We start from the raw sequence: 59,009 nt of genomic DNA, 5'->3' as shown, positions 1-59,009 counted from the left end.
TTTTCTCTACCCTTATAATGCAAATGTTAGTACTCTTGATGTTATCCTGAGGTCTTTTAAACTATCCTCATTTTTAAAAAATTCTTTTTTCCTTTCTTCTGTTCAGCTTGGTGATCTCCACTACTCTGTCTTCCAGAATGATGATTCATTGTTCTGTATCATCTAATAGACTATTGATTTCTTCTACTGTATCTTTGCAGTTAGTGTATTTTTTTGGTTTTGTCAGATTCTCTTCTCATTTCTGAAAAATCTGACTGTATTTTCCATTCTTTTTTTCAAGTTTGGTGGGCATATTTATGATTTTTACCTTGAACTCTATTTTGGGTGGATTGCTTATCATCACCTCATTTAGTTCTTCCTCTGAAGTTTATCTTTTTCCTTCTTTTAGAAGATATTCCTCTGTCTCCTCATTTTGCCCAGTACTGTTTATTTCTAGACAGAGGTCAATGGTTGTATTTATTGATGTTAGAGAATTATCTTATATGGGTGATGCCATATGAGGCTCAGCAGAATGCTCCCCTCTGGTCATCAGAGGTATTTGCTCTGGAGGTGCCCCTTACACGGGCTGTGTATATTCCTTAGGTTGTGGCAGGGCTGACAACACAGGGTGCCCTGATAGGCAGGTCTGGACCCTGAATTGGTTAAGCATATTCAAAAGCAGAGACATTACTTTGCCAACCAAGGTTCATCTAGTCAAGGCTATGGTTTTTCCTGTGGTCATGTATGGATGTGAGAGTTGGACTGTGAAGAAGGCTGAGTGCCGAAGAATTGATGCTTTTGGACTGTGGTGTTGGAGAAGACTCTTGAGAGTCCCTTGGACTGCAAGGAGATCCAACCAGTCCATTCTGAAGGAGATCAGCCCTGGGACTTCTTTGGAGGGAATGATGCTAAAGCTGAAACTCCAGTACTTTGGCCACCTCATGCGAAGAGTTGACTCATTGGAAAAGACTCTGATGCTGGGAGGGACTGGGGGCAGAGGAGAAGGGGACAACAGAGGATGAGATGGCTGGATGGCATCACTGACTCGATGGACGTGAGTCTGGGTGAACTCCGGGAGTTGGTGATGGACAGGGAGGCCTGGCATGCTGCGATTCATGGGGTCGCAAAGAGTCGGACACGACTGAGCGACTGATCTGATCTGATCTGATCTGATGTCTTCTTCAGAGGCTTTCACCTACAGAAGTCAGAACCTGGTCTTCACGCAGCTGCCTATATGGCCTGAGGGGACTGGAGGCTGGCACTAGCCTACTGGCGGGTACTGCTGGGTCCCTGTATGGCTGACTGCTTGACCCGGGAGGACCTGATGCTGGAGCCATCCTGCTGGTGGGCATATCAGCACCCAATGCTAGTAGGCTAGAGGGATTATTCCAAAGTGGCAGTTGCCATCACCATTTTTATTGCAGTAAAATGACTTCCCCAAATGGCTGCTGCCATGTCTCCATCCCTAAAGGAAGTCCCAGCTGACTCCTGCATCTCCAGGATGTTCTCCAAGATCAATAAACAGGTTGGACACTGGCTCCTTTCAAACTACTACCTCTGTGGTGGAACTCAGACCATGTGAAATTTTGTGTGTACCATTAAGACTAGAGATCTCTTCAAGAAAATTAGAGATACCAAGGGAACACTTCATACAAAGATGGGCACAATAAAGGACATAAACAGTATGGACCTAACAGAAGCAGAAGATATTAAGAAGAGATGGCAAGAACCACAGAAGAACTATACAAAAAAGATCTTAATGACTCAGATAACCACGATGGTGTGATCACTCATCTAGAGCCAGATATCCTGGAATGCAAAGTCAAGTGGGCCTTAGGAAGCATCACTATGAACAAAGCTAGTGGAGGTGATGGAATTCCAGTTGAGCTATTTCAAATCCTAAAAGATGATGCTCTGAAAGTGTTGCACTCAATATGCCAGGAAATTTGGAAAACTCAGCAGTGGCCACAGGACTGGAAAAGGTCAGTTTTCATTCCAATCTCAAAGAAAGGCAATGCCAAAGAATGCTCAAACTACTGCATAATCGCACTCATCTCACATGCTAGCAAATTAATGCTCAAAATTGTCCAAGTGAGGCTTCAATAGTACATGAACGGAGAACTTTCAGATATTCAAGCTGGATTTAGAAAAGACAGAGAAACCAGAGGTCAAATTGCCAACATCTGTTGGATCATCGAAAATGCAAAGAGAGTTCCAGAAAAACATCTACTTCTGCTTTATTGACTATGCCAAAGCTTTGACTGTGTAGATCACAACAAACTGTGGAAATCTTCAAGAGATGGGAATACCAGACCGCCTGACCTGCCTCCTGAGAAATCTGTATGCAGGTCAAGAAGCAACAGTTAGAACCGGACATGGAACAACAGACTGGTTCCACTTTGGGAAAGGAGTATGGCAAGACTGTATATTGTCACCCTGCTTATTTAACTTATATGCAGAGAATATCATGAGAAACGCTGGGCTGGATGAAGCACAAGCTGGAATCAAGATTCCCAGGAGAAATATCAATAACCTCAGATATGAAGATGACACCACCCTTATGGTAGAAAGTGAAGAGGAACTAAAGAGCCCTTGATAAAAGTGAAAGAGGAGAGTGAAAAAGCTGGTGTAAAACATTCAAAAAACGAAGATCATAGCATCCAGTCCCATCATTTCATGGCAAATAGATGGGAAACAATGTGAACAGTGACAGACTTTATTTTCTTGGGCTACAAAATCACTGCAGATGGTGACCGCAGCCATGAAATTAAAAGACGCTTGCTCCTAGGAAGAAAAACTATGACCAACCTAGACAGCATACTAAAAAGCAGACATTACTTTGCCAACAAAGGTCCATCTAGTCAAAGCTATGGTTTTTCCAGTAGTCATGTATGGATGTGAAAGTTGGACCATAAAGAAAGCTGAGCACCGAAGAATTGATGCTTTTGAAGTGTGGTGTTTGAGAAGACTCTTGAGAGTCCCTTGTACTGCAAGGAGATCCAACCAGTCAATCCTAAAGGAAATCAGTCCTGAATATTCAAAGGAAGGACTGATGCTGAAGCTGAAACTCTAATACTCTGGCCACCTGATGTGAAGAACTGACTCTTTGGAAAAGACCCTGATGCTAGGAAAGATTGAAAGCAGGAAGAGAAGGGGACAACAGAGGATGAGATGGTTAGATGGCATCACCCGACTTGCTGGACATGAGTTTTGAGCAAGCTCCAAGAGTTGGTGATGGACAGGGAAGCCTGGCGTGCTGCAGTCCATGGGGTCACAAAGAGTTGGGACACAACTAAGCAATGAACTGAACTTAAGAATACAGTCCCTTCCTGAGAAAGAAAAATGGAGCTGGAGGAATCAGGCTCCCTGATTTCAGACTGCTGCTCTTAGCACTTCAGTCGTGTCCGACTCTGTGCGACCCCCACAGACATCAGCCCACCAGGCTCCCCTGTCCCTGGGATTCTCCAGGCAAGAACACTGGAGTGGTTGCCATTTCCTTCTCCAATGCATGAAAGTGAAAAAGTGAAAAGTGAAGTCGCTCAGTCGTGTACGACTCTTAGCGACCCCATGGACTGCAGCCTACCAGGCTCCTCCATCCATGGGATTTTCCAGGCAAGAGTACTGGAGTGGGGTGCCATTGCCTTCTCCGTGATTTCAGACTATACTACAATAAATAGCAGCAGTATCTTTTTGGATCCACTTCCTAGAGGTGGTGCCCACCAGTACTGCCATTAGCCTCAGATTGCATAAGTGGTTCCTGCCTGTGACTCAGTCCTCAAGGAGTAACCCAACTGATTTTTGCCTCTCTAAAAAGATGCTTCAAGATTAGTACATGGGTCCCTTTTCCTATGGTTCATGAACTCTTCCAACTGGTATTTTGTGATGGTTTTCAGGTCAAGTGAGTCTATGCACAAGCTCTTTAAGAACAGGTTTCCCATTTCTTGGTTCTATAGTTCTCCTGTGCATATTCCCAATTGGGTTTTCAAAGCCAAGTATTTGGGTGCTTATCTCTCTTTTACAGTATCTAGAAGCTTGTGTACCTGATGTGGAGTTTGAATCCCTCATTCATCTAGAAGAAAGATCTGTGCCTTTGAGATCCCTCTCAATTGTGAATTACTACATCTGGAGTGTGGGTTTTTCCTTGGTGAGCCTGTATCTCTACCTTTCCTACTGGTCTTGCTGGTGTTCTTTTAACCTTTTTTGTGGAAGCTTTATTCATCCAGTTTTCAGGTTCCTTTCTCAGGGAGTTATTTCATATGCAGTTGTAGATCTGCTGAGTGTGTCTGTGTGAGGAGCTGAGTTCAGGATCTTCCTGCACTGTCATCTTGAACCCTCCCCCACTTCATCTTTTGACCTAAATCTCTAATTTAAAATACAGAAATAACTGCTCATGGAGGAATACACCAAGACTCTATATACAGTTACAGATTAAAAAATCTCCAATATCATAAACTCACAGAATTACATATTAGTGCTAAAAAAGGACGCTTTGTTTCTTATACATAAGTAAACTGAGACCAAAAAAGGCAAAAATAAATGGCTCTATATCAGAAAGACAGTAACAGATCCAAGATTAGAACAAATTTCTACTGAATCTTTGTATATACACCAACTGAGATACTTTTTGAAGTAAAAAGTTTACTATAATTTTTAAAAGGGTATGTCAATTAAGAAACAAATTATTCACAGATTCAGTTCAGTTCAGTTCAGTTCAGTCACTCAGTTGTGTCTGACTCTTTGCAACCCCATGAACTGCAGCATGCCAGGCCTCCCTGTCCACCAACTCCTGGAGTTTACCCAAACTCATGTCCATTGAGTCAGTGATGCCATCACTAAATACTATAATTTTCAATTATGTAATAAATGATAAACATACCCATTTAAGAAATGTAACATGAATTAGGTTATACCTTTAAAACTAAATTTTTTATGAAAAAAATAATATTCACAATCTGAATCTGACTCAACTGGCCACATTCCTGATGGATTACTGCACTATTATATTTATTTCAAAATAGTTACTCACTGCAAACAATAATATAAAGAAAGTATAACCTCAATTTTCCCATGTATTGAAGGGTGTAAAGTTGACATAGTTTACAGAGTAATTTGTGTGTTTTTAAAATGTAAGACTTCTAAAAGTAAGTTGTTTTTTTCTTATGAGGACTTATAAAATCAAGAAGCATATCAGATGTAAACATGTAGCTCAGTTAGAATTTATTTATTTATGTGTACAAATCCAATGCAGATTTAAGGGCACTTTTAAGATTACCTAAAATATAGTGTATGTCACTGACATTATATCTAAGTAAGGAATTTATTTTATGTTCTATTAATTCAATAAACATTGGTTGAGCATCTCCTCTAGGCATTATACTTCCAAAGATGATATAAAAAAAGAAATAATTCAAGTGGATGTAAAACAGATACCACTAGAAACAAATAAGCTGTCATTAGTTAGAAGGCACTCTTGGCAGTGTTACAGAGCTAGCAGGTGCGATACTTTAAAAAAAATGATATGCTAGATACGTATAATTTGAAGATTCCATTGTAATTAGGGATTTCAAAAAGTAAAACATAAAAACTCTCCAAAGTCTAAAGTAATAGTTCTCAATTAGGGATGATTTGGCAATGTCTGGAGATATTCTGGGTCACGATCACCGAGGAGGTGCTACCAGCGCACAGTGTGGGAGCCAGGTGTATTTTTAAACATTCAACAGTGCACAGGAGAGTCCTTCACAACAGAGAGCTAGCTGGCCAAAAATGTCAACAGTGCCAAGACTGAGAAATCCAAGCCTAAAGTGATTTAAGTGATTGGATGTGATTTAATAAGTATTAATTTATTCTCTGAAAGACACAATGACACATAGATCTATTCTCATAAATATGAAAAAATGATGTAGTTACAACAAAGATTATTAAATATACTTTATACAAACAAGCCACTTTGCTGTGCATTTCTAATTACAAAAATACCAATGAAAACATTGTTTGAATAGCATTATACTGACTTTCTTCAATGAGCAGTGACTTTTTACTTTCCCGAGATTTTACAGTGCAGATATTTCTTTCATTTCAGCAAATCCTTAAAGAACATCTATTTTACAGATGTTCTGTGTAAGATACTGAAATTCAAATGACAGCTTTAACCAGGAAATTAAATTACAATCAATGTAACTAGTGCTATTATAGAGTAATGAACAAGCTATAGTGTTAGGACAGAAGAGTGAGTGATAACTCATGCAGCGGTTTAGAAATCTGCAGTGAAATAAGAATATCAAAGATAGCATCCCAGAGGAACAAATGTCTGATCTGAAGCACTGTTTACATCAGAAGACAGGAGGGCCTTACATGTCATGCTAAATAAAACACTTCTATTTTAGAGATACTAATTAAAACTCACATCCAAGGTGGTAAGAATCTGAAATAAGGCAGCCATCCACTGGGGGATGAGAGAAGGAGAAAACGCACTGAAGGCATGTTAAGGAATCAGTAGAGCTAATGAGAAGATTCTTCCTGAGCACTAATATAAGGAAACCGACTCTAGTGGCGTAAGTTGAGACTAACTCATGCTGTGAGATGCTTTCAGGGTAGGCCAAAAATGAACATGCAAGTATTTATAATATAAAAATTTCCATCGGAGAAAACTCCCCTCTCCTGCTTCTCCTAGGGGGAAGGACAGAGTGACAATTTTGCAATATATCCATTCTTCCTAACAATGCCTGCCCTCAACAGAAACTATTCTGCGACAGCCTAACAGACTGTGGTTTTCACCAAAGCCTAACTGACATGGGAGGGGGGAAATACCCAACCAGGCTCACTAAAGGAAAGAGATCTAATCATGGGACTATACAACACCTCCTCCTCCCACATTCTATCACCACATCAACAGCACTCCTGTATAATGTGGGGGATTACAGATAAAAGAACTGCAGGCCTCAGACCCTATTAAGAGATCTCTAAGAAAACCCAAAAGCACAGGAAGAAAATAACAAAGACATAGAGGAAATTTCAGTCACTGGCACCACAGATACAGCAAACATTAAATACAGCCTAACTCCTAGTCAGATAAATACAAAATCTCACACACTAAAGGTCCATAAACCTCAGTTCCTTTTACCTGATGCCTCCTCATATCTTACTTTCAAAAAATACTACAAAGCATGTTAAAAGGCATAAAAACATATCTGAAGAGACAAAAAGCAAGCATCAAATCATAATCAGTATGACAGAGACTTCAGAATGATCAGACCAAAAACTTAAAATCACTATGATTCATGTGTTAAGAGATTTAACAGAAAGAAGTGTACAACATGCAAGAACATCTGAGTAACATAAGCAGAGAGACAGAAATCCAAACAAAGAATCAAAAGAAAATGCTAGTAACTAACTGAAAGCACTGAAACAAAAATGAAGAATGTCTTGGATGAGTTTATCAATAGACTAAATACAGCAGAGGAAAGAATCAGTGGGCTTAAAGAGAAGTTAACAGAAAATTCCAAAACTGAAATGCAAAGAGGAAAAAAACAATGAAAAAGAAAAGAATATCCAAGAACTATGGGACTATTACAAAAGATGTGACATGTACATAATGAAATAGCAGGGAGAAAAGGAACAGAACACTTGAAGTAATAATGATGGAATTTTCAAAAATTAATGAAAGACACAAAACTACTGATCCAAAAAGCTCGGCGATTACAGCAGGACATTTATACAAAAATCTACACCTATCATGTTTGAACTGCAGAAAGTCAAAGATGAAGACAAAATCTTGAAGGAATCTGAGAGTCAAGAAAAGAATTGCATTTGCCTTCTCTTTAGAAACCATGCAAAAAGAGAGTGAAGTGTTTGAAAGGTTGAAAGAGAAAAAGAAATACTTAGAATTTTGTATCCAGTGAAACTACCCTTCAAAATTAAAGGAGAAATAAAGATATTTTAAGGCAAACAATAGACCTTCCTTAAAAGAAATATTAAAAGAAGTTCTTCAGAGAGAAGGGAAATGGTATAGGTCAGAAACTCAGATCTACACAAAGAATGAAAGCGTATTAGGGGAATAAATGAAGGAAAAATAATACCTTTTATTTCCTTATTATGAGTTGACCTAGGAGAAAACAGTTGTTAAAAGTAATAACATCATCAATGCATTCAGCAATTATAGCTTATAGATAAGTGAAATTAACTGACAGCAATACGATAAGAGATAGGAGGGAGGGAATTGGAAAATTCTGTTAAAAGGTATTATACTTGCATTACCCATGAAGCAGTCATGAAGCAGCAGAATATTATTTGAATGTAGACTTTTATTAGCTGTAAATGTATATTGCAAATTCTAGGGCAACTAACTAGACAACTTTAAAAAGATGTATAACTGATAAGGAGAAAATGGAATCACAGAAAATGCTTGCTGCTGCTGCTAAGTCACTTCAGTCGTGTCCGACTCTGTGCAACCCTATAGATGGCAGCCCACCAGGCTCCCCTGTCCCTGGGATTCTCCAGGCAAGAACACTGGAGTGGGTTGCCATTTCCTTCTCCAATGCATGAAAGTGAAAAGGGAAAGTGAAGTCGCTCAGTCGTGTCTGACTCTTAGCGACCCCATGGACTGCAGCCTACCAGGCTCCTCCATCCATAGGATTTTCTAGGCAGGAGTACTGGAGTGGCTTACTTAAAATCAAAAGGCAGAAAACGAATGGAATAAAAAAAAGGCAATGAATGGAAAACAAATACAAACTTCTTGACTAATATAGGGTATTGGGGAGTATGGGAACAGAGGAAACTATAGGGTTCTGATGCTTAAAAAAAAAAAGGTGTCCAAACCCACTGCTTTAGAAAACAAGTGGGATCTCTGAAGTCTTTCTCCTGATGCTCGCCCCTCTATACAATGCTTAACTCTTTAAAGAATTAGGAATGGTAGTTTCCACTTTGAATATACTTTCTGGGACGATAGTAAAGTGGAAGTCTAATGCTTCCAATCTGCTAACCCAGGTCACAGTCCTTGGAGTTTCTGAGTCCCAAGGCAAACAGATGATGAAGGTTCATCCTCCCAGATAATTTCTTACAGATTCTCCTTTCCCTCTAGGAAAGAAGATACGTAGATGTATGTCTGGGTTTCCTCTGCTACAAGTGTGTGTGTCAGTCGCTCAGTTGTGTCCGAATCTTTGCAACCTCATGGTCTGTAGCCCACCAGGCTCCTCTGTCCATGGAATTCTCCAGGCAAGAACACTGGAGTGGGTTGCCATGCCCTTCTCCAGAGGATCTTCCCGACCCAGGGATCAAACTCAGGTCTCCCGCGTTGCAGACAGATTTGTTACTGTCTCTAGTTAATAAGGGAGCTTTTGCCTTTTAAAACTCTTCTCTTGCTACCCTAACAGTTTATCACACGGACAACTAGGATGTCCATTAAAGACGGGGATTCCTGGGTTCTGTCCAAGAACTACAGAATCAAACTCTCAGAGAGTGAGCCCAGGAATCTGCATTGCTAGCAAATGTTACAGTGAGTCTCATGCACACTGAAGTCTGAGAGCCACACAGATTTAAAATACAGCTTCTTTAGAGTTGGGAATAGGGATAGGGACAAGATGAGGAAGGCTCTTCCCTCTATATTTTGGGTCAATTTATTGCTAGGAATATCCCTAGCCACTTGCTGAATGTATCTGCCAACCAAATACAGCTGACCCTTGAACAACACAGAGGTTAGGGGCACCATAAAGTTGAAATTCTCTGTATAACTTATAGCAGATCCCTGTATCCATGGCTCCTCCATATACGCAGTTCTGCATCTGTGGATTCAACCAGCCACAGATCCAGGAGTACTGTAACGTTTACTATTGAAAAATATCTGCATATAAGTAGAACTGTATAGTTCAAAATCATGTTGTGCAAGGGTCAACTGTATACTGAATGCTCAAGGAACATTTTTGTTAAAAGACTATTTAAGGAGCAAAACATGGTTTCTTCAGGTCTGTGATAAAATATTTTGATTCTTCCGAGATAGAATTTGTTTTATTCTAAATGAGTTAAAGTTTTTTTTTAATAGTCTTATATGTTAGGTGTTCCCTCCTAGCTCAGTAGGTAAAGAATCTGCCTGCAATGCAGGAGACCTGGGTTCGATTCCTGGGTCGGGAAGATCCCCTGGAGAAGGAAATGGCAACCCACTCCAGTATTCTTGCCTAGAAAATCCCATGGACAAAGGAGCCTGGCGGGCTACAGTCCATGGGGTCGCAAGTGTCGGACACGACTTAGCGACTAAACCACCACCACCACGTTATGTGTACAGAAGAGCTGTAATTTTTAAACTATGGAAGTAAAGCCAAACTTTATTTAGATGACAGGCTTGCTCTAAAGCAGACCATCAAAAAACCACTTGTGCTTCCATGTTAGTTAAAACTTGGTTTAAAGAATTCCTGCAAAGAAAAAAGAAAAAATGACTGAAACATAATCAATGAGAGAAAATTTAAATCCAAAATAACAACAAAAACTTAGAGTTGTAAGAAGGATCAAACAGTTAACAAATAAGTCAGCACACCCTAATGTTGGAGGCACTGTGATGTTGATCTAAGGGGTAAGGGAACTGACAGGAGCACAGTGGTTAAGGATAAATCTGAAAAGAAGAGAGATGAGCAGGCTAAGAGCATAAAGGCCTGATCATCATATCCTCCCAAGAACCAGAAAACTAAGGATTTTGAGAAACAAAAATCTAAGCTACAAAATAGAAGAGAAATGGGACTTTTACTGGGTCCTTTGAGTTTTAGTTCAATGGGATGCACATATATTACATTACACTAGTAATACTACTTTCTTAGGGCATTGTTAAAAAGTCTAACATTAGTATCTGATCAAAACTGTATAATCACATCAGTATCTGTATGAGAAAAGGACCCCAGCTTGATTTTCAGTTATTAATTATCAGTTCCTTCTTGTATTCCCATCTTGGGAAAATGGAACTTAGAAAAACTCAGCTTGCAAAACCTTAGAAAACTGAGCCCATTCTTCTATAAATGTTCTTTGTGGAAGAGAAAACTAGATAAGAGAAAACTAGATAAGGAGTAGATAGGAGCAATAAATGATCATTCCCCAGGGGCCTTCCTGTGCAGGAGACTGTGCCGTTCAAAAGGGAGGCAAGTCACTCCTGCCTATTAATTTGTTAGTGGAGAGTGTAAGTAGGGGTGTGTGTGTGTGTGTGCGCGTGCATGCGCATTGTGCAGATGTCCATGGGCATTAGTGTGTGACTCAGAGGGACATGGATGGGACTGATCAATTCAGTCTATGAACTTCCGTTGTACCTAGCAGCAGGATATACGCTCCCGTGAGTGCTGTCTGGAAATGGTATGCAGTGTTGGGTATATGTCATAGTCTATCCTCCTCAGCACAAGAGAAGAAAACAGAGACAAAGAGATGGAACACCTACACTCTGAAATTCTCCTAACCTGGGGCTCAGAGCAGTTGGGAGGGAGTCAGTCCTCATCCCTTTCTGCCCTCTCCAGATGGCCAGGTGAGAGGTAGAGTTCTAACAATAAGGAAGAAAGAACTGAAATCAGACTGTCACTTGACACTCACTCTGGATGTTGTGGGAGGACACAGTCTTTTTCAAAGACAGAGTGGAAGCAGTAGACTTGAAATTTGTAAAAGATGGTGTGGCTGCACGGAAACAAGAGAAGCAGTGAAGGAATCATTAGCAAAACCCTCTAGAATTAACCTGTGATTCAAGACAACAAAGCAGCCCTGAAAACAAAGAGCAAAACTTACCTGCAAACAACTTTCTTTCTAGTTCCTCTTGAATTTTAAGAAGAATCCTTTCCTGTTCTAAGGCTTCTATGTACTTTGAGTAGCACCAGGTTGGCTGCAAAAACAATTTTGCAAAATTAATTTTAGAGATATTTGCCCCAGGAAATAAACTGAAGGTAAGACAGCTTATATCAACCCCTTCATTTAAAGGCCTTTTAATGTCAAAAAACAGAATATAGAAAACATGCACATTTCATAAATTTATAATTATAGGAATTGATCTACATTTATATAGATATATTTATGATGAAGTAAAGGTATTTCTCTTTAGCCTTGATCTAAATTTTAATAATTTGATTTTTCTTCTAGTTTTATTCAGATATAATCAACATATAGCACTGTTTAAGCTAAAGGTGTATAATAATAATGATTTGACTTATACACATCATGAAAGGATCACAAGAGGTTTAAAAAACACCTTTCATCACATATAGATGGAACATTAAAGAAATAGAAAAAATTATTCCTTATGATGAGAAGTCTCAGATTTACTCTCTTAACAGTTTTCAGTTGTAACATATTACTTATATTTATATATAATATATATTAAAAATTAACAAAATGAAATATAAAGATATTTAAATATATATTAAAATGTTTATATTTTAATATATATTTAAAATATACATTTATCTGTCCCTTCTCCCCAGCCTTCCCCCCAGCCACCATAAGCTCATTCTTGGAGTCTATAAGTCTGCTTCTGTTTTGCAGATAAGTTCATTCGTATCATATCCTTTTAGATCCCACATGTAAGGGGTGTCATATGGTATTTCCACTCATACTGAGTGAAGTCAGACAGAGGCTCTCCAGTCCATCCATGTTGCTTCAAATGGCATTATTTCAATCTTTTTAATGGTTGAGTGATGCTCCATTGTAAATATATACCACGTCTTCTTTATCCATTCCTCTGCTGGTGGACATTTAGATTGCTTCCATGTCTTACTTATTGTAAACAGGGCTGCAATGCACATTCGGATGCATGAATTATTTCAGACCATGTTTTTCTCCAGATATATGTCCGGCAGTGGGACTGTAGGACCATATGGTAGCTCTATTTTCAGTTTTTTAAGGAACCTTCATACTTTTCTCCACAGTGGCTGTATCAATTTACATTCCCACAAACAGCGCAGGAAGGTTCGCTTCTCTCCACACCCTCTCCAGCATTTATTGTTTGTGGACTTTTTGGTAATAGCTACTCTCGCAGGTATGAGGTGATATCTTATTGTACTTTTGATTTGCATTTCATTATAATTAGCAAAGTTGAACGTCTTTTCATGTGCCTAATGGCCATCTGTATATCTTCTTTGGAGAAATGTCTACTTAGTTCTCCTGCCCATTTTTTTGAGTGGGCTGTTTGTTTTGATGCTGTTAAGCATCACGTGTTGTTGTTCAGTCACTAAGTCATGTCTGACTCCTTCAACTCCATGAACTGCAGCATGCCAGGCTTCCCTGTTCTTTACTATCTCCTGGAGTTTGCTCAAACTTATGTCCATTGAGCCGGTGATGCCATCCAACCATCTCATCCTCCATTGCCCCCTTCTCCTCCCGCCCTCAATCTTGCCCGGCATCAGGGTCTTTTCCATGAATCAGCTCTTCACATCAGGAAGCCAGAATACTGGAGCTTCAGCTTCAGCATCAGTCCTTCCAATGAACATTCAGAGTTGATTTCCTTTAGGATTGACTGGTTTGATCTCCTTGCAGTCCAAAGGACTCTCAAGAGTCTTCTCCAGCATCACAATTCAAAAGCGTCAGTTCTTCATCACTCAGGCTTTTTTGTATAGTTCTGTGTATTCTTGCCACCTCTTCTTAATCGCTTGTGCTTCTGTTTGGTTCTTGCCATTGCTGTCCTTTATCATGCCCATCCTCACATGAAATGTCCCCTTGATATCTCCAATTTTCTTGAAGAGATATCTAGTCTTTCCCATTCTATTATTTTTCCTCTATTTCTTTGCATTGTTCACTTAAGAAGGCTTTCTTATCTCTCCTTGCTATTCTTTTCTGCATTCAGCTGGGTATATCTGTCCCTTTCTCCTTTGCCTTTTGCTTCTCTTCTTTTCTCAGTTATTTGTAAGGCCTCCTCAGACAACCCTTTGTCTTCCTGCATTTCTTTTCTTGGGGATGGTTTTGGTCACCACCTCCTGTACAAGATTACAAACTTCTGCCCATAATTCTTCAGGCGTTCAGTCTACCAGATCTAATCTCCTGAATCTATTTGTCACCTCCACTGTATAATCATAAGGGATTTGATATAGGTCACACCTGAATGATCTAGTGGTTTTCCTACTTTCTTCAACTTAAACTGGAATTTTGCAATAAGAAGCTCATGATCTAAGCCACACTCAGCTCCAGATCTTGTTTTTCCTGACTGTATAGAGCTTCTCCATTTTCATCTGCAAAGAAAATAATTAATCTGATTTCTGTGTTGACCATCTGGTGATGTCCATGTGTAGAGTCTTATCTTATGTTCTTGAAAAAGGGTGTTTACTATGACCAAGGCGTTCTCTTGGCAAAACTCTGTTAGCCTTTCCCCTGCTTCATCTTGTACTCCAAGGCCAAACTTACCTGTTATTCAGGTACCTCTTGACTTCCTATTTTGCATTCCAATTACCTATGATGAAAAGGACATCTTTGGTGTGAGTTCTAGAAGGTCTTGTAGGTCTTCCTAGAACCGTTCAGCTTCTTTGGCATTTAGTGGTTGGGACATAGACTTGGATTACTGTGATACTGAGCGGTTCACAAGCTGTTTGTAAAATTTGGAGACTAATCCCTTATTGGGAGAAGGCGATGGCACCCCACTCCAGTACTCTTGCCTGGAGAATCCCAGGGACGGGGGAGCCTGGTGGGCTGCCGTCTATGGGGTCACACAGAGTCAGACACGACTGAAGCGACTTAGCAGCAGCAGCAGCAATCCCTTATCAGTCACATCATTTGCGCATATTTTCTCCCAATCTGTGGGTTGTCTTTTCATTTTGTTTACTGTTCCCTTTACTCTGCAAAAGCTTTGGAGTTTAAGTAGGTCCCATTTGTTTATTTTTGTTTTTATTTCCCTTATTCTGGGAGATAGACCAAAAAAGATATTGCTATGATATACGCCAAGAGTTTTCTGCTTATGTTTTCCTCTAGGAATCCTATAGTATCTGGTCTCACATTTAGGTCTTTAATCCATTTTGAGCTTATTTTTGTGTGTGGAGTTAAAGAATGATCTAATTTCTTTTTTTTTTTTTTCACATGTAGCTATCCAGTTTGCCCAGCAACATTTGTGGAAGAGACTTCCTCTCCCCTTATTTTTATACTGTGTTTCTGAAACTTAATGCTAGTCATTTCCTAATAAATGTTCTTCTAAATGGCATTAGGTATCACACACTTTTAAATATATATTTTTCAATATATGGCTTTACAAAATTGGACATTTATCTCAATAATAGCTTTATAATCTATCAGTTATCTTAGCTGGGAGGCTGAACACATTTGACATTTCGAGTACCAGAAACATTGTTTCTTAAGCTAGTATTAGCCTATGATATAAACACTTTTAATATCAGTCTTTAAAAATGTACATAAGTTAAACTTATAAAATTTCTGGGACACTAATGTATGTTATAAATATAAACATAAAAATTGTACATATATTAGTTGCTGATCATGTATTATCAAAAAGATATATTAGCTATTGTTCATATATGTACATATATTAGTTTTTGATCAATTTTATGACCACTTCAAATAATTTTAAAAATTGATACTAGCATTTGACATTCTTCTTTCTTCTCTTGACCTAAGAATATATCAACCTACATATATTCTTATATATATGATTATCTCTTTTCCAATAAGATAGTTATCTCAACTTCTGCCACTAAAATCTTCTTCATATGTATCCAGAAATTATTTTCTCTGATTATGTTGTTCAGGATCAGCCGAAATTGTAATGTTCTCTGAAGACTCAAGGAAACTCTATTCCAGTCTCTCCTCAAGGAATTTTAGCCTTATTTTCAAAGAAACATATATCTATTACTTTAAAAATAACTCAGCTACTGCATGACACCATCCAATGCTCTAGAGAAGAAGTGATATCTCTGATATCTTTCCTGCTTACCTGTCGGCCGTACGCTTGCATGCCTAAACCTGGGTCACTAGTTAAAGCAGCTGCTTTGATAACAGATCCTGAAGTACTCGAATATTGTTTGATTCCATCCTGTAATTATATTAAATTAAATTATTCTAAAAAGGGGGTTATTAAGGACACTTACTACTACAATAAGATAATGATATCTTTATGACATGTAGTATGCTTCACATACTATATTTAATTCTACTCTGTTATATAAGTTCTCTTACTATTTCCATCTCATAGGAAAAAAATGAGGTTTTGGGAAGTGAAGTGGTTTCCCTGAGGTATTAGAACTGATCAATGGTAAGGCCAGGATTCAAAACTAGGTAGGCTCACTCTAAAAACTGCACTCCTATCTACTATACTATACTGTCTTGGATCAATAATACCTTACAATTGTATAGTTGAGTACCCTACAAGTTCTTTTATTCATATCATTTCAATTAATCCATCTCACATCATATGAGGTTAATATTATCACTATCAGTTGATAAAATTGAGGTTAAGAGGGTTAAGAGTCATGCCTATGGTTACCTAGATAAACCCAATGCTTTTCATAGTAAGTGATTTTTTTCAGAAGATATATTTTCATGTTACAAAAAAGTCATGAGTTTCCCATATTCACTTTTTCCAACATTTTCTCATATGTATTCATTGACAATAGCATCTTGGAACAAACTTATACTCTATTGGTCTTCTTTACCTTATACTTTCTGTGTTAAAATAAATGCATGTGAGAAATCTGTTGTTACTAGTTCAGTTCAGTCACTGAGTCGTGTCCAACTCTTTGTGACCCCATGAACCACAGCACACAAGGCCTCCCTTTCCATCACCAACTCCCGGAGTCCACCCAAACCCATGTCTATTGTGTCGGTGATGCCATCCAACCATCTCATCCTCTGTCGTCCCTTTCTCCTCCTGCCCTTAATCTTTCCCAACGTCAGGGCCTTTTCAAATGAGTCAGCTCTTCACATCAGGTGGCCAAAGTACTGGAGTTTCAGCTTCAGCATCAGTCCTTCCAATGAACACCCAGGACTGATCTCCTTTAGGATGGACTGGTTGGATCTCCTTGCAGTCCACGGGACTCTCAAGAGTCTTCTCCAGCACCACAGTTCAAAAGCATCAATTCTTCGGCACTCAGCTTTCTTTATAGTCCAACTCTCACATCCATACATGACTACTGGAAAAACTATAGCCTTGACTAGATGGACCTTTGCTGACAAAGTAATGTCTCTGCTTTTTAATATGCTGTCTAGGTTGGTCATAACTTTCCTTCCAAGGAGTCTTCTAATTTCATGGCTGCAATCACTAGTAAGTGATGGCAATACATTTACTGTATATAGTACAAATATTTAAATTAAAATTCCTGTGTTTTCTTTAGGATTATTTACCCTACAAAATGATTGTCAATATTTATACCTAACCATGTTAGCATTTACTAGTTGACAGATATAGACAGATCAGAATATCACTTAGGGACACTTGCATTTCCATAAATGAAATGTAATATGGATGATATAAACACATCCTGGATTTTCTGGAGAGATAGTAATTTAAGATTTTCTCTACTCTCATTCACACTATATGTTCCAACTTTTGTTTCAGACAACATATTTACCAAAGCAAACTTTGGTAAAGAAAATACTTGGGATGACAGAGAGCTGTGACGTTCTTCCTAAGAATGTGAGATACTGTAAGAGATCTTCTTTATATCCTCCTTACTTCTATAACCTTTATTCAATAAGTATACATTGAGATAACTTCCCAAGTGGTACGGTGGTAAAGAGTCTCCCTGCCAGCCAATGTAGCAGACACAGGAGATGTGGGTTCAATCCCTGGGTGGGGACGATTCCCTGGAAGAGGAAATGGCAACCCACTCCAGAATTCTTGCCTGGGAAATTCCATGGACAGAGGAGCCTGGTGGGCTACAGTCCTTAGGGTCGCAACAAGTCAGACACGACTGAGTGGGCATACATGCATACATTTAGAACTATTTGTTGAATAGTTGGTAAAGAATCTGCCTGTAATGCAGGAGACCCTGGTTTGATTCCTGGGTTGGGAAGATCTGCTGGAGAAGGGATAGGCTACCCACTCCAGTATTATTGGCCTTCCCTTGTGGCTCAGCTGGTAAAGAATCTACCTGCAATGCGGGAGACCTGAATAGAGCTTACTATTTAAAACCAACTCAAATTAACCTTTTCTTTGAGATCCTTTACTTTCCCCCCACAAATAATTAATTACTAAATTTCTGGGATTTCAGTTTTTTGTTTATATTCTTTTCAGTTAAGTATATGTGTGTGTCTTTCTATCCTTACACTATATGTAAATTTTATATTTATGTTCCTAGCATATATAAAAGGGATAAATAGATCATCAATAAAATTCTATGTAGTAGATAATCAATAAAAGTCTGGTGAAAGAAGGAAGAAAGGGATTAGGATAGGGAGCTCTTTTTGAGAGACTATTTAGGCCACATTAGTAAAAAATGCAGCAGGCTCACATAGGACTCATCTGATTGGTGAAGTTATTCACATGCCACAGACGTAATCAGAAAAAAGCTCCAATTGTACTTAAGTTAGACAACATTCTATTTTTTCCTCCCTAAATGAACCCTTCAATATATTTTCTTTCTGAGCCTACCAAATTAGTATCACATTCATGTGGTTCAGTCAGACACGTACTTGCCTCAAGGGTCTGAAGAAGGTAAATATGAGGGTTTTTATTTAGTGAACTCTGTTTCTTGTCAGATTATATAGATTGGGCCAGATGCATAGTTGGTTTGAGGGAGAAATCAGCTTTTGTATTATATGATCTATCACTTATTACCCAAACCACTGGAAGGGAAATAACTGCAGAAATTTTTAAAATAAATAATCCAAAACTAATTATATTTAAGTGTAATAACATTTCATTTCCATACATGAGCTCTGTGCTCAGTCATTCAGTTGTGTCTGACTCTTTGTGACCCCATGGACTGTAGCCCACCAGGCTCCTCTGTCCATGGGATTTTCCAGGCAAGAATCCTCGAGTGGGTTGCCATTTCCTCTTCCAGGAGATCTTCCCAACACAGGGATTGGACCCATGTCTCTTGAGTCCCCTGCATCGGCAGGTGGATTCTTTACCACCAGCGCCACCTGGGAAGAAGATACAAGTCGCTCATAAGCTGTATATGAGTGAATATTTGCCCTATGATTAAAGAACTTTTAATACATCAACAAAAATACGTGAAGTCATATTGTGAAGAACTGATTCAGTGGAAGCAAGATTTTACAGACACCTTTTCCTATTTTCTTGCTCTTAGGCCTTTCCCGATTCCCATTCTATCCTGGAAATACCCTCAACCTCCTGATAGAAAACATCAACCAAAGAGAAGCTTTTGAAAATCTGGTAACTTTTTGCAGTATCATTCATATAAAAATGTTGTTATATATTGAATACTTATTAAAATATTCTAACAATAGGATATGAATAATAACAATACCACCAAAGCTTAAGAGACGCCACGTTACCAGCGCCTCTGCTCCCTTTTGTGTCGCCTGCCCAATCACATCATCTGTCTCCACCCAACCTACAAAGGTAATCACTGTACTGAACTTTGTGTTTATCATTCCTTTTTTTTATATTTTATCGCATTTGTATTGATTCGTTTTATGTGAATTTTAACTTTATATAAGCAGAGTTGACTGGTTATATTTTTGCAACTTTTCCAGTCGGCAGTATATTCCTGATGTATGTCTATGTTTATTATTGTAGTATAGTTTATTTGTTTTCCATCACAGCAGTGTTCTACTACATGAATTTATTTTTAACAATCTCCTGTTGATATTTGGATAGCTTCTGATTTTTTGCTTTTGAAAACATGGGTGCTATAAACCATGTGCATATGACCTGATATCTGTGTCCATAAATTACTCTAGGATATATGTATTTACAAGTAGATTGGATAAATTGAAGGCTAAGTGCATCTTTTAATTTACCAGATAAAGTAAAATTGTTTTCTAAAGTTCAATCTATACTCTCATCCATAGTGTATTAGAATTCTAACTACTCCCTATTATTGGTGGTTGAGAAAAATATAAGACATTTCAAAATGAGCAGAAAATAACAGGTGATATCCCATAAAACCACTGCAAGAATAAAACAAAGTGAGAAGTCCAATATTTTAGTTGATAACAGTACTCTCCAAGAAATCCAATCATGAATCATAAAACTCTAACATAGGAGCCCAAAATAGATAAAATATTCCTATACAAACATTTGCATATATGACATAAAACTCCAAATCCTAAATGCAGAAACTCAGAACAGAAACAGATCAAAACATTTTAAAAGGAAAATGTAAAATGACTGTTTACTGAACTTAAAAAAGATTGAAAAAACCAAAAATCTCTCAGAAATGAAGTACCCAAGGTATCATGAATATGGATCATAAAGAAAGTGTATCAGTTCAGTTCAGTTCAGTCGCTGAACTGAGTGTCCGACTCTTTGTGACCCATATACACAAATATATGTAGCATTAATATAAATCCCCCTCTTCCAAACTTGGCAAAAGATATAAATATACAGAATCAAGAACTTGAGCAATCCTCAAACAGAAACAACCCAAAGAAATCTGCATAAGACATATCATATTCAAAATTCTGAAAACTAAACACAAAGAAAAGAATCTTGAAAGCAGTGAGAAATAACAGCTTACATAAAGGAAAAAGAAAGAACAAAACAAATCTTGGAACATCAAAAAAGAGTAAAAATAGAGCAAAAGTAAGGGTTAATACAATAGACTTTTCACTTTGAGTTTCCTGATTTATGTTTAACAGTTGAAGCAAAAATTATAAAACTACCTGATGGGATTCTCAATATATGTTGAGAAGTATTTAAGATAATTGTAAACAGGTGAGGGGAAAGAGACTTAAAGGGAGGTAGTTTTGAGACCCAAACTGGTAAAATGTCAACACCAATAAATTGAGAAGTTATGCTTGTATAAGGTGATATCTAAGTAACTGCTGAAACATCTAAACAGAGAGACACCAAAATGAAATTCTAAGAGATGTTCAAGTCATACACAGGAGTGTAAGACAAGGAAATAGAAAAAAGAAGAGAGGGAATAAGCAAAACAGAAAGTACAATGACATTTAAAAACTAACATATCAATAATTATATTAAAGATGCATAGACTAAATACACCAATTAAAAGAAAGAGATTGGTAGAGTAGATTAAAAACCAAACACTACCATGACCCAACTATATGCTGTCTATAGGAAACTTAATTCAAATATAATGATATAGGTAGTAATGTAAGCAGATGGAAAAAGATACCACGTGAAAATCAAAATACCAAGATGATATTATAGCTTTAGAGAAGTTTGGCAATTCCTCAAAAGGAGCCAATAATTCAACTTCTAGGTCCCAAGAAAAATTAAACCATGTCTATATATATAAGGTTGCATAAGAATGTTCACAGCAGCATTATTAATAAAGCCAAAAAGTGGAAACAACCCAATACATCAGCTGATGAACGGATAAGCAAAATGCATTTCAACCATACAGTGTAATACCAGTTAGTCATGAGAAGAATAAAGTACTGACACGTGCTACAAATAGATGAACCTTGAGAATACCATGTTAAGTGAAAGGAGCCAGGCGTAAGAACCACATACAGTATTATTTCTTTTATATGAAATGTCCAGATACAGAAAATAGATTAGTGGTTTCCGGAGGCTAGGAAGGAAGAAGGAAAGGGGAGTGATTGCTAATGGGTATACAGTTTCTTTTTGGGATGATGAAAATGTTCTACAGTTAGGTAGTGGTGATAGTCACACAGCTCTGCAAATATACTAAAACCATAAAATTGTGCACTTTAACAGTGTAAATTTTATGGTATGAGAATTAAATTTCAATAAAGCTGTTATAAAATAAAAGCATTCAAATAAGAAGGAGGAGGAGGAGGAGACAGCGGTGGGAGTGACTACATAACATTTTATTCTAACAGCCCCAAACAGGAACTAACCAAATGTCCTTTAATGAGTGAATGGCTGCACTGTGGTACAATGTACTTCAGAACACTGCTGCTGCTGAGTCGCTCAGTCGTGTCCGACTCTGTGCGACCCCACAGACGGCAGCCCCTCAGGCTCCCTCGTCCCTGGGATTCTCCAGGCAAGAGGCTAGAGTGGTGTGCCACTGCCTTCTCCCAACAGAACACTGCTAAACAACAGAGAGGATGAACTGCAGATACACATGACAGTGTGGACTCATCTCCAGGGTATTTATGTTGGGTGAGAAATGCCAGTCTCAGGAAGTCACATATTGTATGATTCCATTTATAAAACATTCTCAAAAATGACAAAATTATATAAATGGGGTAAAGATTCATGGCTAAAATATTAGGATAATTGGTTGGAGATGACTTACAGTCACAAGGAACATCTTTGTGGTGCATCTTGGATAGAGTGTTGGTTACTCGAATATACACATGTGACAAAATGGCATGAACTATACACACACCTTGTATCAATATTAGTTTCCTGATTTTACTATTGTAATAGCAAGGTGTAGCCACTGGGGGAAACTGGGGGAAAGGTACATGAGACCTCTCTACTATTTTTGCTATTTCCTAATTGGAGAAGGCAATGGCACCCCACTCCAGTACTATTGCCTGGAGAATCCCATAGATGGAGGAGCCTGGTGGGCTGCAGTCCATGGGGTCGCAAGAGTCACACACGACTGAGAGACTTCACTTTTCACTTTCATGCATTGGAGAAGGAAATGGCAACCCACTCCAGTACTCTTGCCTGGAAAATCCCACGGACGGAGGAGCCTGGTAGGCTTCAGTCCATGGGGTCGCTAAGAGTCGGACACGACTGAGTGACTTCACTTTCACTTTTCACTTTCATGCATTAGAGAAGGAAATGGCAACCCGCTCCAGTGTTCTTGGCTGGAGAATCCCAGGGACAGTGGAGCCTGATGTGCTGCCATCTATGGGGTCGTACAGAGTCGGACATGACTGAAGCGACTTAGCAGCAGTAGCATGAATGTTAATTATCTCAAGATAAAAATTTTTTCTAAAAAAATTAGAATTTGAAATTTAAAAAAATACCAATAACATTATCTTGAATATGAAATACTTTGGAATAAATTTCACAAAATATATTCAAGATGTCACAAAAAATGCAAAATCATTGATGAAAGAAATTAAAGAAGAACTAAACAGAAATAAACTGTGTTCATGGATTAGAAAACAAAATGTTTTCTAATTTATGACATAAATTCTCAAATTGAGTTATAGGCTTACTACAATCCTGATACAATATCTCAATAGTTAACATGTGAAAAATTGTTCCATCTTATTAATAATTACATGCATGCTCAGCCGCTCAGTCATGTCCAACTCTTTATGACCCCATGGACTGTAGCCCACCAGGTTCCTCTATCCATGGGATTATCCCAGCAAGAATCCTGGAGAGGGTTGCCATTTTTTCCTTCAGGGGATCTTCCTGACCCAGGGATCCAACCCGAGTCTCCAGTGGCTCCGGTATTGGCAGGCCGATTCTTTACCACTGAGCCACCTGGGAAGCCCTTACTAATAATTAGGTGGATAGAAATGAATGCGTTAGTATGATGACATACCATTTGTCATCAACAGATGGACAAAAATTTGAAAGTCTGAACATACCAGATGAGGAGAAATAGGAACATAGACTGACACACACTCATACTCTATTACTTAACCATTCCAAAAACATTTTAATCACGTGAATACGGAGGCATTTACAACAATGTTGTTTGCAGTGCTATTTATAAACGTATAAATTGAAAAAATACAATAAAGAAATAGTTCAATAAAATAGTATATTTATGCATATGATGGGAATGCAGCAATTAAGCTGAATAAATGAGATCTATCTAAGTAGAGCAGTGTGGGTAGAATTAAAAACAACACTAAACTTAAAATGCAAGATGTAGAAAGTACAATATGTGCTATAGAATGAACTATGTCTCTCCCAAATTCGTATGTTGATGTCCTAACTTTCACTGTGACTGTATCATGAGATAGGGTCTTTAAGAGGTGGCTGTTGTTGATTTCCTAAGTCAGGTCTGACTCTTTGTGACCCCATGGACTGCAGCTTGCCAGGCTCCTCTGTCCTCCACTATCTCCTGGAGTTCATTCAAATTCATGTCTGTTAAATCAGTAATCCTATCTAACCATCTTGTCTTCTGCAGCCCCCTTTTCCTTTTGCCTTCAGTCTTTCCTAGCATCATCAGGGTCTTTTCCATTGAATCAGCTCTTTGCATCAGGTGGCCAAAGTACTGGAGCTTCAGCCTCAGCATCAATACTTCCAATAAATATTCAGGGTTGATTTCCTTTAGGATTAACTGATTTGATCTTCTTGCAGCCCAGGGGACTCTCGAGAGTCTTCTCTAGCATCATAATTTGAAAGCATCAATTCTTTGGCACTCAGCCTTCTTTATGGACCAACTCTCACACGTGTACATGACTACTGGAAAAACCATAGTTTTGACTATCTGGACATTTGTTGGCAAGTAATGTCTGCTTTTTAATATGCTGTTTAGGTTTGTTGTAGCTTTTCTTCCAAGGAGCAAGCATCTTTTAATTTCATGACTGCAGTCACTGTCCTTAGTTACTTTGGAACCCAAGAAAATCTGTCACTGCTTCTACTTTTTCCCCTTCTATTTGCCATTAAGTGATGGGACCAGATGCCATGATCTAGTTTTTTGAATGTTGAGTTTCAAGCCAGTTTTTTCACTCTCCTCTTTCACTCTCATCAAGAGGCTCTTTAGTTCCTCTTCACTTTCTGCCATTAAAGTGGTATCATTTGGGTATCTGAGGCTGTTGATATTTTTCCTGGCAATCTTGATTCCAGCTTGTGATCCATTCAGCCTGGCATTTTGCAGGATGTATTCTGCATATTTGGAGAAGGAAATGGCAACCCACTCCAGTATTCTTGCCTGGAAAATCCTGTGATGAAGGAGCATGGCAGGCAATATAGTCCATAGGGTAGTAGAGTCAGACACAACTGAGCAACTAGACTTTTCATTCTGCATATAAATTAAATAAACAGGGTGACACTATACAGTGTTGTCATACTCCTTTCCCAATCTGGAACCAGTCTGTTGTTCCATGTCTGGTTCTAACTGTTGCTGAATACAGGTTTCTCAGGAGACAGGTAAGGTAGTCTGGTATTCCCATCTCTTTAAGAATTTTCCAGTTTGTTGTGGTCCACATAGGCTTCCTCATAGTCAGTGACACAAAGTAGATATTTTTCTGGAATTCCCTTGCTTCTCTATGATCCACTGGATGTTGGCAATTTGATTTCTGGTACCCCTGCCTTTCTAAACCCAGCTTATACCTCTGGAAGTTCTAGGTTCAAATACTGTTGAAGCCTAGTTTGAAGGATTTGAAAATAAGTGCAAATGTATGGTAGTTTGAACATTCTTTGGCATTGCCTTTCTTTGGGATTGGAATGAAAATTGACCTTTCCAGTCCTGTGGCCACTGCTGAGGTTTCCAAATTTGCTGACATATTGAGTGCAGCACTTTAACAGCATAACCTTTTAGGATTTTAAATAGCTCAGCTAGAATCCCATCACTTCCACTAGCTTTGTTCGTAGTAATGCTTCCTAAGGTCCACTTGCCTTCACACTCTAGGACGTCTGGCTCTGGGTGAGTGATCACACCATCGTGGTTATCTGGGTCATTAAGACCTTTTTTACATAGTTCTTCTGTGTATTCTTGCCACCTCTTCTTAATCTCTTCTGCTCCTCTTAGGTCCTCACCATTGCTATCCTTTATTGTGCCCATATTTGCATGAAATACTCCTTTGATATCTCTAATTTTCTTGAAGAGATCTCTAGTCTTTCCCATTCTATTGTTTTCTCTTTCTTTGCATTGGTCCTTTAAGAAGGCTTTCTTGTCTCTCCTTGCTCTTTATTCTCTAAAACTCTGCATTCATTTGGATCTATTTTTCCCTTTCTCCCTTGCTTTTCGCTTCTCTTCTTTCCTCAGCTATTTGTAAAGCCTCCTGAGATAACCACTTTGTCTTCCTGCATTTCGCTTTCTTTGGGATGGTTTTGGTCACTGCCTCCTGTACAGTGTTACCAACTCTGTCCATAGTTCTTCAGGCACTCTGTCTACCAGATCTAATCTCTTGAATCTATTTGTCACCTCCACTGTATAATCATAAGGGATTTGATTCAGGTCATACCTGAATGGCCTACTGGGGCTTCCCTGGTGGCTCAGATAAGGGAGATCTGGTTTCAATCCCTGTGTTGGTAAGAACCCCAGGTTTAATCCCTAGGTTGGGAAGATCACCTGGAGAAGAGAATGGTTACCCACTCCAGTATTCTGCCTTAGAGAATTCTATGGACAGAGGAGCCTAGCAGGCCTCAGTCCATGGGGTCACAAAGAGTCAGACACGACTGAGCAACTTTCACTTTCACTTTGAATGGCCTATTGGTTTTTCCGTACTTTCTTCAATTTAAGTCTGAAATTTGCAATAAATAAGGAGCTGATGATCTGAGTCACATCAGCACCAGGTCTTGTTTTTTTCTGGCTGTATAGAGCTTCTCTGTCTTTGGCTCCTCTCTTCCCCCTTCATAGATCATAGTCTTGTTGTGATGAAGGGGCTTGCATAACTCAGTGAAGCTATCAGTGAGGCCATGCAGGGTCACCCAAGACAGACCAGTCATAATGAAGAGTTCTGACAAAACGTGGCCCACTGGAGGAGGAAACAGCAATACACTCCAGTATTCTTGCTGTAAGAACTTCATAAACAGTTTGAAAAGGCAAAAAGATATGACACCAGAAGATGAGCATCCTCAAGGGCAGAAGGTGTCCAATATGCTACTTGGGAAGAGCAGAGGGCAATTACTAATAGCTCCAGAAAGAATGAAGAGGTTGGGCCAAAGTGGAAAAGATGCTGAGTTGTGGATGTGTTTGGTGGTGAAAGTAAAGTCCAATGCTATAAAGAACGATATTGCATAGGAACCTGGAATGTTAGGTCCATGAATCAAGGCAAATTGGATGTGATCAAGCAGGAGATGCAAGACTGAACATCGATATTTTGGGAATCAGTGAACTAAAATGGATGAGAATGGGAGACTTTAATTCAGATGACCATTATACCTACTACTGTGGGCAAGAATCCCTTAGAAGAAATGGAGTAGCCCTCATAGTCAACAAAAGAGTCCGAAATACAGTACTTGGGTGCAACCTCAAAAATGACAAAATGATCTTGGTTCATTTCCAAGGCAAACCATTCAACATCACAGTAATCCAAGTCTGTGCCCCAACCACTGATGCCGAAGAAGCTGACATTGACCGATTCTGTGAAGATCTACAAGATCTTCTAGAGCTAACACCAAATAAAGGTGTCCTTTAAGAGGTATTTAGGGTTAAATGGGAGAAGGAAATGGCAACCCACTCTAGTGTTCTTGCCTGGAGAATCCCAGGGACGGGGGAGCCTAGTGGGCTGCCGTCTATGGGGTCACACAGAGTCAGACACAACTCAAGCAACTTAGCAGCAGCAGCAGTAGGGTTAAATGAGGTCATAAGGGTAGGGTCATAATCCAAAGGAATTGTGGCTTTACGAGAAGAGAAAGTATGAGAGCTTCTTTCTCTCCCCAACTTGTGAGGACACAACAAGAAGGGGGCCTTGTGCATGCAGGAGAGGTCTCACCAAGAGTCTTATTAGCTGGCACCTTGAGCTGGGACTTGTAGTCTCCTGAACTATGAGAAAGTTAATTTCTGTTGTTTAAGCCATCTAGTCTGTAATATTTTGGTATGGTAGCCTAAGCAAACTAATAAATATGGCACTATTTATGTAAGTTAAAGTACATACAAAATAGTCCTCTGTATCATTTATGAATCCATATACCCATATAAAACATTATCTTAAAAAGGAGTTGTTTATCTCAATAGATGCAGAGAAAGCCTTTGACAAAATTCAACACCCATTTATGATAAAAACTCTCCAGAAAGCAGGAATAGAAGGAACATACCTCAACATAATAAAAGCTATATATGACAAACCCACAGCAAACATTATCCTCAATGGTGAAAAATTGAAAGCATTTCCTCTAAAGTGAGGAACACGACAAGGGTGCCCACTTTCACCATTACTATTCAACATAGTTTTGGAAGTTTTGGCCACAGCAATCAGAGCAGAAAAAGAAATAAAAGGAATCCAAATTGGAAAAGAAGAAGTAAAACTCTCACTATTTGCAGATGACATGATCCTCTACATAGAAAACCCTAAAGACTCCACCAGAAAATTACTAGCACTAATCAATGATTATAGTAAAGTTGCAGGATATAAAATCAACACACAGAAATCCCTTGCATTCCTATACACTAATAATGAGAAAACGGAAAGAGAAATTAAGGAAACAATTCCATTCACCATTGCAACGAAAAGAATAAAATACTTAGGAATATATCTACCTAAAGAAACTAAAGACCTATATATAGAAAACTATAAAACACTGGTGAAAGAAATCAAAGAGGACACTAATAGATGGACAAATATACCATGTTCATGGATTGGAAGAATCAATATAGTGAAAATGAGTATACTACCCAAAGCAATTTATAGATTCAATGCAATCCCTATCAAGCTACCAACAGTATTCTTCACAGAGCTAGAACAAATAATTTCACAATTTGTATGGAAATACAAAAAACCTCGAATAGCCAAAGCGATCTTGAGAAAGAAAAATGGAACTGGAGGAATCAACCTACCTGACTTCAGGCTCTACTACAAAGCCACAGTTATCAAGACAGTATGGTACTGGCACAAAGACAGAAATATAGATCAGTGGAACAAAATAGAAAGCCCAGAGGTAAATCCACGCACATATGGACACCTTATCTTTGACAAAGGAGGCAAGAATATACAATGGATTAAAGACAATCTCTTTAACAAGTGGTGCTGGGAAATCTGGTCAACCACTTGTAAAAGAATGAAACTAGAACACTTTCTAACACCATATACAAAAATAAACTCAAAATGGATTAAAGATCTCAACGTAAGACCAGAAACTATAAAACTCCTAGAGGAGAACATAGGCAAAACACTCTCTGACATACATCACAGCAGGATCCTCTATGATCCACCTCCCAGAATATTGGAAATAAAAGTAAAAATAAACAAATGGGACCTAATTAAACTTAAAAGCTTCTGCACATCAAAGGAAACTATTAGCAAGGTGAAAAGACAGCCTTCAGAATGGGAGAAAATAATAGCAAATGAAGCAACTGACAAACAACTAATCTCAATATATACAAGCAACTCCTACAGCTCAACTCCAGAAAAATAAATGACCCAATCAAAAAATGGGCCAAAGATCTAAATAGACATTTCTCCAAAGAAGACATACAGATGGCTAACACATGAAAAGATGCTCAACATCACTCATTATCAGAGAAATGCAAATCAAAACCACTATGAGGTACCATTTCACACCAGTCAGAATGGCTGCGATCCAAAAGTCTACAAATAATAAATGCTGGAGAGGGTGTGGAGAAAAGGGAACCCTCTTACACTGTTGGTGGGAATGCAAACTAGTACAGCCACTATGGAGAACAGTGTGGAGATTCCTTAAAAAACTGGAAATAGAACTGCCTTATGATCCAGCAATCCCACTGCTGGGCATACACACTGAGGAAACCAGAAGGGAAAGAGACACGTGTACCCCAGTGTTCATCGCAGCACTGTTTATAATAGCCAGGACATGGAAGCAACCTAGATGTCCATCAGCAGATGAATGGATAAGAAAGCTGTGGTACATATACACAATGGAATATTACTCAGCCATTAAAAAGAATACATTTGAATCAGTTCTAATGAGGTGGATGAAACTGGAGCCTATTATACAGAGTGAAGTAAGCCAGAAGGACAAACACCAATACAGTATACTAACGCATATATATGGAATTTAGAAAGATGGTAACGATAACCCTGTATACGAGACAGCAAAAGAGACATTGATGTATAGAATAGTCTTATGGACTCTGTGGGAGAGGGAGAGGGTGGGAAGATTTGGGAGAATGGCATTGAAACATGTGAAACGTCACGTATGAAACGAGATGCCAGTCCAGGTTCAATGCACGATGCTGGATGCTTGGGGCTGGTGCACTGGGACGACCCAGAGAGATGGTGTGGGGAGGGAGGAGGGAGGAGGGTTCAGGATGGGGAACACATGTATACTAATTAAATAATTTTCTATTAAAAAAATAAAAAAAAAAAAAGGCAAGGGAATTCCAAATAAAAAATCTACTTCTGATTCACTGAAAAAAAAAAAAAAAAGGAGTTGTTGAGAACATATCCAAAACTTAATGGTTGCTCTTGGAAGTGGGGAGGGTAATAGAACTCAGGGTTGGGGGCTTTCCTGGTGGCTCAGTGGTAAAGAATCCACCTGCCGTGCAGGTGACATGGGTTTGATTCCTGATCCAGGAAGGTCTGACATACTGCGGAGCAAGGGAGCCCGTGCGCCACAACTACTGAGCCTGTGCTCTAGAACCTGGGAGCCACAATGAGAGAGCCACCGCACCATGACTAGAGGGAAGTCCATGTAGCAGCGAAGACCCAGCACGGCCAAATAAGTAAATAAATAAAATCATGCATTAAAAATAAAAAAGAACTCAGGACTGGGGTTAAGAGGTACAGTGTTCTGCACTATTTCACTTACAAAGGAAAAATGAAAAACTAATGTAAAATATGTTAACAGTGTTTATATTGACCTGGGGAAACATGGGGGTTATAATTATATTACTTTTATATCTTTAGATATATTTTAAATTTCTTTTAAAAACGAGAATAGGGGTAAAGCTTATAAATAAGATGAAATATGTTATTTGTTACCCCTTCTCAAGTAAAAGAATAGATAAAGAGAGATAAATTGATAACAGACAGACAAAGAGGCAGCCTGGGCAACTTACGACTCATAAGTTTCACAGTCAGTGTATCATTCTCTAATTTTAATATTGAAAATGCTGTCCCAAGTGCATAATACTATCTCATTCATTCCCAGGTTTATTTGGTAAATAATGATTAATAATTGAACATGTGCTGGATAGTGGTGGAAGTATTTAATAAGACAGATGGTATCTTTGAGGATCTCAGTTAAGTGAGAAAGACAGATGCAAAAACTTACTCGTAAGACAAATATAAAGTGCTCTCCAAGAGAGGTACATAGATGAGATGATTTTTGAGATAATTTTTTTAACTTCAAAACAAGTCTGAAACTTCTGACTGAAGGCTTAAAAGTCACTAAAATCCATACTTTATAACTTCTCTATTTTTGCTCATCCCAAATTCTACAAATGTACACACAGCATTTGCAGAGAAGAAACCAATTCTGAGTCCACATTGGAACCACTTCTTTGACTTGCTTTTCGTTGCTTTTGTTATTATAATCATACAGAATGGACTGCCTCAGAGAATCCTGCCCCTCTGCCTAACTGTTAAAGTGCTTTGGGTTCAGAACCCTGTCCACCTGTAGGCGGCAGGAAAGAAGAAATTAACACATCCCCTGCAGGAGGCTTGCCACTGTAGGAGATGTTTACAAGATTAATGGCCTTTTTTATTTTGCTTCCTTGTCTCCCCCCCCCCCCCCCCCCCCCCCCCCCCCCCCCCCCCCCCGTCTCTGTTCTATAAAAATCTGGCATCCAGACCTCAATAAGATGGTTATTTTGAGGCACTAGTCTGCCATCTTCTGGGTCAGCTGGCTCCCTGATTAATGTCTCTTCCTTGCCTCAACCCCTCAGATTCATTGGCCTTTCGTGTGGCGAGCAGAGAGAGCTTGGACTCAATAACAATATCACATACCTTTTAAAAAGTCTGATTAAACCCCAAATGATTCTTGTCTCACCTTTACAAATTTTTCATCTTCTATGACTGCCATTTTCTTTTTCTGCTTACTATATTCTTGTCTTCTCTCCAAAACACTCATAATTTTTTCATCAGTTAAGTTCTTCCTAAACTCACAGAACTGAGGCCAAAATTTAAACAGAACTCCAAAAATTGTCATCTGTATAAAAAACAAAGTATGTCTCAGATTACAATTTTATACAAATGTACCAATTTTAACTCTAATTCACCATAATAATGGATTAACTATTCTATCTTTAATATACAGCATGTTTCCTCCAACTTATTGTCTCCAGACATCTTGGTATAGTTTAGCTTGGCACATGCTTATCATCAATGTTTTTTTACTACCAACGAGAAGTCTTTCTTTTAAAAAAACATACACTTAAATACAGTTAAAAGTCACTTTATACTTTATGTTTCCCTAACCAATTGATTGTATTAATAAAGAATCCATTAGGTCTTTTTAAATAAGAAATATATGTTTTCTTTTAAAACTTATACCAGTAGATCTGCCACACACTCGGCTGTTTTATGCAAGTATTCCAAATATTCAGTTCATCAAGGGGGACTCCTCTCCACCCCCCCTTTCCCTTCTTTTAGAGAAAGGAAATACCATTTTGCCTCTGGAAAAGCTCTTAAACAAAGCTGCAGATCTAAGAATAAATCTTGAGTAACTTTTAAATGATACAATCTCTCTTTTATGTGAGAGCAAGAAAAGTAACATTTAAAAAGCAGAGTGGTATCCTGGACAAATGCTTTCTATGAGGATACTCTACATTAAGTGATTAATTGTGATATTTATAGAGATAAGAATTGTTGCTCAAATTTTCATGCCAAGTTTTTCCATTAGTTCCAGAGGCATACGTTACTTCCAAGAAGGTAGGACTTGCCACATCAGATCAAGTCCAACATCTTGTTGCTGGGAATGGACTTTACCTAATGCCCTGGAGAAAAATGAACCATCCCATTAGGCTCTAAGCCAACTTTTCAGCAGGAAAGTGGAGTTTTTAGAAAGTAAATGCTGCAGTGATCAACAGAGTCCTGAACATCATGATACATTTCATCACTCCTTTCTGTACATGAATATCATTAGTAATTCTATAATTATTTACTCCCTTTACGATACCATCTTGTCACTGAATTCTATAGCCTCTTGGGATTGTGAACACAAAAGCTAAAGATACTTTATTTGACGAAGTGTAGGCTTTAAAAAAGTTTTCATTTCCATTTATCTACCATGGATTTTGGGGCTTTCCAGGTAGCATTAATGGTAAAGAACCCTCCTGCTAAAACAGGAGACATAAGAGCCTCAGGTTCGATCCCTGGGTCTGGAAGATCCCCTAGAAGAGGAAATGGCAATCCATTCCAGTATTCTTGCCTGGAGAATTCCTTGGCAGGCTACGGTCCACAGGGTCACAAAGAATCGGATATGACTGAAGCAACATAGCATGCACGCCATGCTTTAAGTAATCCCCTGCTCCAATGTTAAAGGATCACGGTAGTTTTTATATGAATTTCTTAAACTTAAACATTCCTCTTCCACCTCCATTTGCCAACTATTGACCCTACTTCTCAGTTCTCTCTCCAAAACCTGAGTCATTTCCAGCTCTCAAATGTATTTGTCACCTAGAAGGCTTCCCAGTAAAAGTTACCCTATTAGGGCACAATATTTCAAGGCAGACATAAAATCTCTCTATTTCTGGGAATCCCTTGGAAGTTCAGTGGTTAGGGGTCCACACTTCCAGTGCAGGGGGTATGGGTTTGATCCCTGGTCGGGAAACTAAGATCCTGTGTGCAGAACAGGGTGGCTGAAAAACAAATGCTCTATTTCTAAAAGTTGCAGTTAATAACATTCATGTTATTCATGAAAATTGCCCTGTACCTCCAGAACCTTAAAAGACAACCAGACTGTTAGAAAATTTTTTAATAAATATGGAGCTATTTCCCACATTGCCAGTGGATGGGCAATGGCTGCAGCATGAGTGAAGAGTGTCAGTGAAAATATGGCTGAGTGACAAAAACTTCTAAGCTATTAGGAATGCAGGTGGGGGAAAGGCAGATGTTACAAGTGAAAGCAATACTAAAAGAGGCAACAGCTTTTATTTACTCTTCAGTCCTTTTACGCAACGTTGCTCTATTGCCAATTTGAGCTATTTCTCTCATGTTTGATCTCACATCATTCATTCATGTTTTCAAAAATGATAGTGTCTATTCTGTGCTAGGTATGCAGGCCACAGCAGCAAATAAGAAACAGTCCCTATTCTCAAAGACCTTACAGTCCAGTGGGAAAGTCAAGCATGAGAACAGCTATTTTCAAATTTGTATGATAAGTGTTCCAACAGGGACAAACACAGGATATCACAGAAGCATAAAGGAGAGAAGATGAGACTGTGAAAAGCTCTGGAGGGAAGAAAGTAAGGCTTCTCTGCTGCTGCTGCTGCTAAGTCTCGTCAATCATGTCCAACTCTTAGTGACCCCATGGACTGTAGCCTACCAGGCTCCTCTGTCCACGGGATTCTCCTGGCAAGAGTACTGGAGTGGGTTGCCATTGCCCTCTCCGGTGAAATGCCTGCTGTTGCTACTGCTAAGTCACTTCAGTCGTGTTTGACTCTGTGCAACCCCATAGACGGCAGCCCATCAAGCTTCCCCATCCCTGGGATTCTCCAGGCAAGAACACTGGAGTGGGTTGCCATTTCCTTCTCCAGTGCGTCAAAGTGAAAAGTGAAAGTGAAGTCGGTCAATCATGTCCCACCCTTAGCGACCCCATGGACTGCAGCCTACTGGGCTCCGTCATCCATGGGATTTTCCAGGCAAGAGTACTGGAGTGGGGTACTATTGCCTTTCTATGGAAGTACAAGTATTTCAGTGGGCCTTCCCTGGTGGTCCGTGATTAAGACACCACACTTCCACTGTAGGGGGCATAATTTGATCCCTGACTGGGGAACTAAGATCCTGAATGCTGTGTGGCCAAAATAAAGCAAAAAAATAAAATAAAATAAAATCAATGCAGGGATGCAAGTTCAATCCCTGGTCAGGGAATGAAGATCCCACATGCTGTGCAGCCAAAATAAACAAACAAATAAAAGTAAAAAATCTAATATTTCAGTAAGACAGAGATAGATGGCAGTGAGTGGAAAGGTATCTGCTTAAAGAGATATCGATGAAGGAATATGGTCTCCAGTCTGAGGACAATGGGAGTAGTTGAAATTGAGAGCAGAGAAGTGACATGATCAAGTACACATTTTGAAAAAGATGGCTCCATTGCAGTAAGTTAAATGGTTTCGAGAGAGTCTAGGGGCAGGGAATTTTGGTAATCAATGTGAGACACTGCAGGCATAAACTGAGGTAGTGGCATGGAGTTGGAGAAAAGTAGATAGAGTAACAGATAAGGAGACAAATGGATACATGTTAGTGACTGAAGATCACCGAAGGTCAGGGAACAAAGGAGAGAGAAGACATGAAGGTGCAACCAGATCTCTGGCTTGCACACCTGGGTAGGAGGTATGTCCTTCTCTGAGCTTCCTTAGGGAACACGGAAACAATAGACCTGGTGAGGTGAGGCCCCTAAATATTCTCTTGTTCTCTGATACCCTAAAGATTATATTTAAGATATATCTGGGACTTTGTTTTGGGAAATGAGACAGAGGCATAAACTAAAGGACTCCAGTAAAGTTCCCTGGCTGCACTCCCTGGACAGTGTGGCAGAACCAACCAACATAAGCAGCTCAAGACGCTCACCGTCAGCCTCGAGGCTGTGATCTGGATGGGCAAGCCTTGGCCTGGCCATCAAGAGACCGGGCTAGGCTAAGTGATCTTCTCATTAACAGATGCTACAATTCTGACACCATGTTTTCTGTTTCTCCCTAGCAGATCACCAATCATTTGTCTATATTTTTCCCTATTTTAATGCATAATTTGGATGGTGAGTCTGCTTTCGGTTCCTTTTAGGACTTAGAACACAGCTGGCTTGCAAATGAAAATGTTAAGGAATAATGGTCTTTTTCCATGCTCAAGGGCATTCATACCCTAAATCTCTGTTTCATATCACTTAAATCATGACAGGGCCTTCCCTATTACCCCTATTATAATTTATTTTTCTTAATCATTTTTCAGGAACAACATCACTAAAAGGCTTTTCAAAATGCAAATAAACTATGTTCAGCAAATCACTGTTTTCTATTATTTATCTTAAAGAGAAGTAACTTGAGCAGGTTAACAGGCATGATTTTCCTTTCATGAGCTTGTGTACTTTATGTTGGTTGGGTACTTAAATCTCCTCTCACTTACTTTATGAGCTATGTGAATATTCCAACTTTTAAAAATACACAAATCTTGGGACACACATAATTTACACATTTCTTGTGGTAGCAGATATTTTAAAAGGAAATATGAATGGTGGGAAAGGAAGGAGAAATTAGTTGGGGATTTATAAATTAGAAATAAAATGATAACCATGCAAAGTCAAAGTATATAGAATTTTAAAAATTTACTTGCTGTATATTACCATCAGCAAAATAGCAAGTTACTAGTTTCTATGTTATGTGGCATTGGCAACATTTTTCTAATTAAATAGAATAAATCCCAGGATTAGGAGGATTCAAACCTTGCCAAATATGAATAATACAAAAACTTTAAAAGAATATCTAGACTACTAATCTATTTTAAAGTATGCTTACTACATGCCCTGATTTCTTACCTGTGCCTCTCTGAATACATATGGTCCCAACTCCTTCCTGTGTTCAATAATCTTCTGGGCTTGCTCTACTGGAATGTCAATTTGTAAAGCTGGGGGGATGCTGGAATTAATAAAGCAGTTGATAATAGTCATAATCTTCTTGTATATGATAGACTCATCACAATGAGAATGGCACAAGTCCTAAACAAGGAGGAAAGATAGATCAATACGTGATTAATGCATTAATAGAACACTTTATAAGTGAAGTGAAGTCGCTCGGTCGTGTCCGACTCTATGCATTAATAGAACACTTTACAGAATACATCAATATGTCTTTAAGTTAATATAATTGTAACTTCAGGTCAAGAGAGTACTGGGACATGTCAAGACTATCTTAAAAATCAGAGATTTCATTTTTCTTGGATTTGAAGAACCTAAGACTGTTTTTCTTTTTTGCTCCTAGCCTGTGTCTTCATGTCTTTGTGCGTCATGTTCATTGACTCATTCGGTCAATCTTTGCCTTTTAAAGGAACCTAAGACTTTGACACATATACCTTAAGTAAACACAGATTTCATTTTAATCCTGGTTGCTTCTTCTCCTGGCAAAGAAGCAGCTTTAGTGTCTGCTTTGACTCATTTAACAAATTCATATTAAGTACCTGCAATATGCCAGACCTTGAGGTGAGCCCCAAGACACAGTACCTGTCCTTTAAAGGCTCAATATCTACAGGATGAGAAGCACGAAAACACATGATTCCAATCTGAGATAGCTAAGTAAGTGGCACAATGGAGAACAAGCACCTAACTCAAGTTACAAGTGGATGCAAAAGCTTTTTCCACCATAACTGCTTCTATGCCAAGGTGATTTAGACTCAAAAATGCTAGCATATTAATGGGAATGCTGTATTTAATAGGTGTATTATTATGTATCTCAGTATCTATATTTTTTCAGATAACCTATTACATTATCATCTTTATAGCTAAAGAATTTAAATATAGTAATGATATACGTAATGATAAAAGACCCAGTTTTATGTCAGAGATGTAAGGCTATCACTTTTTAAGACAAAGAGGGTAGCTGAGCTTGAATTATGACGTTTCTTTGCTAAAGATATTGTTCTCTAAATCACTAGAAAACACAAAAGTTTGGAAACTTGTAATTCTAGGCCAGAAATTAGCCAGCATTTATTAAGTGCTCACTGTATGACAGGCATTATAATAACGGTCTTAAGGACAGTTAAAGAAAATTTCTGGTGTTTGCCATATAAAACATTACATAAACAAGTTATAAGTTTGGCATAAATTATATGTGAAAAATCTTGATATAAATGTTACACTGAGACAACAGTTAGCATTTTTATGCAATTTAGTATTCCCTCAGAAAATGCCTATTTATAACACATGCTTGCTATGTTACCCCAAATTAAATTTTTTGCTGTTACTAGTGAAATTATCATATATTTGGTGAGCTGAGTTAATTATTATTTTTTAAATTAATTTGTATTGGAGTATAGTTGCTTTACAATGATCCTGGTTTTTTATTATTATGGAAATATAAGGATTGTGAAATAAAAACAAATTTGTGAAATTATACAATGTTAATTTTGAGAGTGTAGAGTCAGAATTTAGACAGAATCCAACCTGGTATTTTTTCTGGTTTTTATGCCCTACTCTACCATTAGCTGAGTTCACTTTTACTTATTGTTAAGGTCTCAGTTTAAGCACACAGTCGACCCTTGAACACGGGCCGGGGGTGGCGGGTGGTTAGGGCACCAACCCCGCCCTTGCAATTGAAAATCCACACATAACTTTACAGTTGGCCATCTGTATCTGTGTTTCCACACCTGTGGATTCAAACAACAGTGGACTGTGAAGTACTGTAGTCTGAATTTGTTGAAAAAAACTCAGATATTAAGTGGACCTCGCAGTTCAAACCCTTGCTGTTCATGGGTCAACTGTACTATCCTCTAATAAACGTTCCGTGTCTGCCTCGGTCTAGGTGGTGGCCAGCTCAGGGACTTCACTGCACCCGTGCGTCTCCCAGCCGTTGCACTGCTCACACTCGCTTAACCACCTGCTCCGTCACTTGTCTGTCCCTCCTCTAACACTGCAAGCCCTGAGAGGAAAGGCTTGATCACAGGTTTTAGCCTGGCCCTTGGTAGATGCTCAGCAAGTGTTTGCTGGATGTATATATCCTTCCAGTCTTTTCTCTTTGGGGATATACACACACACACACACACACTTTATATTAAATCATACTGCTTTCTAGTAGCTAGGTTTTAAAAAATCAGTAAGATGAAGATATTTTTCCCATCACTGATTAATCTTCCAACAGCAAATTTGTAATGCCTTCAGAGTATTCTCATGCATAGATGTATTGTAATTAAAGTAAGCAATGTCCTGCTGTTCAACATCATAGTTCTTTCCAGCTTTTCACAATTCAGAACTATCTCTGATTAAGATCATAGGAGCCACCCCTTTGCATATTATTACAATCGTCCCTGGGAGGGAGTATAACTTAGTGGTTAAGGCCACAAGCTTTAGCAATAGAATGTCTTGGCTCAAATTCCAGCTCTACTACTTAGTTAGCTGTATGAGGCGCAGAAGTTTAACTTTTCTGTGCCTTAGTTTCTTCATCTGTAGAATGGTGAGAATTAACAGCTTTGACCTAGGATTCTTATAAAGGATAAGGTAGTTATCACATGAAAAGCATTAAGATAATCTCTGACAGACATAAACACTTAGTATGAGTAAGCCATATAAAAATGAGCTCAGTTAAGACTTGCTAGGTTTCTTTCTGGCAAACTTCCTCAAGACCTAATTCAAGTATCATCACTTCTTTTTTTGAAAAATTTTTCTTGGGAGTAGAGTTGATTTACAATGTTATGTTAGTTTCAGGAGTACAGCAAAGTGAATCAGTTATACATATACATATAACCACTTCTTTTTAAAGATTCTTTTCCTACATAAATCGTTACAGAGGACTGAGTAGAGTTCTCTGTAAGAATCACCACTTCTGCTGAGACCTCCCTGACCTACCACCACCCCTGAATCATCCCCTCCACTGTATCAAAATTATAACCAGTTAGAATATGGATTATAATCAACGTTATTTCATCATATTTTGTTTTCATGGATGATTCCCCTCCTCGAGGGAAGACAATATATTATATCCATTTTTTAAATTTCTGCAATCTAGCATTTAGTAAATACTTACTGAATAAACACATTCACTTCAATAGCATGATTTTTAATAACTATATAGGATTACATGTCCCCCATTCTACACCACAGAAAAGATATTTAAATGAAGACCAAGGGCAGCTTTGGAGGAGTGACAGTCACAAAGGGTTGACTATGTATGAGTCTCTGTTTTTTTTTTAAATGCTTATTTTGCACAGCTTATCTCCTTACCATTTGTCGTAACAGGGTTGGACCTACTCGTATTCATTTTAGCTTAAAGACCATAATAATTTCCTGTTCTGGAAAACAGAATCTACCCCCTTTTTAATTTTCAAAAAAATTATTTTAATATTATTTATCTTGTGATAGATTTTGAAAGAACTTATATCTCAAAATACTTTTTTTTTTTCCCCTTGGAGAAATTTTTGTGTTGAGAAAGGTACAAAAACTGTGGATAACAGAAAAGAGTAGAAAACAGTTTCATGGAATGCTGGAGAAAGTCTGAAAGCAAAATGGTATTGAGCAACTACTAACTATATAGAATAAACATGATGCAGAGTATTAGTGTCGCATAATCCCTGCCTGGAGAAGGGAATAGCAACCCACTCCAGTATTCTTGCCTGGAGAATCCCACGGCCAGAGCAGCCTGGTGGGCTACAGTCCACAGGGTTGCACAGAATCAGACACAACTAAAGCGACTTACCACACACTGCAATCCGTGCTTAGATCATAGTTCAACGGAAAGCCTTATTGTCTTGAATTCCAGTTTTATTTTTACTCCCTACTTTTATAAAAATGGGATTAAACAGGCTGATGGCAAGGTAATGAGCCTGCTTACCTTGGGAGCAGGGATGTCTACTCTTATGTTTTTCGAGACAACATTCCCGTTTTCAAATCTAGGTTATATAACCTAGAGAGTCCTTTCCTTCTCTTCAATGCAGAGATTCCATCAAATAATTAAGCCTGATAATAAACTGCTTTGATAGCTAACAGCTTGCTCTTTCACTTATTTTGTTAAGAATTTGGCCATTCTGATAGAGAAGCCTCTTTCATTTCTGATGGTTTATTTCTCTGTAATCCATTATCTTTGAACACTATTGCTGCAAATATGGTTAGGAGGAATTTTTGTAAAGAAGCCTTGGTTAAAGTGCTGAATATGAGTATCTTCAGGAAAAAAATGTACATTTATAGATAAGTAATATGCAAAAACATAGTTAAAACTTTTCAGGAAGATTCTCATTAGAATATAATATATGTGAAACCCTGAAAAATCTAATACCATCATTTCAAGGCTAACTCTTACTCTTCACTATACAATAATAAATATATCTAATACAGACAATAAATACCTCAGTATTTACATATTGAGACGTTACTTTGCCAACAAAGGTCCATCTAGTCAAAGCTATGGTTTTTCCTGTGGTCATGTATGGATGTGAGAGTTGGACTGTGAAGAAGGCTGAGTGCCAAAGAATTGATGCTTTTGAACTGTGGTGTTGGAGAAGACTCTTGAGAGTCCCTTGGACTGCAAGGAGATCCAACCAGTCCATTCTGAAGGAGATCAGCCCTGGGATTTCTTTGGAGGGAATGATGCTGAAGCTGAAACTCCAGTACTTTGCCCACCTCATGTGAAGAGTTGACTCATTGGAAAAGACTCTGATGCTGGGAGGGATTGGGGGCAGGAGGAGAAGGGGACAACAGAGGATGAGATGGCTGGATGGCATCACTGACTCAATGGACGTGAGTCTGGGTGAACTCCGGGAGTTGGTGATGGACAGGGAGGCCTGGCGTGCTGCGATTCATGGGGTCGCAAAGAGTCGGATACGACTGAACTGAACTGAACTAACTGATGAAGACATCAAGTCAGGATACAAATCTTGTCCATATAGTTAGGAATCTGATATGTTAATGCACTTCCTCCTTTAAAAGAGGTGGTTTTCTCCAGCTTCTAATACAATACCTTATATTTTTGTACTTCTTGCCAAAAGAGCACCCCATTTTCCAATAAATCTCCTTTTAGAGCCACAAAGCGTTGAAATTGTCTTGCAGTAACTGGATTCAATAAAGCTTTACGGAAAGCAATAATTTCACAAGACGAAGATATCCACTTACTCTCCACAGGCTGTCCAAATCAGAGAATACATAAAATTAGCTGTGTTCTAAAAATTAATAATAAAATCATTTATTAGGCTAAAAATTACCAACTTCTATCTCCTTTGTTTTGGGCTTTTGAAATTTATAGCATGGATAAAGAGAATTTGGCAAATTCCCCTCTCTTTTCTTCTCCCTTTTGTCTCCTTTATATTTTTATGGCATCATTTTTTTAAGAGATGGGGAGAAAATGAAATGATTGGATGACTTAGAACATATGATTATATTACAGAGGACTGAGAATGTTAATAATCATTAGAGTTTGAGAGATGGTGAAAAACTACATTTGGGTATATAGTATGAATTCTGTGCTTAAACACAACAAAGTAATCACGATGTTATGATTATATATTATTTTATAATTATGTATACTAGATGTTATATATTAATATATAATTTTCCTGACTTTCAAAAAGTAAAAGCAGTTTAACATTTAAGATATTTTTTAAAAAATTGTAGGAAAAATTACCAATTAATCCTATTATAATTTAAATAGGAAATTTACTGTGGAGCTTCACTATAATTCTATCCTAGAAAGATAATGGGGGTTTTTTGTCTTTGTTTTTGGCTTTGGATTCTGGCTGTGGGCTTGTGGGATCTTAGTTTCCTAACTAGGGATCGAACCTGGGGCAGAGCCATGAAAGCCCTGAGTCCTCACCACTGGACTACCAGGGAATTCCCAAAAGACCAAGTTTTTAGGTGGGGCATCTTTATATTATTTTAATAATAAATTACTATTAATAATTAATAACAAGAAGAAATGAAACTATTAATGCATATTTTTGATGATAAACTTTCTCTGACCCAGGATTCACTTTACACAACAGAAAAGACATACTATTTTACTATAAAGGCATTACTTTTATAAAGGCATTACTTATTTTATATCTTCTCAGTTTTGAAGTATATGATGTCTGCTTTTCTTGATATACTTTTCTTTCTTTACTTCCTTCTGGCTGTGCTGGGTCTTAGTTGCTGTGAGCGGGGCTCCTCTCCAGTTACGGTGCGATGGCGTCTCACTGCAGTGGTTTCTCTTGTGGAGCATGGGCTCTAGGGTGTGCAGGCTCAGCAGTCCTGGCACAGGGGTTAGTCGCCCACAACATGTGTAATCTCTCCGGACCAGGGATCAAACCTGAGTCCTCTGTGTTGGCAGGTGGATACTTAACTGCTAGACTACCAGGGAACTCCTATTATGTCTACTTTTTTTACCTTGACCATTTTAGGTCACATATTCACCCCCTCTTTAGCCTCTCAGATTAAAAAACATAATAGGTTTTATTCAATTTACTGAATAGATTTTTTTACATTTGATAAATTTATTGAAGTTCCCAAAATCTGAGGTTAGCCTACAACCATGCCAGGAAGCATCATTCTAAAGGCAATTTTTTGGATGAACTTAGGAATTATAGTAAAATCAATGACAAATATCCATTATACATAATAAATATCCGTTACTGACAATGCGTAAGCTAAGTTTCTTGAAACAAATCATATGTGACCAACGATAAAAGTGTTTAAGAGAGCTATGTAAAAAGTCTATGGGAACACAAAGGAAGGAGTAACTAATTTTGCCTGGGGGAGTAGGGGCTTTACAGAGAAAGACTTTGAGGGTGACTGCTGAGGTGGAAACTGCAAAGTGAACGCAGCTCCAAGCAGTCGAGATGAATGGTGGTGCCTTCATCGCAGATAAAGTGAATAGATGTCTATCACAATTTTAGTGAGCCACATGTGGAGTTTCAAGGACAAAAAGTTAAGACCCTTACCAGATGGTCCATATTAAAATTATAGCCCTATAAATAGGAACAACTATGTATTAGACTGGGATGTTTATTTAAAACCCACTCAACAAATAATGTTTTAAGACCTGCTTCTTAAGATACTAAAACTTAGTAATTTAACTAAAACCCATAATTTAACTAAACAGAAAATAACATAATATATAATGCACAATAATATGAAATATAAGCCCATTCTATTTAGCATTTTGAAAAATATATAAAAGGGACAAATATAAGACTATTTCCTTTTGAGAAGAAAACACAGAAAAAAAACATCCTAACTGATACATATACTCCTCTAGTAGTCTAACAGATTTTATCTTTGCTAGATTGTAGAAGGTCACCTGGGTCTAGTTTGACATTTTATCAAGACCTACAGAAGGATGAATACAAATAAATTTGTAGGCTCAAAAAGAAGACTGTGTTTATCATTCTTGTTAAGAAGAAAAATAGGCAATTTCTAAGAAGGTATCATATTATAGTGGTTTAAATAATCACCAAAATGACAGTTATCTTAATTCTTTTAAAGTTAAAATGTACTTCTAAATGAAGAGGATAATGTAAGATAATTTAAGTTACTGATTCCGCTGCATACTCCTCATTCTTTTTGTGTAATCTACTCCCAGTAATAAATAAGCTACCACATGCTGGAAAAACAGCCTGTCTCAATAAATCCATCACAAGCAAAATAACTAAAAATATATATTTAAAATCCAATCACACACTTCCAGAGTTGAGCAGGTCAAGGAAATCTTTAAGGGCTCTAGTAGAATTACACTTTACCTGAGAGTCCTTCAGCCAGTTAAGAATAGTGTCAGCATCTGCTGGTTTAGAAAGCATTATCTACAATGAAGATCTTTGTATAGGAAGGGGAAGAAAAATACTTTGACAGTTGGAACTTAAAAAAGGAAGAATATAACAAATACTACTTGCCTTCCAGACTCCAATTTTCCTTTCACGCTTTTGTAGTAAAAGCTCTTCAGCTATGTCTTTTATCTGTACCTAGAAGCAAAACCACTGATTTTATCCAGTTATTCAGAATGTCCAGTGTTGAAGTCACTGATTCAACAGCTTTAAAAAATGCAGTAAAGGTCAGTGTGGGGGACTTCTCTGGTGGGTGGTCCAATGGTTAAGAATCCGCCTTTGAATGCAGGGGACATGGGTTTGGTCCTTGGTTGGGGAACTAGGATCCCACATGCCATGGGGCAATTAACCCTGCATGCTACTGTAACTACCGAGCCCATACTACAACAAAAGATTCTGCATGGCACAACCAAGACCTGATGCAATCAAAAATATTTGTTTTTAAAGGTCAGTGTGGATGAGAGAGAAAACAGGACAAAGAGGATTAAGACTTAGAAATGGAAGCCCTGCCCAGGTCCTTGGGCAAGTCACTCAAATTCTCTGAAGTTTCCTCATCTGCAAAATGGAGATAATGATACCTGAGTGTACTGCCCCAAAGGTAGACAACTTTGAGTCACATGGAAACTGAAGCTGGAAAGATAATTAAGACTTCCCAGATTTTTGTGCTATTCTCCAGCCACAACTAATGGATAGCTGGTGAGAATCTGGGGCTCTGTGATGACTGGGAGGGACGGGATGGCAGGAGGGGAGGGAGGCTAGGAAGGGAGGGCAGGTATGTATAATTCTGGCTGATCTGTGTTGTTGTATGGCAAAAACCAACACAACACTGTAAAAATTGTAATAGAAAGAATCAGGCTGGACTAAAAAAAAAAAAAAGTACAAAAGTTACTCAATACAGGGAGGGAACACAGTAGACAATTCTTAAGGTTATTGCCTGTTCACAGTATTTTCCATTTGGGGGAACCACCCTTGCCAAGTCTGTGCTCGGCAACTCTCCTCAATAGCAGGTAGATCCAGGAGCTGACATAGAAAGACAGGGACTGGAATCACTGCTGCTGAGTCTCTTGGTAGCTACATGGTGGAGAAAAGATGTGAGAAGTCTTTTTGCTGAGTTCCCAGGGCTGTCCTGGCCCCTGGCCAGCTTTAGAAATAAAGCTTGGGTGTCAACTCTTCCCCTGAGTGTGTGAGATGCTCCAGCATAACTTTATTACAAATTCTTGATCTCCCTTCCCCTTTGTCTTTGCTTAAGGCTGCCAGAATCAGTGTATGCTGTTGGCCACCCAAAGAATTGCTAAATCAGGAAGGAGCTGTAAATTAGAATAAATATTACTGTGATAATCATAGTGAGAAAACATGGTAAACAAGATTAGTAAGCCAAATATCTTTTTACTTGGCTTTGGATAGACAATTAGAGTTTGCTGAAGAAAGGAAATGAGGAAATCTGAATTGTCCCAAAGCTTATTTCCATGAACTTTCTGCTTAAAACAAGTCAGGTCTTCTCCCCCGTACTGTCAGTTCAGTTCAGTGGCTCAGTTATGTCTGACTCTTTGTGACCCCATGAACCGCAGCACATCAGGCCTCCCTGTCCATCACCAACTCCCAGAGTCCACCCAAACCCATGTCCATTGAGTCAGTGATGCCATCCAGCCATCTCATCCTCTGTCGTCCCCTTCTCCTCCTGCCCTCAATCTTTCCCAGCAGCGGGGTCTTTTCAAATGAGTCAGCTCTTCACATCAGGTAGCCAAAGTATTGGAGTTTCAGCTTCAACATCAGTCCTTCCAATGAATACCCAGGACCCATTTCCCTTAAGATGGACTGGCTGGATCTCCTTGCAGTCCATGGGACTCTCAAGAGTCTTCTCCAACACCACAGTTCAAAAGCATCAATTCTTTGGCTCAGCTTTCTTCACAGTCCAACTCTTACATCCATCCATAACCACTGGAAAACCCATAGCCTTGATTAGACTGTAAGTTCCATGTTTCCAGCTGTACTGTGTTTTCCATAACTTAAAGTGCTCAGAAGACTAAGGATCTTTCCAGATAAGTAAGACTCAAAGTGTTTGATAAATTAAATATGGAAGGCAGGTTTTTAACATCCTTCCTGGTCAATACTAATAGCATGTGCTTTGCACACTAAACTCCAGAATTACATGTTCTTTACTCCTTGTATTCATTTTGTAAAGATCAGGTTTGCCTGATTTTGGATGTGATAATGACATCTAAAATTATCAAAGCAATACCTGCTTCTTATAAAACACAAACTAAACGAAGTAAAGCAACAACAACAAAAACCCTACTGTACAAAGTAAAAATCTTTCTCACTCCCCATACCCATTCCCAGGAGGTAGATCCTTTTTTGATCTTTGCTTTTAAACATAAATAGAGATAGAGAGGAGAGAGAAATGCATAGACATGTATAGAGATATAAGCATATATAATGGGATTGTCTTCTATGTTTGATTGCTCTGATCCTGCTTGTTTCACTCAGTAAATAACATGTTTCATCATCAATATTTGTAGAAATCTCATTTTTATAATCTCATTTTATATGGAAATCTGCATAGTTTTCCACAGTATGGAATTATCATTATTCATTTGATTATTCCCATTTGTATACCCTTGTCCATTTATATGAAGACTCAATACTAATATAAAAAATAGCAACTACATTAAGACAATATGTGACTGTTTGCTGTGTGCCAGGCACCATTCTAAGAAACTACACATATATCATTTCCTCTTCATAACAATCTTATGAAGCTATTACTCTTAATAACTCCATTTTTTCCCAAATGAGAAAACTAAGGTTTATAAAACGTAGTATTGTACAATTAATATGTGGCAGTGTAGAGATTAAAACTTGAGAAGTGTGACTCTCAGCTCTTAACCACTATGCCACAGTAGTACAATAGCTGAGTCAACAGGTACGCACATTTAATGTTTTGAGAGGTGCTGTCAGTTGCTATCCCAAGTTTATATTAACTTATATACCTTTATCTTTTGACGCGCCGCAAACTGTTCACTTGCAAGAAACAACGGCAACCAAACATTTTCTAGTCTATTTAGGACATGCTTCTGAATTTCGATTAGAACAGCTGCATCAAGTTGCTCATGGAGAATCTTTCCCCAGCCACCACTTAAATTCATTATCTAAGAAAGAAAAAATGAAACAAACTTCTGTATAAGCAAAGAAATACTAATGGTCATTAATTTATTCATTCACCCCAAAACCCTATGCCGAGCCCATGATTTTCATTTTCTATAAAATAGCTCCTGGCTTTATTGTGTATAGTAAAGACAGATAACTCCCCTAATATCAAACAGAGAATCGTGGTTTATGTGGTGGTTGTTTTAGAAGTATGATTTTGCTAATTTAGTCTTGTTTCATAGGACACAGGGCTTTGTATCCTGTGTGACAACTGCAAGGCCATTTTTTTTTCTCTATGGCTTCAATTTCCTCAACTGTAAAGTAAGGCCGTTATAGTCTTTTAGTTTTCTAAGTTCTCTTCTAGGTCTAATATTCTATGAAGCTCTGATTCTACTCAAATGGACTTCTTTGAGTAGGCATTTTCTTTTGTTTGAGAAAAATAAGGCATTACTTCATTAAGAGACAAACGACTCAGGTATTATAAATGTGCATATTACCAATAAACACTGGGTTGGAGATAGTGGAATGATGGTGGTAGCAAGGTAGGGCTGTTCCAACAACTTCAAAGAAGAAAACAGAGATGATAGGAAGCAGAAAAAGGCCAGGTTGCACAGACAATAGTCGCTGACATGCATCAGTAGCCCTTTTATAAGACACAATTTCTCTGTAGCCAAAACATCTTCTACAAAATTACTGATTTCAAAAATACTAATGGCCATAAAATTAATAAATTAAAAAATACTAATGGCCATTTCCTACTAGAAATCATTGTGGTTTTTACCTGTTTCTGTGTACATATCACTCAAAATCAGTGAGTTGTTTGCACAGAGGAAGAAAAATTAGACTCATTGGAAAAATTATCTCTTCTTAGCTCTCCTTTTATTAATAAGGTTAAATCCTAGTAATAATATTGTTTTATATAAAAACAAAAAAGAGAAACTCTCTTCACCATCTTTTAATAATATTTATCAAATAGTATAAACAATAATATGTTTTCTGTATAAAAATAAGAAGAAAAGAGAATAAAAGACTACTTTGCTAATCAAACTGCAAACTGGCCACAACTAAAATTAGAACTAGCGTGGTCTATATAAAGCATAAAGTGATACAGGTATCCTTAAGTATAAAATAGGCAAATAAAATGAAAGACAAAGGTGAGGAAGAAGGGTCATTTGGAAAACTCTTCTGTAATAAGCCCAACCATTTGCTATGACAGCAATGGGTGACTTTTTCCACTGCATTTTTAATTCTCAGCAAGTTTTACTATGGAAGGTTCACACAGTAGCATCAGATACCATGAAACCTCATGCAATGCAGCACAAGCCAAATAGAAAACAAACACTTTCCAAGTGTTTATTTCATACTTATGCTTATTGAGATACTCCCAGCCATTTTTGCTAATACATCCCAGATTTGTATCTCAGGGAACCAAAGGCAAGACATTCTTCTTAAGGTTGCTTAATTCTAGAATTTCTTCTCTCACTTACTCCCAAGAACTTTTGTTTATTTTCCCCTCAAAGATCTAGATTTTAAACTTGGTATGCCCTACTTGTAAATACCTCTGAATTTTTCTTTAATTTACTGAATTAATCTGAGATTCATTTTTTTTTTCCCTTAACAAATGTATGCCATTAGGGTTGTGATCCACACAGTCAAAGGCTTTGGCATAGTCAATAAAGCCAGAAGTAGATGTTTTTCTGGAACTCTCTTGCTTTTTCTGTGATCCAACGGATGTTGGCAATTTGATCTCTGGTTCCTCAGCCTTTTCTAAATCCAGCTTGAACATCTGGAAGTTCACGGTTCACATATTGCTGAAGCCTGGCTTGGAGAATTTTGAGCATTACTTTACTAGCGTGTGAGATGAGTGGAACTGGGCAGTAGTTTGAGCACTCTTTGGCATTGCCTTTCTTTGGGATTGGAATGAAAACTGACCTTTTCCAGTCCTGTGGCCACTGCTGAGTTTTCCAAATTTGCTGGCATATTGAGTGCAGCACTTTCACAGCATCATCTTTCAGGATTTGAAATAGTTCGATGGAATTCCATCATCTCCACTAGCTTTGTTCGTAGTGATGCTTTCTAAGGCCCACTTGACTTCACATTCCAGGATGTCTGGCTCTAGATGAGTGATCACAGCATCATGATTATCTGGGTCATGAAGATCTTTTTTGTACAGTTCTTCTGTGTATTCTTGCCACCTCTTCGTAGTATTTTCTGCTTCTGTTAGGTCCATACCATTTCTGTCCTTTATTGTGCACATTTTTGCATGAAATATTCCCTTGGTATCTCTAATTTTCTTAAAGGGATCTCTAGTCTTTCCCATTCTATTGTTTTCTTCTATTTCTTTGCATTGATCACTGAGGAAGGCTTTCTTATCTCTCTTTGCTATTCTTTGGAACTCTGCATTCAAATGGGTATATCTTTCCTTTTCTCCTTTACTTTTTGCTTCTCTTCTTCTCACAGCTATTTGTAAGGCCTCCTCAGACAACCATTTTGCTTTATGGCATTTTTTTCTTGGGAATGATCTTGATCCCTGCCTCCTGTACAGTGTTACAAACCTCTGTCCATAGTTCTTTAGGCACTCTGTCTAACAGATCTAATCCTTTGAATCTATTTCTCACTTCTACTGTAAGGAATTTGATTTAGGTCATACCTGAATGGTCCAGTGGTTTTCCCTACCTTCTTCAATTTAAGTCTGAATTTGGAAATAAGGAGTTCATCATCTGAGCCACAGTCAGTTCCCAGTCTTGTTTTTGCTGACTATATAGAGCTTCTCCGTCTTTGGCTGCAAAGAATATAATCAATCTGACTTCAGTATTGACCATCTGGTGCTGTCCATGTGTAGAGTCTTCTCTTGTGTTGTTGGAAAAGGGTGTTTGCTATGACCAGTGTGTTCTCTTGGCAAAATTCTATTAGCCTTTGCCCTGCTTCATTCTGTACTCCAAGGCCAAATTTGCCTGTTACGACAGGTATTAACTTCCTACTTTTGCATTCCAGTCCCCTATAATGAAAAGAACATCTTTTTTGGGTGTTAGTTCTAGAAGATCTTGTAGGTCTTCATAGAACCATTCAACTTCAGCTTTTTCAGCATTACTGGTTGGGGCATAGACTTGGATTACTGTGATATTGAATGGTTTGCCTTGGAAACGAATAGAGATCATTCTGTGGTTTTTGAGATTGCATCCAAGTACTACATTTTGGACTCCTTTGACTGTGTGGATCACAAAAGACTGTGGAAAATTCTGAAAGAGATGGGAATACCAGACCCCCTGACCTGCCTCTTGAGAAATCTGTATGCAGGTCAAGAAGCAACAGTTAGAACTGGGCATGGAATAACAGACTGATTCCAAAGTGGGAAAGGAGTACATCAAGCCTGTATATCATCACCCTGCTTATTTAACTTATATGCAGAATACATCATGAGAAACCCTGGGCTGGATGAAGCACAAGCTGGAATCAAGATTGCCAGAAGAAATATCAATAACTTCAGATATGCAGATGACACCACCCTTATGGCAGAAAGTGAAGAGGAACTAAAAAGCCTCTTGATGAAAGTGAAAGAGGAGAGTGAAAAAGTTGGCTTAAAGCTCAACATTCAGAAAACGAAGATCATGGCATCTGGTCCCATCACTTCATGGCAAATAGATGGGGAAACAGTGGAAACAGTGGCTGACTTTATTTTGGGGGGCTCCAAAATCACTGCAGATGGTGACTGCAACCATGAAATAAAAAGACACTTGCTACTTGGAAGAAAAGTTATGACCAATCTAGACAGCATATTAAAAAGCAGAGACATTACTTTGCCAACAAAGGTCCGTCTAGTCGAAGCTATGGTTTTTCCAGTAGTCATGTACAGATGTAAGAGTTGGACTATAACGAAAAGCTGAGCGCCGAAGAACTGATGCTTTTAATTGTGGTGTTGGAGAAGACTCTTGAGAGTCTCTTGGACTGCAAGGAGATCCAACCAGTCAATCCTAAAGGAAATCAGTCCTGAATATTCATTGGAAGGACTGATGCTGAAGCTGAAATTCCAATATTTTGGCCACCTTATGTGAAGAACTGACTCATGGGAAAAGACCCTGATGCTGGGAAACATTGAAGGCGTGAGGAAAAGGGGATGACAGTGGATGAGATTTTTGGATACCATCTCCGACTCAATGGACATGAGTTTGAGTAAACTTCGGGAGTTGGTGATAGACAGGGAAGCCTGGAGTACTATAGTCCATGGCATCACAAAGAGTCAGACACAACTGAGCAACTGAACTGAACTGATGCCATTATGATATAGGGCTTCCCTGATAGCTCAGTTGGTAAAGAATCCACCTGCAATGCAGGAGACCCTGGGTTATTCCTGGGTCAGGAAGATCCGCTGGAGAAGGGATAGGCTACCCACTCCAGTATTCTTGGGCTTTCCTGGTGGCTCAGCTGGTAAAGAATCTGCCTGCAATATGGGAGACCTGGGTTGGATCCCTGGGAAGGCAGGATCTTAATTAATTATGAACAATGCATATGGTATGCATTGTTTTAAACTATGAAAATAAAGAAATCAAATGCTATACATTTGATCTAGCAAACTTCTAGTACTAGCAAACTTCAAGTTAAATAAATTATAACACTTAATTTTATATTTCAAAGTCATTAAAATTAAGCCATATCTCATGTATCAATTACATGAACACTCAAACCCATTGCTGAATCCCATTACATTTGTACACTTATTAATAAGTTGTGATTAAGGCCTTATGATTTTGGCTCAACAAAATGGAAAATCTATGTTCCTGGTCAACAGAAATAGTTTTGGAGGACAGTTCAATGGCAAACAGGATTTTTCAAAGATTGATTATGTTTTGAGCAATATCAGTTAAGAGAAGAACAGAAAAGAGGTAGAGATGAGGCTTAACAGCTAATAGTGGCCGTTTTTCTACCCACTGAAAGATGCAAGGATGCAAAGATGCAATTTGTTCACCTTGTTTGCCATTTGTCCTGGCACCTAGACAGTGTCTGGCATTTCACAGGCACCCATATTTGCTGAATGAATGGGTGAGTAGATGAATGATAGTTAATTTTATTCAATAAATCACCTTAATAAATAACAAAGTTTTAATAATATATAATACTTTAGTTTTAAAGTATCTCCCACATTGCAGACATTTGTAGATTATTATGAATACCTAAAAAAAGATATCAGAAGTATCTAACTGATAAGTCATAAAAGCAAAAGAAAAAAGATGACTTTCAGGTTGTTAGCAAAAAGAAATAAATTACTAGTTTTCATACTTAAAATGTAGAAAATACGCTTCCATGTTAATACCTGGTCCTGTTGATACACAGAAGCTGGACTGTTGGGCCCAAAGAAATACTTTTTATTGAGGTATTTGTTTTTTATATATATAGATTTTGCCTCCCTTTGCTTTCGATCTCTGTAAGTTATTCTTCGGAACTGTTCAATGTCTGTCCAGCACATAAGGTCCATGCTAAAATGAAAACAAAGTACAGCCCATCTTATTTCTTTCTTTCAATTCTGTTAAACACCAAACAAGTAATTGATCTGACAGAACTTAGAAAGTGCTGTGTTGAGTAGTTTAACACAACTGATTAGACCATGGAACTAATGAGTACAATACTGTGTCCCGTCCTGGCTAAATATATATATGAATACAAGGAATACTAGGATCAGGAAAGAACCTACCACCATACTGGTAGGGTCTCAGAGTTCTTCCATTAATGATGGACTAGTACTATCAATTTCAAAGATGGAAAAATTCCCACCTATTGCATGTCTATTTGGCAACATGTTAAATTTAGAATAATTATCATCACAAAAAGGGAAAACTATGTATGTGAAATTTGGCTCCCAGGTCTAGCCAGTTTTTCCTAACTTGGGAGAAAATTATTAGAGAAAAATATGATGAATACTTCACTTTATATTAGATAAATGTGTCATAAGGTACCAAGATTCTATGCAGAACTACAATGCTTCATTTGTGTATTAACTAACAAAAGCCACAAAGCAGCACAGTAAATTTTAATAGCTCAGTGAAATACAAAAGAGAAGCTTCTCAGAACTAGTAATCAGAGCACTTGTCTAGAAAAACACAAAAGAAAGAAAAGTCAAAATAGGGAAAAATGACATATACTGGTGTTTTAATTTAGCCAGTGCTAAAAGTATCAACAAATATTGTTTGACCACTCAAAATAACATTCTGGAGGCTGCTATTATCAAAATGCAATTCCAACAAAAAGTTAACCATATACGTTTCAGATAACTATGCTCATTAATTTTTACAGAAATGGGTAAAACCAAGCATCAGATCATTTTTATCATATGTTGAATCAAAACAAGCAGCTTAAAAATAAGTAGCTTAGAAAATTGTTTTAATCGAGAAATTTTAAAATGGTTATGTTTCTCACCTTGAAGAATGAGCCTCAAGAAACTGACGGAAATGTTCAAACTCCAGTTTGTTGTTAAGCAGTTCATTAAAATTAAAATGCCTATATTCTTCAGGAACCATATTCCAGTATTCTGTGTTTTTAGAGACATGAGGAAGTGGTGAAATACCAGTTCCAATTTCAGAAGTAGTGTCCTAGTGAAATAATACTTTCATAAAAATCTCTTAAATACAACAAATTACTTTCCAAAGTTAAAGATAAACAAATAAAATTAATTATCAGGCCAATGGCATTTATCAATTCAATGGTAGAACTGGGTAAAAGAATCTAGAATGTGATTCTAACACATCAAATTCTGTTCTGGTCCTTTCCATTCTATTCCCTTCTTTTCAGGAACATTAGTAAACATTTAGTAAACACTTGCTTATAAAATATTAATCTTACTATTTTTGTTGGTATAGAAGTAGTATGTCTTTTGTAATAAAAAGAAAACAAACCGCATACATAGTACCACCACCCAGAGATAACCACCACATTTCTATGTGTATCCATTTGGTCTTTTTTACACATAACATAATTTATTAAATATGGAAATAGTACTATACAACTATGTGTGGTTTTGTAACTTGGTTCTTTTCCTTAATAATAGATCATGAATATAAAACATTATTTACCTATAAAATTTTTTAAGTTATAGAGTAATACAAGATACTTTAGATGTAATCACCCTCATAGAACAGTCAATTGTAAGTTATTTTTAAGACCTCTGATGCTTCATGAACAGTTTATAAGCCCTTCATGGCAAAAAGCTAGCGAGGCTTATTCTTTAGAAATCCTTCCTATGTAACTTGCTGAATAATTAATTCACTTTCCTACTTGTTTTTTGAAAAACATCAGACCATGAGATAAACTCCTATATTTAAAAAATTTTAATAGGTAGACGTATTATGAATAATATGTTAAAAAAAATTTTAAGATATAACTTTATAATATACTATCTTCATGAATTTTTATGTATCCTTTCCAGATATTAATTAGTGGAATTTCAAATAAAGAATTTCTATATGTATAAGGCAAAATCATGAATATACCTAAAAATAACTTTACTGTCTGTGTAAAAGTTTAAAAGAATAAAGATTTCAGATAGGTAGAAAGTAGAAAGTAAAAAAAATCATCTGAAATCTTGTCACTCAGAGCTAACTATCTTTAACATTTTGATGAACATTTTTCCAAATAGCTCTCTTTGCATATATGTATACAAGTAGAAATGCATGTATAATTTTATATGAATAGGATTACATCAGACCAGTGTTTGTTCCCCACATATTTATATAATAACATGTCCTCGGCATTTTCCATGTTAATAAATATGAACCTAAACTGTCATTTTTATGTAGATACACACATTTAATCTTACGGCCTTATGGATCTATCATGGCTTACTTAGATAATCACAAATTTGTAAATTTATATATCAAAACAACAACCTGACTATCACAGTCAATCCTATGATCTTTTTATTGACTCCGTTAAGCCTTTCCATATTTTTCTTTCTTGTTTTGCTTATTGCTGTCACACAACACTTCCTTTTTCTGTTTGGAAAACTCAAGTTAATTCTTTTTGTAACTTGACAACAAGTAGAGTTGCTGCCATACAGAAAATAGCCAGTAACATCCAAAGGGAATATAACGTGGCTTGAAGACTCTAAGGCAAATGAGTATTCTTGGCTCCCTACACGACTTCATCTGCTTTCTTTTTCTGGCTTGTTGTTAAATAAACGTGTCAGTAAAATGTGATACCTGTCATACGCAGCATGTTAGGCAAAGCAGCAGCAGAAAATGGAACTGCCTGCCCCCTACTTTATCATACATGAGCTCATCAATCAATGATCCCTATTCCCACACACCACCAATACATGCAGTGAAAATCCTCTCCAGGTTAAAATGTTTGTTTTTCTAAGTAGAGAGTTTCTTACCTCAGCTTTCTTGAAAACTGTCTCTTTATGCAAAGCCTGTAGCTTTCTCAAGTATGTGGAATCCAGCTGTCGAGTTTCTTCCACCAGCTCCACCTATAATAAAACAATAACAAAGTTGTAACATCAAAAGAATATGCATTATGAAGAAGTGGGGAAAGAATGCACAATTTGCCAATAACAGTGGGCTAAAAAACAAATACACTTGCCAATAAAGTAAGTTAGTTTGGAGGCAAAAGCAGGAAGACCTACATAGTGAAAAACACTAGTTACAGCAAAGTCAGACTGCAAATGCACGTGATAAAACAAAAGATGCACACATGTCTGGGTAATGATACAATGCATACATGTCTGGGTAATGATACAATGCCACCAAAGACCATTCCTCCTTTCTGGATACCCCGTGTGAAATAACAGACAATGCAAACACATTGGGTGGGTCACATTCCCAGCTTCTATTCATTATAATGGGATAATAGTCATGAAGATTGGAGAAGGCAATGGCAGCCCACTCCAGTACTCTTGCCTGGAAAATCTCATGGACGGAGAAGCCTGGTGGGCTGCAGTCCATGGGGTCGCTAAGAGGCAGACATGACTGAGCGACTTGACATGAAGATAGGCACAGCTAGCTTTAGGGGACCAAATAATCCACAGTAGAAGAAAAAAATGATGGTGATGGGACTCTACTCAATCATGAAATTAAACCTCACAGCAGGACCCAGCCTTCAGCCTGTGTGCTGCACTGCTTTACACCGTCAGGAGAACAAGATCATTTTCCATTTCTCTACTGCCGGCAAGAATCAGTTTGGCTGACGGAGAACTTCCTGTATTTAATATTTAATTTTGGTTAAATCTCCTTGCTCATCCTTTTTGGGAAAGGGTCCACATAATCCAGTCAGCCGAACTTTTACAGAGGTCCTTTGGGCTGAATTTAAGAAGCTTGTAGAATTAAGAGAAATTTACTTTTCCTTTAAAAAAAGAGCATATAATTTGTCCCAGGCATTTCATAAGAATCACGGCTAATGCCGAAACTTCTTGGTGTTAGGGAGTTAGCTATAATTCTAAATTACTTTTGTCATCGTGGGACCATATCTCAGATTCATTTTGCTCTATACCATATACTGTATTTAAATCATGACTGGAGAGAAGTTTTCAAAAATTTCATATGATATCCCAATATTCCTAGTGTAAAACATGCATTTCTGTGGTAGAAAGGATGTGAATGTTAATTTTTCAGGACAAAAAGAAATCAGGAATGAAATTTTCATTATTTTGGTCAATGAATTTAATAAGCCATCGTGTTATATTGGTTATAATTCAATAAGGTAAGGGTACATGCAGTAACTTAATATTAAAAATACCCACAAATGGCTTTCATTTGTGATTCAAATTAATCTTCCACACATCAATAAGAATAGTGAAAATATTCCAAGCACCTAGACTTAAAATCAGCTCTTTTGGAATGAAAAAAGGTGTGCTGGCACTTTTCTCAAATCAAGCAGTCTGACCTGATGAACATCTGAGAGTGCTTTAAGTCACAGAATGTGTTTTCCACAATACATATGGAATGTTTACATTTTCCATGGGTGTAGTATTACTGTAACTCATCCAGAATAAAAATACACAGGCTCCTTCCATTAATCAAAATTATTTAAAGCCGCTGCTGAAGAAATGGCAAGAAATGACAAAACTAGTATATTATCATGCCACATTTTACTGGTTCACAAGAATCCAAAACTCAGATTTTTCTCTGCTGACATATTTGTAGACAGAATTAAAAATGACATCAATTTTCGTCTTTTGTTAGGAGACAACAGGGAAATGGGGAAAAACTAAGTGAATCAATACTTTCCCTGCCCCAAATTTGTGTCTGCCCAAATCTTAACTCTGAGTTCCTGGCCCATGTGAGACCTTTTTCAGCTTTTCTCTCCTGCAAGTTAACAATGTTGCCTATCATCAGTTTTGCAGTAAACCTGAATGGTTTACACACAGCTGATCAGTGCCACGATACCTTTCTGTAAGCAACTTGGTCTGATTTTATCATCTTGTCCAAGGCTCAAGAAGGAGGAGGAGGATATATTCTTCTGCTGCATCAAAAAGGTCTTCAAATGGTGGTTGTATTTTCATATAAATTTCTCTTTTCTTTTCCTGTTGAAGTCCAATGTCAAGAGTGGCTGAAGGAGCAATGTATGTAGCAAAAAGATACTAAGGGAGAAGGGGGAGAAAGGAGAGAATATTGGAAGAAACCATATGGTTAGTGGATTCCTCAGCAAGGGCATTTTACAAAAGGTAAGAGAAGGCAAACTAGCTCAAGTATTTCTTTCTTGAAAGGACGTGTAAAACTACTGAAGACAAAGCAAAGACTTTGCTTTTCATTTTCTTTTCCTATTTCTTTTTTTGGCAACTAGTCAAACAGTCAGTGGATCTTGTGTAAGAGTACATGACTTGAATATTCCATTTTTTTTCTCAGGTTACTACTATGTGTTATTATGATTGATTTCGGGTTACGCATCTCCTTTTCCCCTATGTTCATGACATTTCTAACACATTTGTGCTTACTTTACAAAGTAGTTTGAAATACCGTTTTGGAAAAAAGAGGCAAGAATACACCAGGGCTGAAAACTGGCTATCAGTGTTCTAGCTCTAGAGACCCAACAGACTACCTGCCTCACCAACTGAGCTGCACTCTCCATTTGGAGTCCAGTGCTGATGGACATATTGTTCTTTAAGTCTTATATATTTGCCCTAACCCATGCACCTTTTCTGCTTGATAAACTCTGAGTTATTCTTTAAAAACTGATATGGATTTATCCTCTTCTAGGAACACGTCACTCATATCCTTCTCTCAAGATCATACTTTCTACTAGGACACCTATCACACTACAATGTAATTATATATTTATGTGTCTTCTCTTCTAGAACAAGGTCCTTGAGCACAAATATTGTAGCTTAGTTTTCTGTGATTCTCCAACTCCTAAAACTGTTCTTGGTAGAGAGTAGATGCTATAAATGTACTGATTCCACAGAAAAGACTAATCATTTTTTGTCTTGGAATAGGGAAGGAAAAGGTTCAGAAACCCTTCCAAAAAAAAAA

At 37.9% G+C, this 59,009-nt stretch overlaps 1 protein-coding gene across 1 annotated transcript; it reads right to left on the bottom strand.

Annotated features, from left to right (window-relative positions):
* Positions 1-10,272: 10,272 nt before the first annotated feature.
* On the bottom strand, positions 10,273-58,120 carry LOC113888734 (regulator of G-protein signaling 22-like; the record flags this gene model as incomplete). The annotated part of the gene is given in 14 exon segments (XM_027535762.1): positions 10,273-10,379; positions 11,533-11,613; positions 11,722-11,815; positions 15,857-15,955; positions 31,757-31,915; positions 36,455-36,634; positions 41,577-41,738; positions 44,479-44,547; positions 47,400-47,558; positions 52,865-53,027; positions 53,965-54,137; positions 55,919-56,011; positions 57,927-57,964; positions 57,967-58,120. Coding segments are annotated over 14 exon segments (1,635 nt in total), but the record flags the coding sequence as incomplete, so codon positions are not given.
* Positions 58,121-59,009: the final 889 nt, after the last annotated feature.

The sequence above is a fragment of the Bos indicus x Bos taurus genome, unplaced genomic scaffold (genome assembly GCF_003369695.1).
Source record: "Bos indicus x Bos taurus breed Angus x Brahman F1 hybrid unplaced genomic scaffold, Bos_hybrid_MaternalHap_v2.0 tig00001389_arrow_arrow_obj, whole genome shotgun sequence".
Lineage (NCBI taxonomy): Eukaryota > Metazoa > Chordata > Mammalia > Artiodactyla > Bovidae > Bos > Bos indicus x Bos taurus.
This window is presented reverse-complemented; position numbering and strand designations above follow the sequence as displayed.